The sequence below is a fragment of the Oryza brachyantha genome, chromosome 12 (assembly GCF_000231095.2).
Source record: "Oryza brachyantha chromosome 12, ObraRS2, whole genome shotgun sequence".
Lineage (NCBI taxonomy): Eukaryota > Viridiplantae > Streptophyta > Magnoliopsida > Poales > Poaceae > Oryza > Oryza brachyantha.
The window spans coordinates 9560704-9632792 of record NC_023174.2 but is presented as its reverse complement, the minus strand read 5'-3'; the positions used below and the strand labels follow the sequence as shown (position 1 = coordinate 9632792).

The 72089-nt window shown below is 47.3% G+C and overlaps 3 protein-coding genes across 3 annotated transcripts; all 3 read right to left on the bottom strand.

Moving 5' to 3' along the window:
* Nucleotides 1–30207: 30207 nt before the first annotated feature.
* On the bottom strand, nucleotides 30208–32940 carry LOC102708489. The gene is made up of 2 exons (XM_040529723.1): nucleotides 31166–32940; nucleotides 30208–30365 (listed from the first exon to the last, which is right to left on the bottom strand). Exon 1 carries the CDS (start codon nucleotides 32844–32846, stop codon nucleotides 31617–31619), a length of 1230 nt encoding a protein of 409 aa, XP_040385657.1. The 5' UTR covers nucleotides 32847–32940; the 3' UTR covers nucleotides 30208–30365; nucleotides 31166–31616.
* A 3651-nt stretch (nucleotides 32941–36591) lies between these two features.
* Nucleotides 36592–43881, bottom strand: LOC121055982. The gene is made up of 5 exons (XM_040529409.1): nucleotides 43876–43881; nucleotides 42608–43503; nucleotides 41651–41860; nucleotides 41284–41342; nucleotides 36592–37415 (listed from the first exon to the last, which is right to left on the bottom strand). The coding sequence occupies exons 1-5, from the start codon at nucleotides 43879–43881 to the stop codon at nucleotides 37291–37293; spliced, it is 1296 nt and encodes a 431-aa protein (XP_040385343.1). The 3' UTR covers nucleotides 36592–37290.
* A 16225-nt stretch (nucleotides 43882–60106) lies between these two features.
* LOC102707364 lies at nucleotides 60107–61813 on the bottom strand. The gene has a single exon (XM_015843085.2). The coding sequence runs from the start codon at nucleotides 61622–61624 to the stop codon at nucleotides 60386–60388; it is 1239 nt and encodes a 412-aa protein (XP_015698571.2). The 5' UTR covers nucleotides 61625–61813; the 3' UTR covers nucleotides 60107–60385.
* Between the last annotated feature and the right edge of the window lie 10276 nt (nucleotides 61814–72089).

The following is a 72089-nucleotide window of genomic DNA, read 5'->3' as shown; positions in this document are numbered from 1 at the left end:
CTTTGTTGCTTAGATTCGGACCCCGCCGAAGAGCCGGTTTACTTCGAGATCGTCGCCGAAGTTCCCCAAGGGCAGAGCAAGGCAAGTAACACTCATCCTTGAACATGTTGAACCCATTATTGCAAATCCCCCGCTTGTTTATTTCAAATATGCATTGTTTTAATTAAAGTACTCACCTTATGCTATTTTCGGGTAAACCTTATTATTATGCCGTTGTTTATCCAACTTTATTCGTTGCTGGACCAGGGGTAACTTGATTAGAGTCAGGCCTAGGTTAATGCTTAGCCATGCTTAGAACAAATAGCTCATGGGATCTCATATAATTATGCTTAGTTCTGAATAGCTGAGATAATGATTCACTACCCGGTTCGGGTTAATGTTAACTAAAATATTGATAATGGTGGGCTGTGGGTGCATGGTTTTGAGAGTCGCACCCATGGTAATTAAGGACCGGTTCACGGGAAACCCTGGAAGTAAATAAGTGCTAACCACATGCCGAAATGGGTAAGGTGGGATTTGGAGCATGACTTCGAACTATTTGACGTACCCAGGCAAGGGTAGGCGTGATGGAGTATGGACGGGCAATCGTGGTGTAACGAAAGCTTCTCCTGCTTCCGGATCTACCAAGGCACAAGAGGGGACTGCCCGACTTGGTGTAAAGGAGGGGGTGAAACCTGAAGTGTGGTGCGATCAAATAGGGAGGGTAGTGTAACGGGTCCTATCACGGTCTCCTTTCCGATATGCCGTGGTGGTATGTCGGCGCACGTTCAAGTGTAGTGGAGTCGTGTCTTGTGGGTACAGTAGTACACCTCTGATCAGAGTATAAACTATTCGAATAGCCGTGCCCACGGTTACGGGCGAACTCCCAGCTTCACTGTGATTAGTGAACCCTAATAACTTGAGTAAATTTGTTATCACTTGGGACTACTGCAACGTGGTGTAACGTTGAGTAGTGGTTGGGCCTGTTGCAACGTGGTGTAACGTTGAACAGTGTTGTGGTACTTTACAACTGCTTACTTTTTTTTATTTATGCTTCACTGTATTTAAATTACCTTTATTCTTTCAATCTCTGTTATTTGTTTAAAACTGCTGCTTTATCGCAACTAACCTTAGCCTGTCCTGGCAAATACCGTTGCATCATTTATTTTCCCCATTGTCCGTGTTACTTGTTGAGTACGGTGGTTTGTACTCAGCCTTGCTTAACTTTCCCAACCCAGAGCTAGAAGCAGAGTCCGATGGAGGTGCTTCTCAGGAGTGAGCTGTTCCGCCGTCGAAGTGTTGCCTGTGGACTGGAGCCATACCCGCTGGAGCTAGTCTACCCCTTTGTTTTTCTTTCCGCTGCATTTCCGCTAGAATAAGTGTAATTTTCAGTTGTTTCTAAGAACGATGGTTATGTAATCAACATTGTCTTTTTGTGTACCCTGGCTGGTCCTGGACAGGGATTTAATACACAATTAAGTTCAGAAATTCGTGTGAGGAATTTCTGGGCGTGACACTTTCCCTGTCATATGCAACATGGCTAAGCCCATTGCTCACCTCACTAACTCCACTCCCAAGATGCAGAGCTCACTATCGAGCTCGCTGCAGATTGGATTTTGGGAGTAGCGGTGAAGGAAGGGGTAGCAAGTAAGATCTCTGGCGGACGAGGCACTGTTAACGGCAGAATTTGACGTTGATGCCCGTTAGATGGTAAGTGTTGAATCGGACATGGACTGAGTACAGACAAAGTTGATTGATAAAGCAATCAGATGATGTAAAAAGGGGATCAGATGATGTAAAAAGGGGATCAAACGATGGAGTCCGCATCAGACGAGAGATAAGAGTTGGAAGCTGTGCTGAAGATAGAGTCAAAGACAGAATTGGCGCTAGAAAATCCGTTGGTTGGAACGGACGTTGTAAGTAGATTATATCTATATACCTATTGGGATAGTAAGTGTAGCGAAGACGTTGGATGGCTATGAAGGAAAGCTCCTGATAAGCTAAGCAGAAGCTTGGGCGGGTGATGGTGCAGCGATGACAGCGTAGTCCGGGGCAACGAGGAACAAGGCGGAGAATAAGGTGGAAGCAACATAGAGGGGACCGCTCGTGTTGCCCCATCAACAGCGGAGGAGCAAAGCCGAGGTAGCGGGTGAGGCCCATGAGCATGTCAACGTAGCCTCCTTGTACGTCGCGTTCAGGCGTAGTCATCTATAAAAAATTTTGTAAAAGAAAGAAGACTCAGCAAGATAACTTTTTTTGACAAAAACTAAGAGCGGGGCAATACTTATGTTTTCGCAAACACTCCTCCGTACGCATTGGATGTATACAATGTATACAAGCGTAAGGGTTTTGAAAATGAGAACCAAGGTTTTTCTAACTAGGGTTTCACCCTAGGGCCAAGCTTTGCTCTGATACCACTCTGTGGCGTCCCAGGCGATGTCGGTTCGCAAGGACACCCACATAGACTAAGGGTCATATCATTACCCGTGATCCTTGTACCATGGAATGAGACCTCACAGAATAATAGTGGAGAACAGATGATACATAGCTTTGTTGTAACACAAATGGTGGTCTCATACATTCTACCGTTGTGGACAAGCCCAAACTGGTAGTCTCGCAGAACACAGATGCCTAAAGCAGAAACAAGATAAAAGTAGCGGCAAGTGAGAAGCACATGGTACAAATGACAGGACAACTAACATAAACCCACGGATCATGCTTGGGAACTAGGCCTGAAACCATGAGATGTCGGGCTCCAACTGCTCCTGGTAGTAGTCTACAATCGAGGGGCCGAGGTACTCATCCTCTAACTCTATATAGATGAATAGGCAAGGGTGAGTACTAATGTACTCAGCAAGCCAAGAACAAATTATGACATGTAGGCTAAAAAAAATAAAGGTGGGGACATCGTCATTCTCGGAAAGAGTTGTTGGAACAGTTTAGTTAATAAATACTAGTGAGTTTGAAAACTCAAGTAATAAACCCATATCTGTATATAGATGAAGTGTAACCCTCGTGCCATCTCGGCACACCACCTTTTAACCCATCGCAAATCCACACATGGCCATCTCAGCCAAACCTTCATATATACCAACACCTCGAGTCAACCCGGACTCATACATCATCCTCAAAAATATTTAAATCAAAGATTTTCCTCAAAAATAAGGGTTTTATAAAAACTACGCTATGAGAAACACCTCCCATCTACCAACGACCGTGGGCACGGCTATTTAAACAGTCATCACTCTGTAGAGGTTGCACACTTTACCCACACGCCGTGAAAATCACCCTTTACCCACACGTTTGGATCAGACATGGCGAATAAAAGGAACATCCGTTACAAGGCCTTTCCATAACTAAACCATGAGCATCCCTGGTCACACGGCTGGGCCAATTTCTGAAACAAAGTATCAGGCAACTCTCATGCCCTCGTCTACTCAGGTCACGCCGTATAGCGCTGATTGTATCCCAAGGGCCCAAGCCAGACTCCCATCTCAAGAGAATACCTTAGTCTCCCTATCCCGGCATGCCTCAACTGCCAACCTGCTAGACACCCATGTTTTAGCTACTTACTCAACCAGAGGCATCCCATACTACCCGTGTGGCTGCACAGTTTTATGTTTGGATGAATTTCCCAAAGAAATCGGTCCTTAGGATAATGCGTAGCCAAATTAACCACCATGGTACTAACTGCTGGATTATCAATTTAAAAGAAAAATAAACATCACCTTCTCTTTATTTTAAAACCACCACAACATATTCCGTGGTTTGTACATAAATACAATAAATACTTAAACCAAACATGGTTAATCACAAAATAGTATAATCGCGACCTATAGGCTGTCTATACGATGATACGAGCACCGGACAATTATAAGTGGGGTTCATGGATGATGGCCTAAATATATAAATAAGTGCAACTAATAGGAGGGTCTGATGATTCGACACGAACCGTGGCCAAGCAATTAAAAACACAGTGTAACCTAAACATGCAAGTTTGCAAACAAAATAATTAATTCAAAAAAATAGGAGCAAATATGATCAAAGGAGGCTTGCTTTGTTAGGGTGGAGCAGCAGTCACAGTGTTGAAATCTAGCTCAAGCCCTCCGTCGGTCACAGACTCTATACGCGGGAAAACAAAATAAAAATCTAAACTTATAGCAGGAAGGAAGATAAATTATGAAATGAGAAATGAACAGGTAGAGGGGAGTTTTAGAAAGATTTTGGAACTGGAACGTTGTCGATCCAATTTATGGTTTAGGAGATATGAATTTTTAAAGTTTGGAAGTATTTTGAGTGGTTGCTAGACTATTAAAAATGAGAACAGAATATTCCAGAAAATATTCCTAACGAGTAGAAATATTCCTAACGAGTAGGACCAAGCTGTTGACTGAAAGGGAGGGCAGAACAACTACATGGACCCACTTCCTTGACTACTTGCCCCTTTTCTCTTCTCTTTTTCTCTCCTCCCACGTGCTCTCTCTTTCTTCTCTCTCCTTGCTTTCTTTCTTCTTCTCCCTCCCGTAGCTTCTTCCTCCTCTATCTCCTTTTCTTTTCTGTCTCACTCACACAGCCATGGGAGGGAGGGGCAGTGTGAGAGGAGGCCGGCCAAGGAGGGAGGCAAAAGGGAGGTGGGGTGGGAGGTTGCGAGGAGGGGTGCTGCCCAGGCTGGAGGTGGCTGGCGCCATGCAGCTGCTTGCATGCGCTCGCGGCGTCGGCACTTCGGACAGGAGGAGAGGAGACAAGAGTCGGGAGGAGGCTTACCCTTCGCGACCTCTTCGGCTCGCAGAAGATGGAACCATGCCGCCCGCCGGAGTGGTGACGACAACGGTGTGTCCCCGAAGTTATTTATAGGCGTCGTGTTGCTGTCCGGGGCCCGTCGCTGCTGCCGCTGTTCTCTGCTCGCTGCCTGCTCAGCTCAATTTTTGGCTTTTCAGACAAAGTGATGCCACAGGCAGCGAATGCATTGAGCGTGCATCGACGGGAAACGCAGGACACGGCAAGGGCAGTGACTTTGCATTCTCGGCAAGCGCGGGTTGCAGCGATGCAGTCCAAGGTCGTGGAGCTTGCTGCTGCTACTGATGGCATTCTTGTGCATACGGGAGAGATAGGCTACTGGAGGCAGGAGTCTGTAGGCTAGGTGATTAATTGAATAAAAGAGATGAACATTGGATGAAAGAAGCCAACAGTTAAAAACAAGGATGCAAAAAATGATGATTTTGACTGACTTGGGTGCTGAGATTGTTTTTGAGAATTTTGGATAGATCATTTGGACAGAGAATGAGAATAAAACTAGGAACACCTAATTAAACAACAAAAATAAAACTCTGCTAAAGAAAAGACGGGAACCTAATAAATAAATAAAAACACGGGCGTTACAAACCTACCCCGTTAACAGAATCTCGTCCCGAGATTGAGATGATGGAGGAAAAAGGTTTGGGTATTTAGATCAGAGATGGTCCTCTTGCTCCCAGGTGGCTTCACCTTTTGTATGGTTGCTCCACTGAACCTTGAAAAATCGAACGGTCTTACGACGAGTTGTGCACTCCTTCTCATCGAGGATCTTAATAGGTTGCTCTTTATAGGTTAGGCCCTTCTGTAGGTCCACTATCTGAAGAGGAATCTGCTCCTCTGGCACCCGTAGGCATTTCTTTAACTGGGAGATGTGGAAAACATTATGAATGCCTACCAACTCTTAGGGTAGTTGAAGCTGGTATGCAACTTCTCCTCGTCTGGCCATGATTGGGTAAGGGCCAATGTAACATGGGGCTAGCTTTCCTGACAGTCCAAACCACTTGGTTCCCTTAAGTGGTGACACTTGCAGGTACACATGATCCCCCACTTCGAACTCAAGCGCCCTTCGTCGATGGTCGGCATAACTCTTCTGCCTAGACTGGGCCTCTCAGAGTCTGGCTCGAATAACATTTACTTGCTCTTCGGTTGCCTGTAGAATATCAGGCCCGAAGACTTTCCTTTCTCCCACATCGCTCCAACAAAGGGGTGTTCGACACTTCCATCCATACAGAGCTTCGTTAGGGGCCATTTGGATACTATCTCGGTAGCTGTTGTTGTAGGAGAACTCAGCATAAGGTAGACACGAGTCCCATGTTCCCTCAAAGTTCATGGCACAAGCCCTCAACATGTCTTCTGGAATCTAGTTCACCCTTTCGATCTGACCATCAGTCTGAGGATGATAGGCAGTGATGAAGTTCAAGTTTGTACCCATTGCATCATGGAGTTTTTGCCAGAAGTGTGAGGTGAACTGAGTGCCTCGATCTGACACGATCTTTTTAGGAACCCCATGTCAGCATACGATTTGAGTCATGTACAACTCTGCTAGCTTCTAGCCAACATAGGTGGTCTTAACCGAAATGAAATGGACGACCTTAGTGAGCCGAGCGACTATTACCCAGACGGAGTCAAATCCTGACGCGGTCTTAGGAAATCCCGTGATCAAATCCATTCCTATCTCTTCCCACTTCCACTCAGGTACTTTTAAGGGTTGCAACAAGCCGGCGGGCTTCTGGTGCTTGGCTTTCACATGCTCGTAGATGTCACACATGGCCACATACTCTGCAACATCACGCTTCATACTAGGCCACCAATAATGGGTCTTGATATCCTCGTACATCTTCGTGCTGCCTGGGTGGATGGAGTATGCAGACTCATGGGCTTCTTGGAGTATTAGGTCACTTATCTCGTTTTTATTAGGGACGCAAATGCGCCTACCTAGCCACACTACCCCTTTTGGGTCCTCCAAATACCCTAGGGCTTTTTCTTGCTTGATGAATTCCTTTATCATATGTATCTCTTGGTCATCTGATTGAGCTTCACTAATCTGTTTCTCTAGGGTGGGTTGTACCACTAAGGTGGCTAGGGTACCGGGTTTTATTATATTTAGCCTGAACCTTTCCAAGATTTCACACAACTTGGGCTGGTAGGGCAACAGAGTCAGGGCATTGCCATGCACCTTTCGGCTCCAAAGCATTAGCGACCACATTTGCTTTTCCTGGGTGATAGTGTATCCCAAGGTCATAATCTTTGATCAGCTCTAGCCATCTTCTTTGCCGAAGGTTAAGCTCTGTCTGGGTAAAAATGTACTTTAGGCTCTTGTGATTAGCGTAGACTTCACATCTGTTACCCATCAAGTAATGTCACCATATCTTGAGAGCATGCACTATGGCGGCTAGTTCAAGATCATGGGTGGCATAATTCAGCTCATGGGGCTTCAGCTTCCTGGTGGTGTAGGCAACTACTTTTCCATTTGGCATAAGCACACGCCCCAATCCCTGTCGAGATGCAGCACAGTAGATGCCAAAGTCTTGTTGTATGTCTGGGAGGGTTAGGACGGGAGAGGTGGTTAACCTTTTCTTCAGCTCTTGAGAACTTCTCTCACAGGATGAGGTCCATTCAAACTTCGGTTCCTTCTTAAGTAGCTCGATCATAGGTTTGGCGATCTGAGAGAATCCCTCGATAAACCTTCGGTAATAACCAGCTAAGCCTAGAAAGCTTCTAATCTCAGTGGGTGTAGTTGGTGTTTCCCACGAGAGCACATCTCTGACCTTGCTCGAGTCTACTTCAACTCCGTTGGCAGAGATGACATGGCCCAAAAAGCCAACTCGGTCAAGCCAAAACTCGCATTTCGAGAATTTGGCATACAACTGGTGTTCTCTTAGCCTTCCCAAAACTAGCCTCAGGTGCCCTGCATGGTCTTGCTGACTCTTGGAATAAATGAGGATGTCGTCTATGAACACCACGACAAACTTGTCAAGGTAGTCCATGAACACCTTGTTCATAAGGTTCATGAAGTAGGCTAGGGCATTGGTAAGTCCAAAGGACATTACTGTATACTCATAAAGTCCATAACGAGTAGAGAAGGCAGTCTTGGGTATGTCCTCTGGTCGGATCTTCAACTGATGGTATCTAGACCGTAGGTCTATCTTGGAGAAGACCTTGGGTCCTTGCAATTGATCAAACAGGTCATTGATCCTGGGGAGGGGATACTTGTTCTTGATGGTCACTTCAGTCAGGGCTCGGTAATCCACACACATCCTCTTGGTCTTGTCCTTCTTCTCGACTAGGAGGACCGGGGCTCCCCATGGTGATGTGCTGGGCCTTATGAATCTTTTTTCTTCCAACTCTTCAATTTGTTTCTTGACTTCTACCAGTTCATTAGAACCATAGGGTAGGGTCTCTTGGATATAGGGGCTGTTTCGGGTACTACGGTGATAGGGAACTCAATGTCTTGGTCTGGTGGCATCCCGGGTAAGTCCTCAGGGAATACATCTGGGTATTTATTTACCACCGGTACTTCTTCCAAGGGGGTGGCCTCAATATGGTTCAGCAAGGATTTGGACTTTGGTCATTGGGTTGCGGCAAACTTCACTTTACTTCCGTTTGGTCCTTGCAGGGTAATGGTTCGGGTAGCACAGTCTATCTGACCCTTGTATCTAGACAACCAATCCATCGCTAGGATTAAGTCCAAGCCTTGGGATTCTAGAAGGATGGGGCTAGCAATGAAGGAGACACCCTCTATAACTAGGTTTATCTTTGGGCAGGCTCGATAGGCTCTAACTTCTTTTCCAGGGGATTGAATGAGCATGGGTACTTCTAGACTCTTGGTCCTTAACCCATTTTTCTCCACAAAAGAACGGGAAATGAAGGAATGCGAAGCTCTGGAATCAAATAAGATAACAGCTGGTACTGAGTTGATAGTGAACATACCTATCACCACATCTCGGGACTCCTGGGCTAATTTTGCCTACACGTGGTTGACTCGGCCTCGTCCATAGGTTGGAGCAGCATGGGAGGCCTAGCCACTGTTCTGAGTAGTGGCTTTAACTGGAGGCATGGCAGGTGCCCTAGCGGTGCTGATGTGAGAAGCTCCAGAGGCAGAAGGGGTAGGGCGCTGAGGGCATTCCCTCGCAAAGTGCCCTACATTCCCACAGCGGAAACAAGCTGACCTGGTTGCACCCAGCGGGTTCCTGAGGGGCGCATGGGAGGCAGTGATATTGCTCCCAGTGTTACCACTGTAAACCCTCGATTGGACAGGTGCTAGAGGGCGTGGGAGCATAGGGCGTGCCTGAAATCCATGACTTGGGGGAGGCATCAGCCTATTATACTGAGCTAGGTGGTTGATCTTGGGACGTGGTGCTCCATGATGCAAAAGTCGAAGTTGAGCCGCCTTCCTCTTCCAGAGAGCGTCTTCCTCCCTCTGAGTTTCTTCTACAATCAGTCCTCGGTTCACCATCTGCTGGAAGGTAGGGAAGTCGTGGGCGACTAACTGTATCTTGATGCCCACGTTCATGCCCTTGAGGAACTTGCATATCTTCTTCTTTCTAGTGTCCACCTCATTAGGAGCATAGCGGGCAAAGTGGTTGAATTTGCTAAGGTACTCATTCAGGGTGGAGTTGTCTTGCTTCAGATTATTGAACTCTTCTGTCTTGATATCGATGGTACTCTTAGGAACATAAGCAGCCCAAAAAGCTTTTGTAAACTCAGTCCAATCAATGGCGGTGGGGTCCGGATGGGCGATACGATAGTTATTCCACCAATCGGTTGTAGGTCCCTCGAGCTGATAGGCTGTGTAAAGGGCTTTCTCCCTTAGAGTGCATTGTACCAACTCCAACTTCCTTGCCACGTCCTTCAGCCAATCATCTGCCTCCACTGGTTCAGAGGTATGGGAGAGCTCTGGGGGCCGAGTCCTTAGGAACTCATTGAGTTTGGAGCAGCCATCAGGAGCATGGCGTGGTTGATTGAGGGCAGCTAGGTTTTGTGCTATGCTCTGCAGAATCTGAGTTTGCAGGGCAAGGAGATCTTGGTGGTTGAGGGGAGGTGGAGGTGGAGGAGGTGGAGTCCGGGAGGTGGTTGCCCTAGGTTCATGCGAGCTGGTGTGCATGCCCTCGGACTCCGGGTCCTGCACTAGCTCGGGTTCCTCTCGAGTGTCATTGTGAGGGAAGGAACTCTCCTCTTCCTCCTCGAAACGAGTAGGGATACGAGTGTTGTGGCGAGAGCGTCCAGCCATCTGCTGCAAGGATACATAGGGCAAAGTCCTTAACGGAGAGACATAGTCACAAGCAAGGTTTTTTTTCCACACACCACAAAACATTCAACAAGGTACAGTACAACACATAGGGGACAAGACTTTTTACTTTCTTACATTGAACTACAACACTTAGGGTTCAGTGACTAACAACATAGTACGACTTCTCCTGAAACTAGACGCGATCTCGACCAACCTTACACCAGCTGCTACCTTGCGAGACCACTTTATTCATGTCACGCCCAGAAATTCCTCACACGAATTTCTGAACTTAATTGTGTATTAAATCCCTGTCCAGGACCAGCCAGGGTACACAAAAAGACAATGTTGATTACATAACCATCGTTCTTAGAAACAACTGAAAATTACACTTATTCTAGCGGAAATGCAGCGGAAAGAAAAACAAAGGGGTAGACTAGCTCCAGCGGGTACGGCTCCAGTCCACAGGCAACACTTCGACGGCGGAACAGCTCACTCCTGAGAGGCACCTCCATCGGACTCTGCTTCTAGCTCTGGGTTGGGAAAGTTAAGCAAGGCTGAGTACAAACCACCGTACTCAACAAGCAACACGGACAAGGGGAGAAAAAAATAAATGATGCAACGGAATTTACAAGGACAGGCTAGGGTTAGTTGCGACAAAGCAGCAGTTTAAATAAATAACAGAGATTAAAAGAATAAAGGTAATTTAAATACAGTAAAGCATAAATAGGTAAACAGTTGTAAAACACCACAACACTGTCCAACGTTACACCACGTTGCAACAGGCCCACCCACTACTTAACGTTACACCACGTTGCAGTAGTCCCAAGTGATAACAAATTTACTCAAGTTATTAGGGTTCACTAATCACAGTGAAGCTGGGAGTTCGCCCGTAACCGTGGGCACGGCTATTCGAATAGTTTATACTCTGATCAGAGGTGTACTACTGTACCCACAAGACACGACTCCACTACACTTGAACGTGCGCCGACATACCACCACGGCATACCGGAAAGGAGACCGTGATAGGACCCGTTACACAACCCTCCCTATTTAATCGTACCACACTTCAGGTTTCACCCCCTCCTTTACACCAAGTCGGGCAGTCCCCTCTTGTGCCTCGGTAGATCCGGAAGCAGGAGAAGCTTTCGTTACACCACGATTGCCCGTCCATACTCCATCACGCCTACCCTTGCCTGGGTACGTCAAATAGTTCGAAGTCATGCTCCAAATCCCACCTTACCCATTTCGGCATGTGGTTAGCACTTAACGACTTCCAGGGTTTCCCGTGAACCGGTCCTTAATCGCCATGGGTGCGACTCTCAAAACCATGCACCCATAGCCCACCATTATCAATATTTTAGTTGACATTAACCCGAACCGGGCAGTGAATCATTATCTCGGCTATTCCGAACTAAGCATAATTATATGTGATCCCATGAGCTATTTGTTCTAAGCATGGCTAAGCATTAACCTAGGCCTGACCCTAATCAAGTTACCCCTGGTCCAGCAACGAATAAAGTTGGATAAACAACGGCATACTAATAAGGTTTACCCGAAAATAGCATAAAGTAAGTATTTTAATTAAAACAATGCATATTTGAGATCAAAAAGCGGGGAATTTGCAATAATGGGTTCAATATGTTCAAGGATGAGTGTCACTTGCCTTGCTCTGGCCCTTGGGGAACTTCGGCGACGATCTCGAAGTAAACCGGCTCTTCGGCGGGGTCCGAATCTAAGCGACAAAGCACAAAAATAAATAAAACAGGCACAAACTCTACTGAAACAGCAAAAGAAACTATTTTTAATGGATTCTTGATAATTTTATGAATTTAATGAAATTTGAATGGACCTAAACGGAGACTAGATGAATTACTTATGAATTTTAGAAGTTTTCTGGGTTTTTTAACTAAACAGAAAAGTCCTAAATCAATTATTGCGCAATTAATGGGGCTGCTGACGTCAGCGAGGGGAGAGGAAGCTGACGGCTGACAGGTGGGGACCACCTGTCGGTGAGAGAGAGAGGGAAAGAGGCGCTGACAGCTGGGCCCGGGAGGAGAGAGAGAAGGCGGGCGCGGGGAGCGACTGACGAGTGGGACCCACTCGTCAGCGAGAGGGAACAGAGAGATGGGGACCGAACGCGCGGTCGGGCGGACGGCGGCGACCGGCGGGAGCAGCGGGCGACGCGACGGCGGCGGCGCACGGCGACGGCGACGCGACGGCGACCACCGGCGAGCGGCGACGGCGCGACGGCGACGACGGCCGGGGCGGCGACGCACGGGCGGCGGTGGAAGAACAGCGGCGACGGTGACTGGCAAGCGGCGACGACGCGGCACGCACGGGCGCAAGCGACGGCGGCCAGACGTCGGCGACGCGGAGGCGACGACGACCACGGTGGCCGACGGGAGCGGCGGGCGACGGCCTCGTCCGGCGACGGCGCGCGACTCGGCGGCGGTCGGCCGGAGAGGGGGAGAAAGAGGGGAGGAGGGTGCGGAGGCTCACCGGCGGCGGCGAGGGCGCGGGCGGGTCGGCGAGGCCGAGGCGAAGGTGGCGACGCGGGCGGGTGCGGGAGATCGGCAACGACGGCGGAGATCGACGGGTGCCGGCGACGGGCGAGACGCGGCGGCGGGGAGGTTGGAGGAGCTGCGGCGAACGCGAGACGTCCACCGGCGACGACGAGAGTGGCGGCTGGTCGGCGACAGCGGCGTGGAGGTGATGACGCGGCTAGGCGGCGACGACCGGTGACTGGTGGCGAGATTGCGTGGCGGCGGCGAACGGCGGCAGCGCGGCGGTGACTCGAGCGACGATGGAAAACGAGCGACGGCGCGCGGCGGAGGGGATTTATAGGGTGGCGGCGACCGGCTAGGGCGGGCGGAGGTTGGAGACCGAGTCGGCGACGACGCGGTCTCGGCGGCGGCGGACGCGGCGGCGGCGGTTGCGGCGGCGGCGCGCAGTCCGGCTCGGACGCGGCGCGGCGCGGGCGAGCGGCGAAGCAGTCACTGACAGGTGGGCCCCACCTGTCAGTGGCGCGGGAGAGAGGAGGGAGGCGGCGCGGACTCGCGGCGCGGGCGTCGCGCGAGCTGGGCCGAAGCCGCGGCCCAGGCGGGGCGCGCGCTGGCGGGCGGAGGAAGGCCGGCTCGGCTGGGCCGGCCGAGGAGGAGGATGGGCCGGCTCGGCTGGGCCGGCCCGGGAAGGAAAAGAAAAAGAAAAAGAAAAAGGAAAAAGAGAGAGGGAGGAAAATTGGACTTCGGCCCAATTTGAGAAGGAAGGGAAAAAGAAAGGAAAAAGGAGGGAAAAAGAAAAACCCCACTTTTGCCGAGTTTTAAATTAATTTGTTTGGCCGAATTTTATACTTCTGCAATTTGAATTTAAATCCTGTTAGTCGATTTGCGAGCCTCGATTTAAGTGAATTAATTCCTTTTAGAGGGATTTTTCCTGAGTTAATTAAGCCAATTGTTATTTACGGATTCCTTTTTACGATTTAGGCTTAGGACGAAACTCAGGGTGTGACAAACCTACCCCCCTTAAACGGAATCTCGACCCCGAGATTCGGAGGCGCTGGCGAAGAGGTGCGGATGGGCGGCCTTGAGCTCATCTTCTCTTTCCCATGTTGCTTCTTCTTCTGAGTGGTGACTCCACTGAACTCTGCAGAATCTGATCACACGGTTCCGAGTCTTCCTTTCACTGGTTTCTAGAATCCGTGCTGGCTTCTCCACATAAGTTAGATCTTCCTGCAGATCGATGTGCTCGGAGTTGGTTTGTTCCTCAGGCACACGGAGACACTTCTTGAGCTGCGACACATGGAACACGTCATGGATTCCGGCCATGTTAGCGGGGAGTTCCAACTGATACGCAACTTCTCCCCTGCGTTCCACTATCCGGTATGGTCCCACGAAACGTGGTGCCAATTTCCCTTTGGTTTGAAACCGGTGCACTCCTCGCAAAGGTGTGACGCGGAGGTACACATAGTCTCCTGCTTCGAAGGCTAAGTCCCTTCGACGATTATCTGCATAACTCTTCTGTCTGGTTTGGGCTGTTTTCAACCTTTCACGGATTATTCTGACTTTTTCTTCCGCCTGGCTTAGAACTTCAGTCCCAAAAACTTGGCGTTCTCCTGTTTGATCCCAGAAGAGGGGTGTACGACACTTTCGCCCATACAATGCTTCAAAAGGTGCCATTTGCAGACTGGCTTGGTAACTGTTGTTGTATGAGAACTCTGCGTACGGTAGGTTCTTATCCCAAGTTCCACCAAAGTCGAGAGCGCAAGCTCTGAGCATATCTTCAAGAATCTGATTTACCCTCTCTGTTTGACCATCTGTCTGGGGATGATAAGCCGTACTGAAGTTCAGTCGGGTTCCCAATTCTTCCTATAGCTTCTGCCAAAACTTTGAAGTAAACTGACTCCCACGGTCAGAAACGATCTTCTTCGGTACTCCATGTAAACACATGATCCTAGCCAAGTAAATCTCGGCTAATCTTTTCCCTGAGTAGGTAGTGTGAACTGGTATGAAATGAGCGACCTTTGTCAATCGATCAACAATTACCCAAATCGAGTCATGACCAGCAGCAGTCCTTGGTAAACCAGTGATGAAATCCATCCCGATTTCTTCCCATTTCCATTCTGGAATCTGGAGAGGTTGCAATAGTCCTGCTGGCCTTTGGTGTTCTGCTTTGACCCGTTGACAAACATCGCACAAGGCGACGTATTCTGCAATCTCTCTCTTCATACTAACCCAACAAAACTTTTCTTTGAGGTCCTGATACATCTTAGTACTCCCAGGGTGAATAGAGTACTGGGTTTGATGAGCTTCTTGGAGTATCAACTCCTTCAACTCCTTGTTATCTGGTACGCACAACCTGTTTCCCATCCAGATTGTTCCATGTTCATCTTTTGAAAAGTCTCGAGCCTTACCAACTCGCATATTTTTCTTTAGTTCGGCTATCTCCGGGTCATTTGCTTGGGATTGGCGTACTTGATCCACCAAAGTGGGCTGCGCTTCTAGGGCTGCCACAAAACCTTCTTCGACTAAACCCAAATTTTGTCGTTCAAACTCCTGTTGCAACTGCTCACAAACTTCTGTTGACATCGCAGCGTTGCAGTAATTCTTCCGGCTCAAGGCATCTGCAACTACATTCGCTTTGCCTGGATGGTAGTGGATACTTAGATCATAATCCTTGATCAATTCCAACCATCTTCGCTGACGGAGATTCAAATCCGGTTGTGTAAAGATATACTTTAAACTCTTATGATCCGTATACACTTCACACTTGTTACCGATCAAGTAGTGTCGCCAAATCTTTAGGGCATGCACTACAGCTGCTAATTCCAAGTCGTGAGTCGGGTAGTTACCCTCATGTGGTCTCAACTGACGAGAGGCATAAGCAACCACCTTTCCTTCTTGCATTAGCACACATCCCAGTCCTGATCTAGATGCGTCACAGTAAACCTGGAAGTCCTTCGTTTGATCCGGCAAAACCAACACGGGTGCCGAAACCAACCTTTGCTTGAGCTCTTCAAAACTCCTATCGCACTCACTTGACCACTTGAACTTCTCTTCCTTTTTCAACAACTGTGTCATTGGCTTGGCTATCTTTGAGAAATTCTCAATGAACCTGCGGTAATAGCCCGCAAGTCCTAAGAAACTCCTAATTTGGGAAACCGTCTTAGGCGGGGTCCACTTGATCACTGACTCCACATTACTGGGGTCTACTGCTACACCTTGGGCATTGATCACATGGCCAAGGAACTTCACTTCATGCAGCCAAAAATCACACTTGCTGAACTTGGCATACAACTGGTGGTCTCTTAGCTTTTCTAGCACAACCCGCAAATGTTGCTCGTGCTCTTCTTCTGACTTGGAGTAGATAAGAATGTCGTCGATGAAGACAACCACAAACTTATCCAGGTATTCCATGAACACCTTATTCATGAGATTCATGAAGAATGCCGGGGCATTAGTAAGTCCAAACGACATTACCGTACATTCATACAAGCCATAGCGAGTAGTGAATGCCGTCTTGGGAATATCTTCTTCCCGAATTCTTAACTGATGATACCCTGATCTCAAATCGATCTTGGAGAAAACTTTGGCTCCCTTCAACTGATCAAATAGGTCATCAATCCTTGGCAGAGGATACTTATTCTTGATAGTGACATCGTTCAAAGCACGATAGTCCACACACATTCTCTTAGTTTTGTCCTTCTTCTCAACAAAAATAACCGGGGCACCCCAAGGCGAGGTACTCGGTCGGATGTAACCTTTCTGAAGCTGTTCATCCACTTGCTTCTTCACTTCTGCCATCTCATTGGCGGCCATCCTGTAGGGTCTCTTATAGATCGGTGCGGTTCCGGGTACCAAGTCGATACGGAACTCGATCTCTCTTTCTGGCGGCATCGTTGTGAGATCATCTGGAAACACCTCCGGATACTCACAAACCACTGGTATGTCTTCCAACTTCTTTGGGTCTTTGGCTCTTTCCGAGGGCTGCTCTTCGGCTTCCATCTGATTCAAACAAGTCCTGGTTGACACTGACTCCAGCGACTGATAAGTCACCACTTTACCTTCTTCGCTGGTCAAGGTGACTGTACGCTTGGCACAATCAATCACTCCTTGATGCTTGGTAAGCCAGTCCATTCCCAAAATGACATCTAGGTCTTTAGATTCGAGAAGGATGAGATTGGCTAGAAAGGGTGTCCCTTGGATTTCTATGGGCACGTTAGGGCTATAAAGGTCCGAAAACATACTATGCCCTGGAGTATTAACCCGCATCGGGTCTCTTAACTTTTCCCTTTTTAACCCAAGCATTCCCACAAACTTCCTTGAAATAAAAGAGTGTGTAGCACCAGAATCAAAAAGTACTGTAGCAGGTACGGAGTCGACAGGAAACGTACCCAGTATTACTTCTGGCGCAGCCTGTGCTTCTTCGGCGGTGACGTGATTCACGCGAGCTTGCACGAACCTTTGCCCACTGCGCTTCGGCTTCGGGCACTTGTCAGCAAAGTGACCTGGGTCGCCACAGTTGTAGCACACCCCAGGCTTTGCACCTGCATCCTTCCTGGCTGGAGGAGGTTGAGCTGTCGGTGGAGGAGCATTCTGCTGCCGAGGAGCTGGTGCAGGAAAAGCACGCTGAGTAGGAGCGCGCTGGGACGAACCACTGGAGAAGTTGCTGGGGTTGTAAGGACGATGTTGGCGGACAATGAAGGTTGATTGCCCGTGTTGTTGATTCTGAGGATAGGGACCGGTGTGGAATCGGGGCTTCTGAGGAGGCGGCTGGTTAGACCTGAACTGCGAAGCCTTCCTCTTCTTGTCCATCTGGAGGTGCTGGTCCTCTTGACGGATGGCCTTGTCCACTAGTTTCTCAAAATCAGCATAGTCGCCCGAAAGCAACTGCTTCTTCAGTTCATCATCCAAGCCTCCGAGGAACTTTTCTTGCCTTTCGGCGTCGGTGCGGACATCCTCGGGAGCGTATCGCGCTAGGCGATTGAACTCATGAAGGTACTCTGTCACTGTCTTGGTACCTTGCTGCAGAGCGCGGAACTCACGGTTCTTCTGGGTGACTATCCCGTCAGGGATATGGGCCTTGCGGAAGTTAAGACAGAACTCCGCCCAAGTCACTTCTGTGGTAGCAGTGCGGGTAGCCAGGAAATTATCCCACCAAGCAGAGGCGGGACCCATCAGTTGATGTGCGGCAAAGGAAACCTTCTCTTGGTCAGTGCACTGCAATAAGTTGAGCTCCTTCTCGATAGCATGGAGCCAATCACTTGCCTCCATGGAGTTGGTGGTGCTTGAGAAAGTTGGGGGACGGACGCGGAGGAACTCCGGTAACTTGGACTGCACTAGGGGTGGTCCCTGCTGTTGCTGGTTGTTCTGACTTTGATTTAGAAGCTGCTGTAGCATTTGTTGGTGCTGCTGCTGTTGCTGTTGCATCTGCTGCATCATCCAAGAGAGCATCTGCGTCTGGTTAGCAAGAATCTGGGCGAGCGACGGGTTCTCTGGTGGAGGCGGCGGGGGCGGTCCCCCGGTGCTGGACTGGTCGGTGTCGCGGTTGCCGTGGCGGGTGTTCACCATCTGCGGGGCGGGAGGAACAGAAAGAGAAAGAAGAAAAAGAAACGACTAAGCAAACAGGGGCTTTATTTAATTAGTGAACTGTAATTGTCTTGCTTAAGAAACACACTTAAAAACCACACAACTCCTGGCGGTACAACCATAACCCCACTACTGCTATGGTTCACCACTAGCCCCAAGCGAAGCAAACCTAACACACCAAAACTAGCACACAACGACTAAAACGAAGCTAAGGGCGGCGTCTAGGCCACGGAAGGAGAGCGACGATCGACGACCGGAGACGGATCTTCTTCCTCGTCTTCAGAGCGGCTTCTTGAGTTGCTGGGGAGGCCATCTTCATCTTCACCAGAAGCGGACTCGCTGCTGCTCGAGACCGTGACGACCCTGTTGCGGTTCCTTGCTGCGTTGAACGGGGAGACACCTTCCTCGGGCACTGGGGTCGGAGAGGTTGGCACCATCTGCATCAGGGGTCCTGGTTCATCCGGGGCACCGGGGTAAGACTGAACTCTGGGCGGCCCACGGGTTCGCTTCCTTGCCGTCGTGCGACACCTTGCACCTCCGGGCTCTGGGAGTCCTTTGAGCCTGGCATTCTCCTTCTTCAAGCGGTCGACCTCATCTTGCAGACGAACGATCTGAGTGAGCTTGGCGTCGTTCAGAGCCTTGGACGATTCGTGGAGGTCGTGATGCATCTGGTCGAGACCCTGCAGCACCGTGCACATCCTACCGAAGGTAGGGTCTTGCTCACTTCGGGCAGACCGAAACCTACTGACCATGGAATTGGGTCCACGACCAGGGTGATACCGGTAAACCGAATGTCGGAACGTCAGGTCATGCCTGGCCCTGAGCGTCGTCATCAGACTGTAGGCAGCTTCCTGGCAGGCATGCTCATGTGATCCTCCAGCTCCTTCTGCTTCCAAGTTAGGGAGGAAACCGGGGATTCCATGTAGCTCCAATCTCACTCGGTGGGGAAACTCGCCTTCCAGAGGATGGATCGTGGTGTATTCCGGCTCATAGGGGTATCCTGCGGTGAAGGAGACTCTTGCCAACTCTGCCACGAATCCAGTCATCCCGTTTCCACGATGATACAAGGGATGGTCAGCCATCTAAAGAGCACAAGGATTTGGAATCAATAGATGCAAAATTTTATTTCAAGATAAATAAATCATAAAAGAAAGAAAGTAAATAAAGTTTTACCCGTAAATCGATTTACTCACGCTTTTCAACAAAAGGGGTTTTGTCTTTTTAAATCACTCACGCTTTTGAAAAACACCAACCCGTTTTCAAAACACTCCCACTTTCGCAAACTATGCACAAACATGAAAAGCAGAGGGCTCTTAGGGTTTCCATTGGGCTGATCCTACGGTCAAAGGAGGCTCTGATACCAACTTGTCACGCCCAGAAATTCCTCACACGAATTTCTGAACTTAATTGTGTATTAAATCCCTGTCCAGGACCAGCCAGGGTACACAAAAAGACAATGTTGATTACATAACCATCATTCTTAGAAACAACTGAAAATTACACTTATTCTAGCGGAAATGCAGCGGAAAGAAAAACAAAGGGGTAGACTAGCTCCAGCGGGTACGGCTCCAGTCCACAGGCAACACTTCGACGGCGGAACAGCTCACTCCTGAGAGGCACCTCCATCGGACTCTGCTTCTAGCTCTGGGTTGGGAAAGTTAAGCAAGGCTGAGTACAAACCACCGTACTCAACAAGTAACACGGACAAGGGGAAAACGAATGATGCATAGGGATTAACAAGGACAGGCTCGGGTTAGTTGCGATAAAGCAGCAATTTAAATAAATAACAGAGCTTAAAGAATAAAGGTAATTAAATACAGTGAAGCATAAATAGGTAAACAGTTGTAAAATACCACAACACCGTCCAACGTTACACCACGTTGCGACAGGCCCAACCACTACTCAACGTTACACCACGTTGCAGTAGTCCCAAGTGATACCAGATTTTACTCAAGTTATTAGGGTTCACTAATCACAGTGAAGCTGGGAGTTCGCCCGTAACCGTGGGCACGGCTATTCGAATAGTTTATACTCTGATCAGAGGTGTACTACTGTACCCACAAGACACGACTCCACTACACTTGAACGTGCGCCGACATACCACCACGGCATACCGGAAAGGAGACCGTGATAGGACCCGTTACACAACCCTCCCTATTTAATCGCACCACACTTCAGGTTTCACCCCCTCCTTTACACCAAGTCGGGCAGTCCCCTCTTGTGCCTCAGTAGATCCGGAAGCAGGAGAAGCTTTCGTTACACCACGATTGCCCGTCCATACTCCATCACGCCTACCCTTGCCTGGGTACGTCAAATAGTTCGAAGTCATGCTTCAAATCCCACCTTACCCATTTCGGCATGTGGTTAGCACTTATTTACTTCCAGGGTTTCCCGTGAACCGGTCCTTAATCACCATGGGTGCGACTCTCAAAACCATGCACCCACAGCCCACCATTATCAATATTTTAGTTGACATTAACCCGAACCGGGTAGTGAATCATTATCACGGCTATCCAGAATTAAGCATAATTATATGTGATCCCATGAGCTATTTGTTCTAAGCATGGCTAAGCATTAACCTAGGCCTGACTCTAATCAAGTTACCCCTGGTCCAGCAATGAACAAAGTTGGATAAACAACGGCATAATAATAAGGTTTACCCGAAAATAGCATAAAGTAAGTACTTTAATTAAAACAATGCATATTTGAAATAATAAAGCGGGGAATTTGCAATAATGGGTTCCATATGTTCAAGGATGAGTGTCACTTGCCTTGCTCTGGCCCTTGGGGAACTTCGGCGACGATCTCGAAGTAAACCGGTTCTTCGGCGGGGTCCGAATCTAAGCGACAAAGCACAAAAATAAATAAAACAGGCACAAACTCTACTGAAACAGCAAAAGAAACTATTTTTAATGGATTCTTGATATTTTTATGAATTTAATGAAATTTGAATGGACCTAAACGGAGACTAGATGAATTACTTATGAATTTTAGAAGTTTTCTGGGTTTTTTAACTAAACAGAAAAGTCCTAAATCAATTATTGCGCAATTAATGGGGCTGCTGACGTCAGCGAGGAGAGAGGGTACTGACGGCTGACAGGTGGGGACCACCTGTCGGTGAGAGAGAGAGGGAAACAGAGACTGACACGCGGGACCCACGGGAGGAGAGAGGAGGCGGGCGCGAGGAGCGACTGACGGGTGGGACCCACTCGTCAGCGAGAGGGAACAGAGAGCTGGGGACCGAACGCGCGGCTCGGCGGACGGCGGCGACCGGCGGGAGCGGCGGGCGACGCGGCGGCGGCGGCGCACGGCGACGGCGACGCGACGGCGACGGCGCGACGGCGACGACCGGCGAGCGGCGACGGCGCGACGGCGACGACGACCGGGGCGGCGACGCACGGGCGCAACCCGGCAGAACAGCGGCGACGGCGACTGGCGAGCGGCGGCAGCGCGGCACACGTGGGCGCAAGAGACGGTGGCCAGACGTCGGCGACGCGGAGGCGACGACGACCGCGGTGACCGACGGGAGCGGCGGGCTTCGGCCTCGTCCGGCGACGGCACGCGACTCGGCGGCGGTCGGCCGGAAAAGGGGGAGAAAGAGGGGAGGTGGGTGCGGAGGCTCACCGGCGGCGGCGAGGGTGCGGACGGGTCGGTGAGACCGAGGCGAAGGTGGCGACGCGGGCGGGTGCGGGAGATCGGTGGTGGTGGTGGAGATCGATCGGCGGCAGCGACGGGCGAGACGCGGCGGCGGCCGGGCGACGAGGGAACGCGCGGCGCCGAGGAGGCTCCCTGGTGACGGCGAGGGCGGCAACAAGTCGGCGACAGAGGGACGGAGGTGGTGACGCAACAGAGCGGCGATGACCGGCGACGGGCGACGAGATTGCGCGGTGGCGGCGAACGGCGGCAGCGCGGCGGCGACTCGAGCGACGATGGAAAGCGAGCGACGGCGCGGCAGCGGAGGGGATTTATAGGGTGGCGGCGACCGGCTAGGGCGGGCGGAGGTTGGAGACCGAGTCGGCGACGACGCGGTCTCGGCGGCGGCGGATGCGGCGGCGGCGGTTGCGGCGGCGGCGCGGAGTTCGGCTCGGACGCGGCGCGGACTCGCGGCGCAGCAGTCACTGACAGGTGGGCCCCACCTGTCAGTGGCGCGGGAGAGAGGAGGGAGGCGGCGCGGACTCGCGGCGCGGGCGACGCGGCGAGCTGGGCCGAAGCCGCGGCCCAGGCGGGGGCGCGCGCGGTGAGCGGAAGGAGGCCGGCTCGGCTGGGCCGGCCGAGCGGGAAGACGGGCCGGCTCGGCTGGGCCGGCCCGGGAAGGAAAAGAAAAAGAAAAAGAAAAAGGAAAAAGAGAGGGAGGAAAATTGGACTTCGGCCCAATTTGAGAAGGAAGGGAAAAAGAAAGGAAAAAGGAGAGAAAAAGGAAAACCCCACTTTTGCCGAGTTTTAAATTAATTTGTTTGGCCGAATTTTATACTTCTGCAATTTGAATTTAAATCCTGTTAGTCGATTTGCGAGCCACGATTTAATTGAGTTAATTCCTTTTAGAGGGATTTTTCCTGAGTCAATTAAGCCAATTGTTATTTACGGATTTTTTTTTTTTACGATTTAGGCTTAGGACGAAACTCCGGGTGTGACACGTTGCGGGTGTTCACCATCTGCAGGAGCGGGAGGGAACAGAAAGAGAAAGAAGAAAAAGAAACGACTAAGGAAACAGGGGCTTTATTTAATTAATGAACTGTAATTGTCTTGCTTAAAAAACACGCTTAAAAACCACACAACTCCCGACGGTACAACCATAACCCCACTACTGCTATGGTTCACCACTAGCCCCAAGTGAAGCAAACCTAACACACCAAAACTAACACACAACGACTAAAGAACAAAACTAAGGCGACGTCTAGTGCGCGGAAGGAGAGCGACAGTCGACGGCAGGAGACGGATCTTCTTCCTCGTCTTCGGAACGGCTCCTAGAGTTGTTGGGGAGACCATCTTCATCTTCACCAGAGGCAGACTCACTACTGCTAGAGACTGTGACGGTCCCATTGCGCTTTCTTGCAGTGTTGAAGGGGGAGACGCCGTCCTCAGGAACTGGGGTCGGAGACATCGGTTCCATCTACATCAGCGGTCTTGGTTCATCCGGGGCACCGGGGTAGGACTGAACTCTTGGTGGCCCGCGGGTTCGCTTCCTTGCTGTGAGACAAAGCCTCGCACTACCGGGCTCTGGAAGTCCCTTGAGTCTAGCATTTTCCTTCTTTAGGCGATCGATCTCATCCTGCAGACGGACAATCTGCGTGAGCTTGGTGTTGTTCAGGGCCTTGGACGCTTCATGGAAGTTGTGATGCATCCGATCAAGGCCTTGCAGCACCGTGCACATCCTACCGAAGTTAGGGTCTTTCTCACTCCGGGCAGACCGAAACCTACTGACCATGGAATTAGGTCCACGACCAGGGTGATAATGGTATGCCGAATGACGGAACGTCAGGTCGTCCCTGGCCTGGCCCTGAGCGTTGTCATCAGACTGTAGGCGGCTTCCTATCAGGCATGCTCAAGCGAGCCTCCGGCTCCTTCTGCGTCCATGTTAGGAAGGTAACCGGGGATCCCGTGTAGCTCCAGTATGACGCGGTGGGGAAACTCGCCTCCGAGAGGGTGGATTGTGGTGTACTCCGGTTCGTAGGGGTATCCTACCGTGAAGGATACCCTTGCCAACTCTGTCACGAATCCATCCATTCCAAGTCCACGGTGGAACAAGGGGTGGTTGGCCATCTAAAGAACAACAAGGATTTAGAATCAATGGATGCAAAATTTTGTTTCAAGATAAATAAATCATAAAAGAAACAAAGTAAATAAAGTTTTACCCGTAAATCAACTTACTCACGCTTTCCAACTAGAGAGATTTAGCTTTTAAATAACTCACGCCTTTGAAAAGCACTAACCCAATTTCAAAGAAACTCTAACTTTCACAAACTATGCACGAACATGAAAAGCAGAGGACTCTTAGGGTTTCCATTGGGCTGATCCTACGGTCAAAGGTGGCTCTGATACCAACTTGTCACGTTTAGAAATTCCTCACACGAATTTCTAAACTAAATTGTGTATTAAAATCCCTGTACAGGACCAGCTAGGGTACACAAATAGACAATGTTGATTACCTAACCATTGTTCTTGGAAACAACTAAAAATAACACTTATTTTAATGAAAATGCAGCGGAAAGACAGGGTAGACTAGCTCCAGCAGGTACGGCTCCAGTCCACAGGCAAACTTTGACGGCAGACCAGCTCACTCCTGAGAGTCACCTCCATCGGACGTAACTTCTAGCTCTGGAGGGGGCAATTGAGCAAGGCTGAGTACAAACCACCGTACTCAACAAGCAGCACGGAAAAGAGGGTAATAAATGATGCATAAGGACCATCAACGACAGGCTTAGGGTTAGTTACAATAAAGCAGCATTTAAATAATAACAGGAATTGAATCGAATAAAGGTAATTAAATACATTAAAGGTTAAGTAAATAATTTTTGTAAAATACCACAACACTATCCAACGTTACACCACGTTGTGACAGGCCCACCACTACTCAACGTTACACCGCGTTGTAGTAGTCCCAAGTGAAAACCAGTTTACCCAAGTCATTAAAGGTTCACTAATCACAGTGAAGTTGGCAGCTCGCCCTTAACCGTGGGCACGGCTATTCGAATAGATTTACTCTGATCAGAGGTGTACTACTGTACCCACAAGACATAGTCCCACTACACTTGAACGTGCGTCGACATACCACCATGGCATACCGGAAAGGGAACTATGATAGGACACGTCGCATAACCCTCCCTATTCAATCGCACCACACTTCAGGTTTCGCCCCCTCCTTTAAACCAAGTCGGGCAGCCCCCTCTTGTGCCTAGGTGAATCCGGAAGCAGCATAGGCCATTGTTACACCACGACTCCCATCCATACTCCATCACACTCATCCTTGCCTGGGTACGTCGAATAGTTCGCAATTACACTCCAAATCCAACCGTTGCCCATTCTGGCTTGTGGTTAGCACGGAAATAACTTTCAGGGTTTCCTGCGAACCGGTCCTTACTTACCATGGGTGCGACTTTCACAACCATGCACCCATGGCCCACCATTAGCAATATTTTAGTTGGCATTAACCCGAACCGGGTAATGATTCATTATTACAGCTATTCAGAGCTAATCATGATTAATAAGTGATCCCATGAGCTACTTGATCTAAGCACGACTAAGCATTAACCTAGGCCTAACACTACTCAAGTTACCCTTGGTCTAGCATGAATAAAGTTGGATGAACAACGGCATAATAATAAGGATTACCCGGAAAATAGATACACTAAATACTTTAAATAAAACAATGCATATTTGAATAAATAAAGCGAGGAATTTGCAATAATAGGTTCAATATGATCAATGATGAGTGCCACTTGCCTTGCTTTGGTGCTTGGGGAACTTCAGTGACAATCTCGAAATAAACCGGCTCTTCGGCGGGGTCCGAATCCAAGCGACAAAGCACAAAAATAAATAAAACAGGCATAAACTCTACTAAAACAGTAAAAGAAAGTATTTTTAATGGATTCATGACAATTTTATGAATTTAATGAAATTTGAATGGACCTAAACATAGACTAGATGAATTAGATATGAATTTTAGAAGTTTTCTGGGTTTTTTAACTAAACAGAAAAATCCTAAATCAATTATTGCGCAATTAAATGGGGCGCTGATGTCAGCGGAGGGGAGAGGGCGCGTCGACAGGTGGGGTCCACCCGTCGGTGGGAGAGAGGAGAGAGGGGAGGATGACAGGTGGGACCACGGGGAAGGAGAGAAGAAGGGAAGTGCGGCAGCTGACAGATGGGCCCGGAGAGAGAGGAGAGGGGAGGTGGTGGCTGATGGGCTGGGCCCACCGGCCTGAGAGGGAGGGGAGAAGGAGAGGAGACCCGGCCGATGGGGACCACCGGTCGGTGACCCAGGGCAGAGAGGGGAGGGAGATGGCGCCGGCCGAGCGGAGGAAGACGGCGGCATCCGGCGGCGGGGACGGCGGCCGGTGGCAAGGGCGGCGACGAGCGGCGTAGGCCGGTGGGCGACGCGGACGACGGCGACAGGGTGGCGACCGGCGCCGAGAGCGGTGGCAAGAAATGGGTGGCGAGGAGCGGTCCCAAGGCAGCTTTGGCCCAGGGAGACGGCGGCGTGGCGCAGCGGGCACCGACGCGCGCTGGCAACGGCGGCGCCACTTCCGCGGCGGCGAGACGAAGGTGGTGGCGAGCGGAGGGGCGGCGACGAGCAGGAGACGGCGCGTGACACCCGGCGACGACGCGGTGGTCCGATGACGGCGGCGGGAGGGAAAAAGAGGAGGGGAAAGAGATGCAGTTGTTCACCGGCGGCTTTGAGGTCGGCGGTGAGACGGCGTCGAGCGGGAACAGGCGGTGATGGCTGGCGGCGCGCGAGAACAACGACGGCTCACGAGATCGATCGGCGGCGGCAGTGGCTCGGGCGCGGCGGCGGCTCGAGTGGTTGAAGAAAAAGCGGCGGCGGCGCGCGGACGAGGGGGCTTTATAGGGGAGGGTGGCGCGGTTAGGGCAGCGAGGTGGTTGGGACTGAGTCGGCCACAGCGACAGATCCGGCAGCGGCCGTTGCGGGCACGACGGTTGCGACGGCGGGCGGCTCCTGCTCCGACTCTGCCTCGGCCGGCGCGGGGAGGAGAGGCGAACTTCGGCGGCGCGCGGGCGGAGGGAGCTGGTCCGGCTCGACCCAGGCGGAGGGAGGAGGGCGCGCGCGGAGAGAGGGGGCGGCCGGTCTGTTGGGCCGGCTGAGCGAGGGAGGGTGGGCCAGCTCGGCTTGGTCGGCCCGGGAGGAAAGAAGGGAGGGGAAGGAAAGGAAGGAAGAAAAAGAGAAAGGAGGAGGAAAATTGGACTTTGGCCCAATTTGGAGAGGAATGGAAAAAGAAAGAAAAAGGAGGGAAAAAGGAAAGCCCCACTTTTGCCAAGTTTTAAATTAGCTTTTTTTGGGCAAAATTTTATACTCTGTAGTTTGAGTTTAAATCCTATTAATTGATTTGGAACTTCGATTTAATTAAATTAATTCTTTAGAGGGATTTTCCTAAGTTAATTAAGTCAATCATTATTTACGAATTTCTTTTACAAATTTAGGCTTGGGGTAAAACTCCGAGTGTGACAGTCCTGCAACGATATCGGTTATCCGACCGATAGCAACTTCAGGGTTAACTGCTTTCGATGTTATATCTTGTCAGTTACAGGATCGAACTGACTGGCATGTCCAGTATTTCTAAGAATTAGGTCCTGCACTGCAATGGTCTAAGATTGATTCTCAGGCCTACGTGTGTGACCGTTGATTGTCATTTTCAGCGTCAACAGCGGTTCAGTGAAAGGGGTGCAAGGGGAAATGGAGAGGGAGGCACAGCGACCATTATTTAAAGAGGTTTTGTGGAACTGGACGTTGCTAGAGGGGGGCAGAAGGCGACAATAACATGGGGGGAGAGTGGGTGGACTCAGTTGTCCCTTCGTCTAATTGGCGATGAGGGGGAGCGGGAGTGGGGCAGTGAGGCGGTTGGAATCACGGCATGTGGGCTTAGGGGCACAGGGTAGGCAGCGGTGGTTAGCCCTCTGGTTTGGGCGACTGGAGGTAGGAAAAGCCTTCGATAGGTGGGGCCCACCTATCACCGCCACGGGGAGGGGGAGAGGACTTTAGTTTTATGGCGGGCAGAAGTGGGTCGCGGCCTACCTTCCACCTAGAGAGGGGAGAGAGAAATGAGGCAGACGAAAGGGGCTAGCATGCTGGTCTCTGGCTCAGGCCGGTCCAGTGGGAGGAGGGGATGAAGGAGGTAGAGCGGCGGGCCGGCAAGACAAATGGGCCAAAATCGACCAAAAGCCAAGGAGGCGAGGGGAAAAAACAAAATAAAAAGAAGGAGGAGGGAATTTTAATTCCCTTTCCTGATTTTATTGATCATTTGGTTTATTTCGATGCACTGTATTTTCACTCAAAGTCTTGTTAATGAATTTGTCCCTGATGAATATTTTAAAATAACTCGCCATGTCACTTCATGTTAATTATATAATTTTAATTGGCATAAATCCTGCTTAAATTAAGCCATTTAGTGATTTTTTTTGATCAGATTATGTTAGGATAGGGATCTTTGGGGCATGACAAAAGAAGTTATCTACAACCCAAAGACCCGTAATCCTTCATATGTTCTCTCATCAACCAAAAGGCCAAGGCAAGCTACCCTGCACATGATCATATTTCTCATATATTTTAAATACTTTTATTACCAGGTTGCATATTTAGAGTACACATTATTTTGATCAACCATTGGTCTAAATGCGCATGACCGACATACCAAAACTAGATACATTGTGTCCTGTAGGATCCTGGTGAACCTAACCTGGTCGCTCCACCATAGTGGTACCACGATACCCTCATTATTTGAGCTCCCGTGTCTATCAACCCCACCCCGTGTACATATTTATCTATATCCATGTATGTTTGAATGAATGATTGCCATGTGAGAAAAGTATGATTTGTGAAAGGTTTAGAAAACCTGACTTAGGGAGTCGGCCATTTTGAAAAGTAAAATTGTTTTTGTGAGAGAAACATGCGGTGCGATTTCACTCCTATGTGGTTTGGTTTCATAGACATGCAAAAGGATCATTTTCTTTGGGAAGTTCATGCGAACATAATACAATATAGCCACATGGGTAGAATGAGATGCCCTTGGTGGAGTAAGTAGTTGAAACATAGGTGTCTAGCAGGTTGACATTTGAGGCATGTCAAGATAGGGAGACAGGGGCATTTTCCTAAGGTGGAAGTCTGGCTTGGACTGTGAGATACGGTTGGCGCTATACGGCGTGGCCTGAGTAGAGGAGGGCCTAGGACTGGCCTTATACATGGTTTCAGTGATTGGTCCACCTATGAGACGAGGGGATGTCTATGTTACGGTTAAGGAAAAGTCTTACAGTGAAACCCCTTTGTCAAGCCATATACTAGCCCGTATGTGTTGGATAAAGTGGGATGTTCAAGGCGTGTGGATAAAGCTTGTAACCTAGGATTACGAATTGTTTCAGTCCTTCTTTGTGATGGACGTCTAGCCTTCATGGTTAAGAACGAGTCTATGTGACATGGGGAGTCGTTGGACAACAAGAGAGCCATGATGGCCGATTTAGTGGCCGTGATAGCCGGTTGTGGTGCGAGTTTTGGGATGCCAAATTGAGAGGGTTGGATCTGGAGCCGAGAAGACTGGTTAACCATGAAAGTTGGCTAACATTTTGTTTGAGAAAAAATGATAGTTTATATTTTGAAAAGTGAGAATAAATTAATGAAGGAAATGTTGTTTATAAATAATTAAACCCATGATTTATCTACTAGAGTTGTTGAAAGTCAACTCATAGACGGATCGAGGCGATATGCTTTCTTCCAATGAGGAGTTTATTTCAAAATGTTTGCTTAGTGTTTTGAGAAAATGGTTTGAAAATAAATGGTTTGCTAAATTAAACTCGAGCCCTCCTATGTAGCTTGCACAGGCAAATTTTCAGTACTTGTGGAGTATGAAAGTGCTCACCCCCTCCCATACAGACAGCCACACACACACATATATATAGGGCACAATCGTCTTTACACTTTCCAAATAAATTTCACATGATTATTATTGAAGTTTCAAGAAGTAAAAAATTATATATAGAACGAAGATCTTTTTTCAAAATATCTATTGTTCTAGAAGATAATCTTAGACAGAATAAAGACTGGAGGGCATCAGAATCCATATAAGATGGAGTATTCACGTTTTTGGGACATTTCAACAGTCTGTGGTACTCAATCATTATTTAGTTGAATCAAATTCTAAAAGATATCCACTGTTATATGTGTTTAGTTATACCATCTGATACTTTAAATAAAGTAAATCTAGCCACATAAATGCGCGCGTGCTGCCCAGCTAGTTTTTTGAATAAAACAAACGGTTAGACGTAGACTCAGAATTCAGAAAAATCAATGACGTCAAATAAAAAAAAGCAGATCTTTAGAATAACCAAGCTCAAATCTAGCAATGCATGGAAAATAGTAGACAACAAACCACGATTTAGACACGGAGAACACTTCATTTTCAGCTTGACGTGTTTTCATTTTCTCTGAGTTTCCATTTGATTTCTTGCAGCCTCTAGAAAGACAAAGTATGATAACTCGATCGACGAAGAAATATGACGTGGACTGGTCACGCAAAATCCAAGCACAATCAACTGCCCATTGAATCAACCGAATTCTGAAATGCCAGGTAATACAGCAATAGTTCAAGCATCACCAAAAAAATATTGTCAGCTGAAGGTGGTTCGAGGAAGTTCTGCTGCGGCTTACAGCACAAACAGTGCACTCAAATTGTATGGGTGCAACTATGTGAGCACGACGAACACGATTGATCTCAGAAAGAGCAAAAAAATAACACAATGCAGATGGATCGAAGCAAGAATTAGCCAGCCATATGAAGTAATTCGAGTATTAACTCTGTCAAGCAACTGAATATTACTAACTCGGTAGCAACACTATGGGAACAGGTAGTTTCTCCGTTCATCTTTCTATGTAGAACTAATCCAAAGACAATGTTTAACAGTTTAAGTAAGACAAGAAATGACAGCGGTGTTTAGTTATAAAGGCCAATGTAGAAGGCCAGCTAGCCTAACGCAGCAAGCTAACAACACTCCAGAGTTATGAACCAAGCAGCTATTTACTTTTCAGAAGAACAAAAATGGAGAATGTAGGGACAGGAAGGAAGAATTGTGTGCTGTTAGTGGATTTAACGTTTGTGCTAACAACCTCAATGTTTTCATTTTCTCAGTAAAATTTACAGGAAGTCCTGCATATAAATGATTTCAACAGAGAGCAAAATTTGGATTCATGCAAATTCAGATTGAGATCCAAAAACAACAAGAAAGGGGTGTGCTCTGGGTCACAGAATCCAAGAACAGTCATCCAAAATTGCAGAGATATGCTAATGCCTTGAATCATCAAAAAGTGTAACCGAATCAAAGGTAGCAAAAGGTCTACAAACATTCGGTAAATGATTACCGTTTCTGGTTGCAGCTGACATATATAGGACGATGCACCAATCCCTGGAACCATAAAACTCTATCAGCCTCTTTTTAGAACTAAAAATATGCAGATGAATTAATTCGGAAGTGCAGACTATGCAGTCATAACGAAACAGAACAATCTGCAGACAGCAGTCAAGATATTTGGACATTGAATTCTCACTGCAGCTTTAAAATGCAAGTACAGAGGAACTAAGTAAACCGGCACTCATCATCAATTAGAATTTGTTCACTGAATTGAGTATTCTGTAGCCAGCTTTCACCAGCAAGCAAAAATTTCAACATGACAACACCATCGAAATCAGCACGATCACATACTACTTATTTGATCTGATGCTCTGCCGAAACTCGTTGTCAAAACGATGCAGCTTACACTCAGCATGATCACATACTAACTTGATTTGCTCTGCCAAAACTCGTTGTCTCATCTAAGGGAGAACCCAAACTGGAGAGGATTCGTTGGACGGACCATACTCCGGGATGCATTGCCTGACCTGCGGTGGTGTTCCCGACCATTTCCCGACATCGCTGCAGTGGTATCGCCGTTGGGCTCTACTCCTGAACACGATCTGGTGGTCGTAGAAGCTCCGGTCATCCAGGAAGTAGATGCCCTCCTTGCCGGGGTACCCATGCGCCACTTCGTACGATCTGGAGCAGCCTCTTCCGACGAACATGATACGGCCCTCGAGTGCGGGCAGCTCGGCCCAGTGGTGCTCAGCTTCAACTTCCCCTTCGGCGTTGATGACATTCCGGACTTCTTGCTGGAACACCCGGAACGCCAACGTCGGCGAGTGGGGTTCACGAGTGCCTAACCTGACGACCATGAGCAACTCCCCCCGGGACTCCACGAGGTAGCGAGCGAGGACAGGCCCGTCGCCCTCGCCGCCGCGCCGCTGGAAGTACCGCACTTTCGTTTTCATGTCCGGGAGAGGGAATATGGGTTGACGAAACTCACGGATGTGTTCCCCTCGGGTGAGGAAGAGGAAGGCTTCGTCTCCACGGCTGTACAGGAGGTCCTGCACTTCAAGGTCCTCGTTCATCGGCTGTGAAATCACCGGTGCCTCATTGCCCATCTTCCAGAACCCGATGTGCCAGGTGTCCTCGACTGGGCTGCTGGGACGATAGCCGATGATGCCGGCGGCGACGCATCCCTGTTCGGTTGGCTGGCGCGAGAAGGTGGCGGCGACGATGAAGATCCCGACCTCAACTAGGATTTGTAGGTGTTCGAACGGCGGCACCAGGAAACTGCGTAGGCACGTGTTGGGGAGATCGATGCGCAGGTACGGACGCTCAAGGTTGAGGAGGAAGTGTTTGTCCTTTTGGTGGAGGGAGACGAAGAGCCAGTTGCCGTCGTAGGAGCCGAAGAAGCGCGCGGTGTGTGCGCTGTCCACGAGGAAGTAGCGGTGGGTGCGCCAGTTGCTGAGGACGCAGTGGAAGACCGGAGGCCCGACGGATCTCGGGACGAGGAGCCACGGGAGCGGGGGAGGCACCGGCTCGAGCAGCTGAATCTGCGCGCGCCAGGTTTCGCCGAGGTACCGTGCGCGGTCGCGATCGATTTTGCATCGGAGGCTGCTGACGATCTCGCGGACTATGTCGGCGGGGACTTTCGCCAATGGAGGCTCGGCATTATCCAGTGGTGGAGGAAACTCGTCAGCCATTGAAGCAAATGGGGGGAGTTGGTGGTGGCTAATGGCGGCACGAGAGAGCGGAGGTTGAAGACGAAGAGGAGAGGAAGGCCTCTGGTGCTTTATATGCTGGTTTGATTCCCTTTGCTTCTGGAAGCGTCGAGCGAGTTGCTTCTTTGGCAAGTCTCGCCCAGCTTGCAAGTCAAATTCAAAACTCGGGGGTGTTTAAGCTGGGGAAAACAAAATTTTTAAGATGTCACGTCAAATATTTGATCGAACGTCGGAAGAGATTTTCGGACACAAATAAAAAAACGAATTTCACGACTACCCTGTAAACTACGAGACAAATGTTTTGAGCCTAATTAATGATTTTCCACATAACTGTGCATTTTGTTTTTCGCTTTATCTATGTTTGATGCTCTATATAGATGTCCAAAGATTCGATAGAATGTTTTTGGATGAAAATTTTTGGGACTAAACAGGACCTCAGTTTCAGTAGGGATTTATATGTACCCTGAATGAATTGAAATGGCAACCTACACATCCCTTCTCGATTGCAATTTTTAAGGAAAAGTTGCCTGAGCATGGGTATGTCCCTATATGCATAATCGGAGTATTGCACATCAGATCTAGCAATTCCTAATGATCTAAAAGCCAATGTTGAAAAAATAAATTACTAATTACAATAAAAAAACACCAAAATCAACATCAAATTTAAGGGTGAGAAATTTAATTTTTGTGTTATAAATATAAGCAAAAGCGAAAGATGTGGGCGAAAATCCTTAGGAGTACAATGGGGCGAGGGGAAAAACAGAATCCACACACCTGTGAACCTACGTATGCCCACGCCAAATAAATATCTCTTGGCACTAAATCTGGCTAAATGTTTTGCTCCACAGTCCACACATTGACCATAGGTCGATTTTCTTATTCCATAATTGTCGCGATCTGTTGGACTTAACGAAATTCCCCCCCCCCCTCCCGAAAGATTCTTTTGTTTTGGTCGCTCGTGAGTACCTAAGCTATCAAGATTTGAGCCGATCTTACCGCTTTTGATAATTTCTTTGTTTGTTGCATCGCTCATTTGCCCCACAACTCTAGCAGTGTCCCACCCTCAATGAGATTACCCTGCTGTAGTTGAGCACCGGTGACATGTTAGCCCAAATCTCCTTTGGGATGGGACACTGTTTGAAAATATGTTTGTGTTGTCTCTAGGTTTCTTAAACAAAGTTTGTAGAAATAGTTGTTTGGCCATTGTCTGTGTTGTACCCTATTTGTCACCCAAATTCTATTCTGGAGTAGCAACCAAACAAGATTTTGCATTTAGACTATGCCCACGCTTTCCAGTTACGTTTTTCCTGCCGCATGCGCTTCAGTTATAGCCAACTGCACTCTGTGTATGCTGACTTTGCCGAGTAGGTTTCATTGCTTGTCCAAGTCTGGGACATGGTATCATCTACCCTTTCTATTAGTCTGATTGTTCTTTCCTGTATTATTAACCATATATCTCTGAACTCCTGGATTAGCTCTTGGGGTCACATTGTATCTTACATCATGTATCCAATTTCTATTTGACAAAGCATCATGCACTATACGCTTCTTCTCCCTACAATGGGGCTATTACATAACTGATCCCATTTTAAGAGCCAACTACATATTTGACCCTCTTTTTTCCACTTTACAGATTTAACCATGTTTTTTAAAAATGAAGGCACCGACTAACCCTAGTCCGTTAAGTGAGCTTAACGATGTTAAATGAGACATGAATAGACGTTTTTACCCTTGTATATTTGATCCTGCTTGTAAATGATTGTTGCATATATGGCCCAATTTTGTACATACTTGTAATATTTGATTTATTGGTGTTTACTATTTGAGACAAATTTGTTTAATATTTCAGTGAAGTTTGATTAAATTGAGAAATGTACTAAAATTTGAACTAATTTCAGTTCAAATCTAAATTAATTTAAACAAAATTTTGACAGCATATTAACTAAAATTGCCAAACTGCACACAGTGAGGTAATTTTTGCACTGCAAATACTGCTCAGTTGCTCGGTGTTTGTCCGTGTCGCGCTCATGCTTCCGAGGAGATCGACCTGTCGTGCTCCTCGCAGATGGCGTTCACCATTCCGATGACCTCTCTCATGGTCGGCGGCAGCGAGAAGGCATCGATGCACCTCATGGCGATCTGCAGAAGCCAAACCATCGGTTGTTCGCTGGCCCAGGCACCTTAGAATAAGATGAGAGAAGCATTCTACATATGGAGATGCAGGCGAGATGTTAATCGTATCCGTTTTCTACATGGCATGACCAAGCTTAAATCTAGCAATGCATGAAAAATAATAGACAAGAAACCACTATCAAGACACTTAGGGCTCTGTGTTTTTCAGTTTGAAACGTCAATGTGTTTTTCTTTTCTCTTGCGTTCTCTCAGACAATTTATATGATCGTAGAAGGTCTTTTTATCTCAAAAGCTAGTCAATAAGGTGAAGGGCTCCTCCCCACTTATATCCTAGATCCATTGCCCGTCCACAACCAATGTGGGACTATTTAACAATCTTCTCCTTCACACATTGGTGTCCCTCAGCCCTTCACCGCCCCTTCACCGTATCCGAGCTATCACCAGCCCACGGTCCATTAGGTATACAGGCCCCGCATCCCACAGACACCCTACGGTCCATTAGGCCTTCACACACTATGTCCATCGGGCCAGAGATGTTAAACTAGTCAAGCTCTGATACTACTTGTAGGATCATAAAGGGCATTTCTCACCTCAAAAGCTAGCCAATAAGGTGAGGGGCTCCCCCACTTATATCCTAGGTACATTGTCCCTCCACAACCAATATGGAACTATTCAACACAATTCTCCAAGGAAGATAATGTTTTGCAAGACCGTTAACCATTTATATTTCTTCCAGCCTCTATAAATAAGAAACTATGGTAACACCATCAATCAAGGAATTTTGATGTGGACGAGTCACATGGCATCCAAAAACAAGCAATTGTCCATTGGATCATACGAATACCTGAATGGCCGAGGTAACAGAACAAGAGCCCAAGTATCATAAAAAAGGAGATCATAAGTACAGACTAACACACACTATTGTTAGCTGCAAGTGTTTTCTGAACTGAAGGAAGTTTTGCTTCGGTTTACAGCACAAACAGGGCACACAAATTGCATGGGGGCTAAACAGCAATTATCTCAGCAAGAGGAATGAAACATCAGAATGCAGATGGATCGAAGCAAGAATCAGCTAGCCGGATGAACTAACTTTAATGTTTCAACTGTCCAGCAACTCAGTACGATTTGGTAATGAACTCCATTGCAGCTGGAGCAAGGTTTAGTGCCCTCATTGTTCCATGACAAGTTGCCAATATTTACGAGTGACCAAACCAATTAGCACTAAGTAGCTCACTCAATACATATTACAGATGATACATGCAGAGAGACAGCCAGGCTCAGTCTACAGGATATGCACATTGATACAACTTCTGAAGGGTGACAGTACAGCACACAGACCAAATTATATGGGAACTGGTAGTATCTTCGTGCATCTTCTATCCGAAGAAAGTAAGTAATCTAAAGACAATGTTTAAGTAAAACAAGAATTGGTAGCACTGTTCCGTTATGAAGGCCAATTTAGAAGGCCAGCTAGCCTAACGCAGTAAGCAAATACTTCAGAGATATGAACCGAGCATCTATTTGCTTTTGAGAAGAACGAAAGTGGACAATGCAAGGACAAGATGGAAGTATGAACATCTAACTTAGTGGAATTTTCATTAGAACCAAGAACTTCAGTATTGTCGATTCACAGTTAAATATACAGAAAGCCCTGAGGGAAAGTAGGCTGCAAGTGTACAGAGCAAATTTTGGCTTTCATTCTAATACAGTTTGAATAAAGAAATGGACACCCAGCATCTAGATCCAAAAACAACAGAAATGGGGTGTGCCCTGGGTCACAGAATCCAAGAACATCCATGCACGAGTCCACACTGAAACTACCAGTTGCAACGACGTGCAAACATGTTGAATCGTCCAAGAGCGCAACCGAATCAAAGGTAGCAAATGGTGCACAAACATTGCGTAAATGAGTGCCGTTTCCGGTTTCAGCTAACAAATATTTAGGATGATGCATCAAACTCAATCAGCCACTCGATTGGAATTCACTGGTGCAGATCAATAACACTGTAACATGACTATCCAGTTAGCAAGAAACAGAACAATGTGCAGATATCAGTTCAGATATTTGCACATTGCAATCTCACTAAAGCTTAAAGAAACCCGAATCAAAATGCAATTACACAGAAACTAGGTGAACGACGAATTCAACATCATTTATTCACTGAATTGAGAATTCCTTCGCCAGCTTACACCAGCAAGAAAAAATTTCAACACGACAACACCATCGAACTCAGCATGACCACATACTACTTACTTGATCTGATCGATGCTCTGCCGAAACTCGTTGTCTCATCTAAGGGAGAACCCAAACTGGAGAGGATTCGCTCGACGGACCATACGCCGGGATGCAACGCTTGACATGCGGTGGTCTTCCCGACCATATCCCGACATCGTTGTTAGTAAACTTCGCATAATTAGCTTAGTTAGCTTAGTTAGCTTTGGATTCCTTTTGCATTGCATGTGCATGAGCACCGACGTGTGGTAGCCATGCAGAGTCTGTTAGTTGAGATTAGCTCGCAGCATGCCCAGCCGTGCGGGTGACTGGCCACCTCGATCGGGCGCGGGGATGGACGCGGTAAAACCGGTAGTACGTGGGTTGTGATCCGATGCTTGCGCATGTATTCGTTTTTGCATAATAAAAGGAAGAAAGCCCAGAAAACGCTGCAAGCAATTCAGGCAGCACCAAACCCAGAGTGTGTTCTTCGTTGTCTTTTTCTCTACAGTAGTTCTTGTTCTTTGTGTGCTAAGTGTTCGTCCAGAAATCGTGTGCGTTGATTCTGTGTTCTAGCCAGCAATCTTCTGGCGAATTCCTGACAATTGGTATCAGAGCCAGGTTTAGAGCTTGGACAAGAGATCAAGCACTAGCCGGCGTCTTCATGCCTCGACGTCGCACCTACTCTCCGCGCCGGCGGTCGCCGTCACCGCACGAGCGCACTCCACGAGATTCCGGCGGCCGCGCTTCGGGCAGCGGCGGGAACAACCACGGGCTGGTGATACACCGCGTGGTCAAGGAGTCCGGAGGCCCGGCGAACTACCCAGTTCTCACGAAGACAAACTACAACGAGTGGTCCCTTCTCATGAGGATCAAGCTGCAGGCGCGGTCTCTCTGGGGCGCCATCGAACCCGGGGAGGCCGAGGTGGAGGTCCAGGAAGATCGGATGGCCCTCGACGCGATTTGCAGCGTCGTGCCGCTTGAGATGATCTCAACGCTGGCAACCAAGGCATCCGCGAAGGAGGCATGGGACTGCATCAGGACCATGCGCGTCGGCGACGATCGCATCCGCAAGGCCAGCGCGCAGCGGGTGCGTGCCGAGTACGAGGCGATCGCCTTCCGCGATGGGGAGCACGTGGAGGATTTCGCGATGCGGCTAGCCGGCGTCGTCAATCAGCTGGCAACCCTCGGCGACCCCGAGCCCGCCACCAAGGTCGTCGAAAAATACTTGCGCGTTGCGCGCCCGAGGTTTAGTCAACTTGTTCTTTCAATTGAGACACTCCTAGATATATCTACACTGTCCATGGAGGAGGTCACGGGTAGGCTGAAGGCGGCGGAAGATTCCGGTCAATCCTCGCCTGCCTCCCAGGGTGCCGGAGACAAGCTCTACCTCACGGAGGAGGAGTGGCTCGAGCGGCACAAGAAGAAGGAGCAGGAGGCTAAGCGCTCCGGCGGCTCGAGCTCCGGCGGTCGCGGCAAGCGCCGCGGCGGCAAGGGGCGATCGGGCAACGGCGGCACCGGCGGGAGCGGCGGCTCGGATGGTTCAAACTCCGGGCCGGTCCGCAAGGATGACAAATGTCGCAATTGCGGCAAATATGGCCATTGGGCCAAGGACTGCAGAAGCAAGCACAAGCGGGACGAACAGGCAAACGTGGCCCAAGATGACGAGCCGACGCTGATGCTTCTGATGGGAGGCAGCGACGACGTCGCCGATCCAACTCGGCCCACGACAACAAGCTCGTCAGAAACTTTCTCGCCAACGGCATCCACAACATGCCACGACGTTGGCGAGCTCCACGACGTCGGCGAGCTCCACGAGAAAAAAGTTTTTGCCGCCGTGGATGACGAGATCGATCGTGACCCGCGGAGCTGGATCATGGACTCCGGCGCATCAAACCACATGACCGGGTGCAAGGCGGCCTTCTCTGACCTCAACACTGCCGTCACCGGAAATGTTCGACTCGGGGATGGCTCCGTTGTCAAGATTGAGGGTCGTGGGACGATCCTCTTCGCCTGCAAGAATGGAGAACACCGCACGCTCGCCAACACATACTGTCTGCCCCGCCTTGCAGCTAACATAATAAGCATCGGACAACTCGATGAAGTTGGTTTTCAGGTGCGTGTGTAGGGTGGCATCATGCGCGTCCGTGACGAACAACGACGCTTGCTCGCGAGGATCCCGAGGAGTCCGGGACGCCTGTACGTCCTCGACACCAAGCTCGCGCGTCCGGTGTGCTTAACGGCGCACGCCGGCGAGGATGCCTGGAGATGGCACGCGCGGTTCGGCCACATCAACTTCACCGCGCTGCGCAAGATGAGCCGAGAAGAGCTCGTGCGCGGGCTGCCAATGCTGACACAAGTTGATCAAGTCTGCGAAGCGTGCCTCGCCGGCAAGCACCGTCGGGCGCCCTTCCCGCAACGCGCCCTGAGCCGCTCCACCGAGCCACTCCAGCTCCTGCACGGGGACCTGTGCGGGGCGATCACGCCACCGACTCCCAGCGGGAATAGCTACTTCCTGCTCCTCGTTGATGATTATAGCCGCTACATGTGGCTCAAGCTTCTTCCGTCGAAGGACGCTGCTCCGGCCGCCATCAAACACGTCCAAGCCGCCGCCGAGCGCCAGACGGGCAGGCTGGTTCGTGCACTACGCACGGACCGCGGCGGGGAATTCTCGGTGGCGCACTTCAACGACTACTGCGCCGAGCTCGGGCTGCGTCGAGAACTGACGGCGCCGTACTCACCGCAGCAGAACGGCGTCGTTGAGCGCCGGAATCAATCGGTGGTGGGCACAACTCGGAGTATGCTGAAAGCGAAAGGGCTCCCTGGCATATTTTGGGGGGAGGCGGTGAACACGGCCGTCTACTTGCTGAACAGATCGACCTCAAAGAGCATCGGGGGCAAGACGCCGTACGAGCTGTGGAACGGCGCCGCAATGGCTGTGCACCACCTCCGCACTTTTGGGTGTATCGCCCACGTCAAGATTACCAAGCCTCACTTGAAGAAACTTGATGATCGGAGCAAGCCCATGATTTTCGTGGGGTACGAGGCTGGGTCCAAGGCATATCGTGTCTACGACCCAGCCACACGACGCGTGCACGTCTCACGTGACGTCGTGTTTGATGAGGAAGCCCAGTGGAATTGGGATGATGAGGAACCAGAAGGCGTCGTCAGCGACTTCACCATCGAAGACATGATCGCGGATCTCACAGTCATAGGCCTGGCACCAGAGCAAGGCACTCAGCAACCAGGTGGTCCGCCCACGCCGGAGCGGGGCGGGTCATCATCGTCAGTTGTATTGTCGCGGGCACGCAGCTCGCCGGCGCCAACATCAACGCAAGCCGCGCCAGATGTGGAGTTCACGTCGCCACCACCTAACCATGAAGCTAACCTTGATGACGATGCAGATGATGCACCGCTCAGGTTTCGAACCATGGAGAACATCCTCGGCCCCGCAACCCCACCGGGACTGGCGTCACGCGACTTCGACGAAGATTTGTTGTTTGTTTCAGCCAAAGAACCAACATCGTTCGCTGAAGCCGAGCACCACGAGTGCTGGCGCCAGGCAATGTTCGAAGAAATGAAGTCGATCGAGGCAAACAACACCTGGCGACTGGTCAATGCACCGGCGCATCAGCGCCCCATTGGGCTCAAATGGGTGTTCAAGACCAAGAAGGACGCCGCCGGGAATGTCACCAAGCACAAGGCGCGACTCGTGGCCAAGGGGTATGTGCAACGGCAAGGAATTGATTTCGATGAAGTTTTCGCGCCGGTGGCCAGGCTGGAGTCTGTCCGGCTACTGCTGGCGCACGCGGCGTGCGAAGGCTGGGTGGTTCACCACATGGACGTAAAGTCCGCTTTCCTCAACGGCGAGCTCCGGGAGGAGGTTCATGTCGCACAGCCACCGGGGTTCATCGTAGCCGGGAAGGAGCACATGGTGTTGCGTCTCGACAAGGCGCTGTACGGTTTGCGTCTAGCCCCACGCGCTTGGTACGCCAAGCTCGATGCGTCGCTACTGACGCTCGGTTTTCACCGGAGCGCGTCGGAACATGCAGTTTATTTTCGCGGTGCAGGAACACATCGACTGGTTGTTGGCGTTTACGTCGATGATCTGGTCATCACTGGTGGCATCCCGGCTGAAGTTGAACAATTCAAGCAAGAAATGAAGGGCACGTTCCAAATGAGCGACCTCGGCTTGTTGAAGTATTACTTGGGCCTGGAGGTGAAGCAAGATGATCAAGGTATCACCGTGAGCCAACGAGCCTACGCCGAGAAGATACTGGATCTCGCCGGGATGGCAGGAAGTAATCTCAGCCTGACTCCCATGGAGTCAAGATTGAAGCTCAGTAAGTTCAGTGAATCGCCACTTGTTGATGCTACTGAGTACAGGAAGATCGTGGGGTCGCTGCGGTATTTGGTCAATTCAAGGCCGGATTTGGCTTACGCCGTGGGATATGTCAGCCGCTTCATGGAGAAACCCACGGTCGAGCATTTGGCGGCAGTAAAAAGGGTGCTCAGGTATGTTGCCGGCACCACCAGCTTTGGCTGTCTGTACAGGAGGAAGAAGGATGCTGCAGTTCTCACAGGATACAGTGACAGTGATCTTGCTGGCGACGTCGACACGCGCAAGAGCACGTCCGGGGTCTTCTTCTTCCTTGGAAACAATTTGATCACCTGGCAATCACAAAAACAGAAGGTTGTGGCCTTGTCGTCGTGTGAAGCCGAGTATATTGCGGCGACGACTGCTGCGTGCCAGGGAGTGTGGCTGTCGCGGCTGTTGGCTGAATTGAGAGGAGAAGAGGCCAGCTTGGTCACACTGAAGGTAGATAATCAATCTGCAATTCTGCTGAGCAAGAATCCCGTCTTTCATGATCGCAGTAAACATATCGATACAAGATACCACTACATCAGAGAGTGCGTCGAGGAAGGAAGGGTGAATATAGAGTACATCAACACTGATGAGCAGCTTGCAGACATCTTGACGAAAGCACTTGGGCGTGATCGGTTCTTGGAGCTTCGGTCCAGGATTGGCGTCGTCGAGGTGAAGAAATTGTGCGAGGTTTAGGGGGAGTTTTGTTAGTAAACTTCGCATAATTAGCTTAGTTAGCTTAGTTAGCTTTGGATTCCTTTTACATTGCATGTGCATGAGCACCGACGTGTGGTAGCCATGCAGAGTCTGTTAGTTGAGATTAGCTCACAGCATGCCAAGCCGTGCGGGTGACTGGCCACCTCGATCGGGCGCGGGGATGGACGCGGTAAAACCGGTAGTACGTGGGTTGTGATCCGATGCTTGCGCATGTATTCGTTTTTGCATAATAAAAGGAAGAAAGCCCAGAAAACGCTGCAAGCAATTCAGGCAGCACCAAACCCAGAGTGTGTTCTTCGTTGTCTTTTTCTCTACAGTAGTTCTTGTTCTTTGTGTGCTAAGTGTTCGTCCAGAAATCGTGTGCGTTGATTCTGTGTTCTAGCCAGCAATCTTCTAGCGAATTCCTGACAATCGTTGCAGAGGTATCGCCGTTGGGCTCTCGCCCTGAACACGATCATGGGGTCGTAGAAGCACAGGTCATCCAGGAAGTAGATGCCCTCCATGCCAGGGTACCCATGCGCCACTTCGTACGATCTGGAGCAACCCTTTCCGACGAACAGGATACGGCCTTCGAGCGCCGGCAGCTCGGCCCAGTGGTGCTCAGCCTCAAATTCCCATTGGGCGTTGGTGGCATTTCGGACTTCTGCCTGGAACACTCGGAACTCCGACGTCGGCCAGAGGAGTTGATGATTGCCAAACCTGACGACCATGAGCAACTTCCCCCGGGACTGCACGAGGTAGCGAGCGACGACAGGCCCGTCGCCGTCACCGCGGCGCTGCTGGAAGCGCACCACTTCTTGGTTCGTGTGTTCGAGAGGGAATATGGGTTGATGAAACTCATGGGTGTGCTCCCCTCTGGTGAGGAAGAGGAAGGCTTCGTCTACATGGCTGTACAGGAGGTCCTCCACTTTAAGGTCCGGGTCCTTCTCCCGAAAGGTATATGAAATCTCCCGCTCCCCATCACCCATCCCCCAGAACGCGATCTCCCGTATGTCGTAGTCCTGGCAGATGGGAAGATAGCCGATGATGCCAGCGGCGACGCATCCCCGTTCGGTTGGCTGGCGCGAGAGGGTGGCGGCGACGATGACGATCTTGTCCTCCCATAGGGTTGGTTCGAGCGGGAACGGGTGCAGGACGATCAGACCGCGTGAGCGCCTGTCGGGAAGACGGAAGAACAGGTCCGGATCCTCAAGGTTGAGGAGGAAGTGGTCCTCGGTTTGGCCGAGGGAGACGAAGTATCATCCGCTGGTGGAGGAAGCTCGTCAGCCATTGAAGCGAATGGGGGATTTGGTGGTGGCTAATGGCGGCACGAGAGATGGGAGAGGTTGAAGACGATGAGGAGAGGAGGAAGGCCAATGCTGAATGCTCTGATGCTGCCGGTGATTTATATGCGGAGTACTAGTTACGTGTTCCGGTTTGATTCCCTTTCTGGAAGCGAGTTGCTTCTTTCGCAAGACTCGCCCAGTTGCGTAGGATTTGTATGATTGTATCTATGCTTGGTTATGTGGGTATATCGGTTGTACATATATACATGATCGGAGTATTGCACACCTGAGCATCACCGGTACTGATTATTTTGAAACTGGCATTCCTATATTCAGTGGCAAAAGTTTAGTTAAATGTGTGAAGCCTGTTACATCCTTTGTTTCATATTATACGACTTTAAGAATTGTCTAAATTCATTCGTATATCAATCTATATGTTTTATAGATGTGTTTAAATTCATTAACACACTTATGAATCTAACCAACGCCAGAAAGTTTTATAATATAGAATGGAGTGAATGGGTGAATGGAAAATTTTTTGGAATGAAACAGGGCCTTAGATGCGAAATCATTGATAATGACACTAATATCAATTTTAGCCAATAGTTTTTTCTCAATACATAAAGATAAAACTAGTTAATAGATGATAGATGAATATTAGAAATTTCAGAATATATTAGTATAGGTAGGGGTAGGGGACCCTAGGATTTGGGAGCCTAGTGCGGCCTCACGTGCCAGTCAGTTTGATCCTGCAACTAACAAGATAAACAGTAAAGCAAGCCAATCAGCTATCAAGCCGATAGGTAACTAATAATCCAGCCGATCAGATGTTGATGCTGCAACGGTTAGCTGATAGGATGAACGATCGGCTGTAAAAAACTTGGATCGGCTAGAAACTTGACAGAAATAGAGTTAAATTAAATATTAGACCAACGTAATCCGCCAAGTTACTTATTAATCTTAGTCGATCGAACGAGCCCCTATAACCAGATCGAACCAAACGTGCAGAGATTGGACTTAACCAAGACAGTATGCAGTCGACCACGATATGATTATAAGAAATATGAAGATCGATAAGACTAATAAATAAACAATGAATCATGTGTTGCAATCGGCTAAAACCAATTAACATGCAATTCATAAGCCGATGCAACATAAATAACTGTCGATCTAACTAAATCAAGCCGATTGGTATAGAAATAATGCAGTAAAGCAATCGGCTACTCTATTGATGTAAATATAATGAACATGTAGATCGGCAAAGATCATCGGCTATAAACGGCTGACAAACGACCAAGATCTATAAAATATTTAGCCCAGATTGCTAAGAATAATCATAGAAGATCGGACCCAATCGAGACAGTTTAAGATTACGCCTAGCAATATCAGGATAAATACTAAACAGATCTAGATTGCCATCAAGCCAATGAGCCGATGACGGATAACTTATCGGCTGGTACTCCGATAAAACAATGAACAAAATACATCGATCTGATATAAATCGTCTGACAAACGCAATCTCCTAGATCGAACCTAACCGAGATAGTACTAGATTGAATATGTCAAATAACAAATATCAAACCCACGTAGATTGCCCAAAGTGGTCGACCAGATCAACTCAAAACACGAAAGTGATTGAAGTTGAAACTGATATGATAACTAGCAATCGCACAACAAGATCAGAAGATCAGACCGAACCGAGACAGTTCTAATCTAGCCGAACGATTAACGTGGCCTGGCAAAACGATGGACTTACCCCTCCGCCAGAGATCGAAGCGATCCAACCTCGCGTCAGGTGTCAAGTTCCACCAGAGTTGAAAACCTCGGACAAGAGGGTGGCGATGCACCGAAATTTAGTTGATCTGATTATGATGTAGATGATTTACAATGACCTGGGGCACACATATTTATACTCTCGGGTGTATAGTATTCCATGTCGGATACAACACATGACTCCTTATAGATAAAAAGAAATAACAAACTCTATCTCTAATTTCTATTGAATACGACACGGATTCTAATAGATAAAAGAAAACAACCAAGTCCCAATCAGACTCTAATCTTTTAGAGATAAAATCCTAACTAACTCTAACTAGTAGATAAAATTACGCCGCCAAGTCTTGGTCTTCACGATTCCCTGTTGAATTCTAATTCTTCTGGATAAAAATTTCTATCGGCGATTGTATCTTTTCTTATCTGAATCCAATAAGAAAATTTACCAAATTTTGGTGTTAACACCTTGCCACTCCACCATAGTGGTACACCGATACCCTTGTTATTTGAGCTCACGTGTCTATCAGCCCCACCCCTTGTATATATTTATCATATCCTTATATGTCTGAATGAATGATCGCCATGTGAGAAAAGTATAGTTTGTGAAAGGTTTAGAAAACCCGACTTAGTGAGTTGGCCATTTTGAAAAGCAAAATAGTTTTTCTATGAGAAAACTTGCGGTGCGATTCTACTCCTATGGTTTTGTTTCATAGATATGCAAAAGGTTCATTTTCTTTGGGAAGTTCATCCGAACATAATACAATACGACCACATGGGTAGAATGGGATGCCTCTCATGGAGTTAGTTGCTGAAACATAGGTGTCTAGCAGGTTGGTAGTTGAGGCATGTCAGGATAGGGAGACAGAGGCATTTCATGATATGGGAGTCTGGCTTGGACCGTGAGATGCGGTTGGCGCTATACAGCGCAACCTGAGTAGAGGAGGGCCTAGCACTAGCCTTAAACTTGGTTTCAGAGATTGGTCCAACTATATGACAAGGGGATGTCTATGTTACGGTTATGGAAAAGCCATGCAGTGAAACCTCTTTGTCAAGCCATGTACTGGCCCATATGTGTTGGATAAAGCGGGATGTTCATGACGTGTGGATAAAGCATGTAACCTTTGAGTTTATTGAACCATTCAAACAATCGTGTCATAGGATTGTGAATTGTTTCCAAACAGGGGCAGAATTGGGCCTGGGGCAGCTTGGGCCCTAGCCCCACTCTTAAAAAAGATTTCAGTTTACCGGTGCCTATATAATTTTAAAAAAGCAAAGGTCCAGTAGTTCAGCCCTACTCATTTAAGCTAGCCCCACATCAGGCCTTAGCCTTTTGCAAGCCCAGCGGCCCATTAGCCCAATAACCAACGATCAAACCCTACTCCTCACTCCTTCCTCCCCAGCCCCTTTCACGGTCTCACCAGCCGCCTCTTACGATCTCTCTCTCTCTCTCTCTCTCTCCGCAGCTAGGACCTAGCAGCGGCGGCGGGCGGGTCGGCGGACCGCGGACGCCAGCGGCCCAGCGCTGCAACCTGCAGTGCGCGGGGGCGGCAGTCGCGGGGGCAGGGTGCGCGCGGCGAGGGCACGAGGCGAGGCCGAGGCGGAGGCCGGAAGGGCGCAGCGGCCGGCGCTCGGGGAAGGGCGGAGGGGGCGCGGGGCGGATGGCAGTGCTCGCCGGTGGTGGCGCCGCCGCCAACCCGCCACGACTTGGCTACCGGCAGACGCAGTGCTTGGCCGCAAAACATCAGGCCAGCAAAAAGTATTTTTTTTCTATTCTCAATTTTTACCCCTCTCCTTTCATAGTTCTTATCAATTGGTCAACTAGAAAATTGTTTTGATTTAGTATATGAAGAGGAGCAAGATAACATACTGCTTAATCCAAATGGTGCTGATCCTGGCCTTCGCACACCAACTGAACAACTGAACAATTGGATGCAAACATTAGGGATGCTGCTAGAAGGGAGTATTTATTAATGGGTCCATGTCAACAAGTTGATCATAACTATCCACAAAAGAAAATAGGAGGTGCCAATAGGAGTTTTCAGAAATCATGGTTCAAAAAGCATAATTGGTTGGAGTATAGTGTTGCTAAGAATGCAGCTTTCTGTTTTTATTGCTTTTAAGCAATCTCGAGCTGAAAATTATGGTTTTGAATGCTACATGGGGGAAAGTCAGATATTGGAAAAATGCAAAATGTGGCTAATGTCATGAGATAACTAAGAGTGGTCGTTCAAGGGGTCGTAGCGGCCAATTGGTAACTTATTTCCATATTTCAGCAAAGAAATATTCAATATGGTCAAGTTCCGTTGTATTATTTTTACTGTCACTGTCCTTAGTTGAATGAATTTTTATGGATGGTTCTTGCCTCTACTTTGAGCCCTACACGTGTTGAGATCCTGGTTCCGCCATTGTTTCCAAAGTTCTTCTTTGTGATGGACGTCCAGCCTTCGTGGTTGGGAACGAGTATTTGTGACATGGGGAGTCGTTCGACACCAAGAGGGCCATGATGGCCAATTTAGTGACCGTAATGGCCTGTTGTGGGCCGAGTTTTGGGATGCCAAATTGAGAGGGTCGGATCCATAGCCGAGAAGACTAGTTAACCATGAAAGTTGGCTAACATTTTGTTTTGAGGAAAAATATTGGTTTATGTTTTGAAAAGTGAGAATAAATTAATGAAGGAAATGTTGTTTATAAATAATTAAACCTATGATTTATCTACTAGTGTTGTTGTAAAGCAACTCATAGACGGATCGAGGTGATATGCTTCCTTCAATCAGGAGTTTATTTTAAAATGCTCACTTAGTGTTTTGAGAAAATGGTTTTTAAATAAATGGTTTGCTAAATTAAACTCGAGCCATCAATTGTAGCTTGCACATTTATATTTCCAGTGCTTGCGTAGTATGAAAGTGCAGAGTGCTCACCCCCTCCCATATATATAGGGCTCAGTCATCTTTACTCGTTCCAAAGTGCTCACCCCCTCGGCCCCTCCCATATATATAGGGCCCAGTCGTCTTTGCTCGTTCCAAATAAATTTCACAGGGTTATTATTGAAGTTTCAAGAAATAAAAATTTATATATATAGGACGAAGATCTTTTTTCAAAATATCTATTGTTCCACAAGATAATCTTAGACAGAATAAAGGCTGGAGGGCATCAGAATCCATATAGGATGGAGTATTCACGTCTATGGGACATTTCAACAGTCCGTTGTACTCGATCATTATTCAGTTAAATCAAAAATTCAAAAAAAATATCCACTGTTATATGTGTATAAGTTATACCATCTGATACTTTAAATAAAGAAAATCTAGCCACATAAATGAGTGTGGGCTGCCCAGCTAGTTTTTGGAATAAAACAAATGTTAGACATAGACTCGGAAGTCGATGACGCCAAATAAAAAAACAGATGGAGTAATATTCCTTTAACACTTAGAATAACCAAGCTCAAATCTAGCAATGCATGGAAAATAGTAGACAACAAACCGTGATTTAGAGCAAGGTCAATAGTATAGTCATCTGTTGGCTATACTCATTGCCATATCATTTTGCAGTTAGTATTGAAGCCAACCAATACAATAGAGTGACTACTATGCAGACTCCATTTTCTCAGCCAAAAAATTAATTTTACATCTACATATAGACATGTACGATTAAGAGTGAACTCTATCTCTGTGGCCATACTGTGGTGTGAGCGTGACATACAAAATCGGTTGCTAACTCATATTTCTTCTTCCAATTTTCCCCTCTTTTCTTCTTCACAGGCTTAATCACAACAACCACCATACCCTAAGATTAAAATCAACAACACAGATAACAACTAGAGGACAAAGATTGATAATTTATCCTTTTATCCATCACCAATTCACATGGAAGCAAAAAAAAAGTAAGGGAAAAACAAACGAAAAAAATGCAAATGAGCTATCTGGTGTAACGGTGTTGATTCATGGCGGAGCAAGCTTGCTGTGGGTCAGCTCCATGCCTCAATTGATCCTTCCATCCCACCCAGCTTTCATCAGTGATTAGGCCTTGTTTAGTTCCCAAATTTTTTTTCCAAAAACATCACATCGAATTTTTGGACACCTAAATAAAGCATTAAATATAGATAACCAAAAAATAATTGCCCAGTAATGGAAGAAATCTTAAGACGAATCTTTTGAGCCTAATTAGTCCATGATTAGCCATAAGTGCTACAGTAACCAACATGTGCTAATGACAGATTAATTAGGCTCAAAAGATTCGTCTCGCGGCTTCCAGGCTAACCTTGAAATTCGTTTTTCATTCGTGTCCGAAAACCCCTTCCGATATCCGGTTAAACATTTGACGTGAAACTTCTCCAAAATTTTTCTCAGTCTAAACATCACCTTAGCTTATGTATCAGCACAAGACAAGCACGGTCACCGCTACCTCGATGAGGACACAAGATCCCAGTGCTAGTTGTTAGTGGCAACTGCGTCGTTCGTCATACTTGTCCTGCATGAGGATGGCCGGCGGCGCAGAAGATTGAAACAACTAGAAGAAGAACAGGTGATTCTTGCCTTGTGAGGTAGGCGGCCATCGATCTAGTCATTTAGCATGCGGCGGCGGCGGCATGAGGACGAAGGATTTTGTGGGCTACAGAAGAGAAATGAGAGATTATGGGTACACCCGATAGGCTTTGATCCGTATGGATGGTGGTGTTTTCTGCTCGTTGACGGGGAGATTGCCCGGTGGATTTCGCCCGCGGCAAGCGCTGGTCGATGAAACAACGGAGGACGGAGAAGGGGCGGGAGGACAATGCACATGGGATCGATTAGGTCGTCATTGGACCGGCAAAACAGTTTTTTAATCACCATCAAGTCGCCCGGCGCCAAATCTAGCGCCCGCTCAGTTCTCTCTTTGCCTTTCTCTCCCCTCCACGAATAAGATGACGTGTAAATTTTTATAGCCTACTGACTAGTACTATTATACCTGCTCTTAGACACGGAGAAGAGTGCATTTTCAGCTTGACGTGTTTTCATTTTCTCTGAGTTTTCATTTGATTTCTTGCAGTCTCTAGAAAGACAAAGTATGATAACTCGATCGACGAAGAAATACGACGTGGACTGGTCACGCAAAATCCAAGCACAAGCAACTGCCCATTGAATCAAGCGAATTCTGAAATGGCCAGGTAATACAGCAATAGTTCAAGCATCACCAGAAAAAAGGGGACAGTAATATTGTTAGCCGAAGGTGGTTCAGCACTGAAGGAAATTCTGCTGCGGTTTACAGCACAAACAGTGCACTCAAATTGTATGGGTACAACTATGTCAGCACGGCTAACACGATTGACCTCAGAAAGAGCAAACAAACAACACAATGCAGATGGATCGAAGCAAGAAGTAGCCAGCCATATGAAGTAATTCGAATATAAACTCTGTCAAGCAACTGAATATTACTAGCTCGGTAGCAACACTATGGGAACAGGTAGTTTCTCCGTTCATCTTTCTATGTAGAACTAATCCGAAGACAATGTTTAACAGTTTAAGTAAAACAAGCAATGAGAGCGGTGTTTAGTTATAATGGCCTATGTAGAAGGCCAGCTAGCCTAACGCAGCAAGCTAACAACACTCCAGAGTTATGAACCAAGCAGCTATTTACTTTTCAGAAGAACAAAAATGGAGAATGCAGGGACAGGATGGAAGAATTGTGTGCTGTTAGTGGATTTAACGTTTGAGCTAAGAACCTAAATGTTAACAACTTCTCAGTAAAATTTACAGGAAGTCCTGCATATAAATGATTTCAACAGAGAGCAAAATTTGGATTCATGCAAATTCTGTTTGAGATCCAAAAACAACAGGAAAGGGGTGTGCTCTGGGTCACAGAATCCAAGAACAGTCGTCCAAAATTGCAGAGATATGCTAATGCCTTGAATCATCCAAATGTGTAACCGAACCAAAGATAGCAAAAGGACTACAAACATTCGGTAAATGATTACCAAACCCTGGAAGCATAAAACTCTATCAGCCTCTTTTTAGAACTAAAAATATGCAGATGAATTAATTCAGCAGTGCAGACTATGCAGTCATAACGAAACAGAACAATCTGCAGACACCAGTTAAGATATTTGGACATTGAATTCTCACTGCAGCTTTAAAATGCAAGTACAGAGAAACTAAGTAAACCGGCAACTCATCATCAATTAGAATTTATTCAGTGAATTGAGAATTCTGTAGCCAGCTTGGGACCAGCAAGAAAAAATTTCAACACGACAACACCATCGAAATCAGCACGATCACATACTACTTACTTGATCTGATGCTCTGCCGAAACTCTTGTCAAAACTACGCAGCTTACACTCAGCAAGATCACATACTAACTCGATTTGCTCTGCCAAAACTCGTTGTCTCATCTAAGGGAGAACCCAAACTGGAGAGGATTTGTTGGACGGACCATACTCCGGGATGCATTGCCTGACCTGCGGCGGTGTTCCCGACCATTTCCCGACATCGCTGCAGTGGTATCGCCGTTGGGCTCTACTCCTGAACACGATCCGGTGGTCGTAGAAGGTCCGGTCATCCAGGAAGTAGATGCCCTCCTTGCCAGGGTACCCATGCGCCACTTCGTACGATCTGGAGCAGCCTCTTCCGACGAACAGGATACGGCCCTCGAGCGCCGGCAGCTCGGCCCAGCGGTGCTCAGCTTCAACTTCCCCTTCGGCGTTGATGACATTCCGGACTTCTTGCTGGAACACTCGGAACGCGAACGTCGACGAGGAGGGTTCACGAGTGCCTAACCTGACGACCAGGAGCAACTCCCCCCGGGACTCCACGAGGTAGCGAGCGAGGACAGGCCCGTCGCCCTCGCCGCCGCGCCGCTCGAATTACCGCACCTTCCTTGTCATGTCCGGGAGAGGGAATATGGGTTGACGAAACTCACGGATGTGTTCCCCTCGGGTGAGGAAGAGGAAGGCTTCGTCTCCACGGCTGTACAGGAGGTCCTCCACTTCAAGGTCCTCGTTTATCGGCGGAAAGGACGGTGAAATCACCGGTGCCTGGTTGCCCATCTCCCAGAACCCGATGTGCCATGTGCCCTCGACTATGCTGCTGGGAGGATAGCCGATGATGCCGGCGGCGACGCATCCCGGTTCTGTTGGCTGGCGCGAGAAGGTGGCGGCGACGATGAAGATCCTGACCTCAACTAGGATTTGTATGTATTGGAACGGCGGCACCAGGAAATTGCGTAGGCACGTGTTGGGGAGATCGATGCGCAGGTACGGACGCTCAAGGTTGAGGAGGATGTGTTGGTCGTTTTGTTGGAGGGAGACGAAGAGCCAGTTGCCGTCGTAGGAGCCGAAGAAGCGCGCGGTGTGTGCGCTGTGCACGAGGAAGTAGCGGTGGGTGCGCCAGTTGCTGAGGACGCAGTGGAAGACCGGAGGCCCGATGGATCTCGGGACGAGGAGCCACGGGAGAGGGGGAGGCACCGGTTCGAGCAGCTGAATCTGCGCGCGCCAGGTTTCGCCGAGGTATCGTGCGCGGTCGCGATCGATTTTGCATCGGAGGCTGCTGACGATCTCGCGGACTATGTCGGCGGGGACTTTCGCCAATGGAGGCTCGGCATTATCAAGTGGTGGAGGAAACTCGTCAGCCATTGAAGCAAATGGGGGGAGTTGGTTGTGGCTAATGGCGGCACGAGAGAGCGGAGGTTGAAGACGAAGAGAAGAGGAAGGCCTCTGGTGCTTTATATGCTGGTTTGATTCCCTTTGCTTCTGGAAGCGTCGAGCGAGTTGCTTCTTTGGCAAGTCTCGCCCAGCTTGCAAGTCAAATTCAAAACTCAGGGGGTGTTTAGTCGGTGAAAACAAAATTTTTAGATCTCACGTTAAATGTTTGACCGAATGTCGGAACAGATTTTCAGACATGAATAAACAAAACGAATTTTAAGGCTACGAATTTCACGGCTAGCCTATAAATTGGGAGACGAATCTTTTCCACGAATTTCACAGCTAGCCTAATTAATGATTTTTCATATAATTGTGCAATTAGTTTTTCGTTTCATCTATGTTTGATACTCTATTGAGGTGTTCAAAGATTTGATGTGATGTTTTTGGGTGAAAATTTTTTGAAATAAACAGGGCCTCAGTTTCAGTAGGGATTTGTATCTACCCTGAATGAATCTAAATGGCAACCTACACATCCCTTCTCGATTGCAATTTTGAAGGAAAAGTTGCCTGAGCATGCGTATATCCCTATATGCATGATCGGAGTATTGCACATCAGATCGAGCAATTCCTAATGTTCTAAAAGCGAATGTTGAAAAAATAAATTACAAATTACAATGAAAAACACCAAAATCAACGTCAAATTTAAGGGTGAGAAATTTAATTTTTGTGTTATAAATATAAGAAAAAGTGAAAGATATGGGTGAAAATCCTTAGGAGTACAATGGGGTGAGGGGAAGAAATAGAATCCACACACTTGTGAACCTGCGTATGCCCACGCCAAATAAATATCTCTTGGCACTAAATCTGGCTAAATGTTTTCGATTTCTTCTTTGATAATCGTCGCGATTTGTTGGACTTAACGAAAATTCCCCCTAAAGATTCTTCTGTTTTGCTCGCTCCTAAGGTCCTGTTTGGTTAGAGGGACTAATTATTAGTCTCTATTTTAGTCACTTTTAGTCTCCAAAAGCTTAAACAGGAGGGACTGAAAGGGACTGAAATGTTTATTAGTCTCTAACTTATTGGGACTAGTTTTCCTTCGTCCCCAACTGATCTCGCACGCGCACGCGGGGGTTCGACGCTGCCCACGGCCGGAGGAAGCCGGTGCGACCGCCCGGGGCTGTCGCCGCCCACGCCGGAGGAGGCCGCCGCCCGCGCCGGAGGAAGCCGGCGGCCCGGCGCCCACGGCCGGAGGAAGCCGGTGCGACCGCCCAGGGCCGTCGCCGCCCACGCCGGAGGAGGCCGCCGCCCGCGCCGGAGGAAGTCAGCGCTACCGCCCAGGGCCGTCGCCGCGCACGCCAAGGGCTGCTGCCGCCCACGCCAGAGGAGGCCGCCGTGACCGCCAGTGCTCGTCGCCCGCCGGGCACGCCTGGGGCTATCGCCGCCCAGGGCCACGCCGCAGGTCGCCGCCGCCCACGCCGGAGGCAGCTGTCACTGCTTGGCCGCTTGCTCCTGCTGCTGCTTACCGCTTGCTGCTGCTGCTGCTTAGTCGTTGCTGCAGCTGTTGATCTGTGATTTAAAAATAACTGTTTTTAGTCTCTTTTAATCCCTCTAACCAAACAGTAGGAACTAAAGATTTACTTCATGGGCTAATTTTTAGTCCTAGGACTACAGAACTAAACAGGTCCTGAGTACCCTATCAAGATTTGAGCCGATCTTACCGCTTTTGATAATTTGTTTGTTGCATCGCGCATTTGCCCCACCCTTAATGAGGCAGCGTATAGTTGGAGAAAATTTTTGGGACAGAGGTTACATCAACGCATACGGTCACATATTTGAAGTATTAAACGTATTCTAATTACAAAACAAATTTTAGATTTTGGCTGAAAACCGCGAGACGAATTTTTTGAGTCTAATTAATCTGCCATTAGCACATGTTGGTTACTGCAGTACTTATGGCTAATCATGCACTAATTAGACTCAAAAGATTCATCTCACGATTTTCTCCATAACTACGTAATTAGTTTTAATGTTTATATATATTTAATGCTTTATTTAGGTGTCTAAAGATTCGATGTGATGCTTTTAAAAAAGTTTTTGGGAACTAAATAGGGCCTGAGATTACCGTGCTATAGTTGAGCACCGGTGACATGTTAGCCCAAATCTCCTTTGTGATGGGACAGTGTTTGAAAATATATTTGTGTTGTCTCTAGGTTTCTTAAAGAAAGTTTGTAGAAATAGTTGTTTGGCCATTGTCCGTGTTGTACCCTATTTGTCACCCTAATTCTGTTCTGGAGTAGCAACCAAACAAAGATTTTGCATTTGGACTATGCCCACGCTTTCCAGTTACGTTTTTACTGCCGCATGCGCTTCAGTTATAGCGAACTGCACTCTGTGTATGCTGACTTTGTGGAGTAGGTTCCATTGCTTGTCTAAGTCTAGGACATGGTATCATCTACCCTTTCTGTTAGTCTGATTGTTCTTTTCAGTATTATTAACCATATATCTCTGAACTCCTAGATTAGCTCTTGGGTCAGATTGTATCTTATGTCATGTATCCAATTTCCATTTGACAAAGCATCATGCACCATGTGCTTCTTCTTTCTAGAATGTGGTGCCAGTTGTCTTAGAGGTTGATCAATATAGATGCGAAACGGGCGGGCCATGCCAGCACGGCCCAGGCACAGTCAGGCCCATGCCGGAATGTGTCGGGCCGGCACGACCCAATCAGCCTATCGGGCCATGCCGTGCTGGCCCATGGGCGGCATCGATGGCCCAGGCACGGCCCAATACCACTCGGGCCACGCCGGGCAGGCCCGAAGGCACGACGACCCACTGTGCTTCTTCAATAAATAAGTCTATATCTTGTCGCTCACTTCTCTGGGCTATTGAAATAAGTCTATTTCTCCCCCTCTACTTTAGGCTATTACATACGTAGCAAGAATAAGTCTGTTTTGCATACTTTTTTTGGGCTAGGTCTTATATGAATAAATTAAGTCTATTTTCGGTCCCCAAATATTTTATTGCATCGGGCCGTGCCGGGCCGGCCCAGCGTGCCAAGGTTGCTGCCCAAGCATGGCCCAACCATCGGGCCGGGCTGGCCCAAGCCCGACACCGACTGGGCCATGTCGTGGGCCGGGCCACGACGCCGTGCCTTGTGCCGGGCTGTCGGGCCTCAGGCCTTATAGCCAACTTATTTGATCACCAAGCCAGGTTGAACCTAATAATTGTGTTGTCTTCCCGTTGCCTATTTGTACTTTTGTTGCATTGGCAAATAGTTGACGGTTGTGCTCATCACATGGTGATCCTAGCATAGTGCAACGTTTTTCTGGCTCTACCCATTTGTACCATAGCTATCTTAGTCTAAGTGCTCTCACAAAATGATCAAAGTTCAGGATCCCTAGCCCTCCTAAATTCTTGGGGAACAAACTTTTCCACAATTCACCTTTCATTTCCCTACCGGCCTAAGAATAACTTAGGAGAAACTAAATGAAGGAGAGATGTTAATAATATCCCTTTTTACTTTAGCACGACCAATCTCAATTCTCAAATATAGCAATCCACAAAAAATAACAGACATGAAACTACTATTCCGACATGGAGGACTAGGCATTTTCAGCTTAACACGTTAGTGTGTTTTTTCATTTTCTCTAAGTTATCTCATATCTCTGCAATGCAAGCAAGATAAAGTATTACAAGACCGTTAACCATTTGGATTTCTTGTAGCCTCTCAGGGCATGCACAACGGTTTAGACAGTAGCTGTCTATTTAATATATACAGACAGCGAAACAGACAGATTATACAACAGTTAAGACAACTGATGTCTGTTTGGTTGTCTAGATGTTATCTTAATGCATACATGCATCCTGATCAAACACGCATTTTTCTTTGTAGGCTATTTTGTTACTTTGTCAATACAAATGATTATTCCAAAAAAAATGCTCACACACAGAACAGTACTTCAAATATACTAAAATTCTCAAAACTCCAAAGCATCCACCGCAACGAGGAGCCATCCGTAGCTTGTGTGCCCAAGCTCCTCCCTTCACCTGCCGCAACGGAGCCGCTGCAAGCTGTTGCCCATCCACCGCAACGAGAAGCCGCTCCCTCCGCCGCCGCCAACACTCGCACCTCCGCCGCCGCGAGCAGCCGCCCCACTATGCCCCGGTGCCCTTCTTCGCTGCCTATTGTGGTCTCCAATGGATGGGGAGGATGGGAAACCTAGCTTGGGGAGAATTTTGCCATGGCCGGGACGAGTTTTGGAGCGGCGAGAAGAAGATTTTGGCGCGGCCACCGCATGCGCATCCGATCCTCTGCCGCCGGCGTCGATTTGCAGCGCTTGATACAACGTGCGATGGAGGCGTCGATTTGCCTGGGACAAGGAGTGTTCACCGTCGACGAAACAATCGCTGGCTAGACTCTCTTTCTTCATTTAATTGATGCCACGTAGGATATTTTCCTCCTTTACATGGCTTAATCGACGATACTGCCTAACCGCTGTACTTGCCCTCAAAAGACTACCTAATTACCTATGATTTGCTACGGACAAAAATAATCTATGCACATGCTAGTATTGTTTGAAGCACATTAAATAAAACATTTTTCAAATTTCATTCCTACAAATGGCTTTGCATGTAAACTTGGATGATATTCATCCCTACAAATATGTAGAAGGATTTTTTAACCTTAAAGGACATGTCGCAATTGGAAAAAAAATCAGAATAAGAGGTGGCATAGCAGATGCATCGCCATCTTATTTTAAAGAATTATAGATAAAGTATGATAACTCGATCAATGAGAGAAATATCATGTGGACTTAGACTTGCACTAGAGAGGGTATTGGATAACCATTATCCATACACAATTTTACCCATACATATTTTCAAGAAAATTGCTCATACCTAATTTAAATGAGTTTTACCCAATGGGTATGGTAATGAATGATAAGACAGAAGACATATGTGGGTCTTAATTATAGAAATTGATCAAAATTTATACAAATTTGTTCTTCTACATAATAAATCATCCCACTAACTTTTAGTCAAATTTAATTACTTTTTGTAGTGTAAACACTAGTTTAAAAATTTTAGGCCAGAGTTAATACATACTAAATGGGTTTGAATAAAGAGCGTAAAATGAGTAAATCCTCCCTATACCCAAAATTTCAATGGGTAATTATTTTTACCCATACCCTCTCGGAATGACATAGGTATAGGTAGGGGTGAATGACATAGGTATGGGTAGGGGTGGTAATGTGCTCAAACTTTTTATCTATAAAATTTAAGGGTTGGGTTTAAAATAGGTTGAAAATAAAATTGTATAGAGTTTTGAATTAAACTTTTTAAGAATCAAATAACGTTGTGAAAGAACTCAAACGCCTTTACCCATTACCACTCCTAAGGCCGTGTTAGGTAGTTGGATAAGTAACCAGCGCGGATAACGTAATAATAGATTAGTATATAATTAATAAATTGTTAATTATAAAGTAGAAAGAATAGATTAATATGATTTTTTAATGCAGCTTTCTAATAGAATTTTTTTTAAAAAAACATAATATTTATCAGTTTATGAAGCGTGCATGTAAAAAAGAAAGAAATTTGCATTACTTACCTCAGGGAGCGAACGCGACCTAAGTATAGATTTTGGTATGTAATGAATAACCAGTGACAGCTCTATGTGGACTGGTCACAAAAATCCAAGGACAACTGCACAAACAATTATCCATTGAATCATGTGGATTCTGAAACGACTATGGTAGCACAATAATAGCTCAAGCATCACCAAAAAGGGACATAGTAAGGGCATGTTCAAAGCTAGAGCCTATTATAGACTTTTATCTTATCTACGCCGTAATAAGAACCTATTTTATAATGATACGAACAAAGATAGAGTCAGTATGGTTTCTTTGTAAATGTAATAAAATATTTTTGTTACGCTAGTTTTCTTTTTATTCACTCTAATGCAAGAAAATTTTCTTTAATAAATGGTAAGAGTAGACTCTAAGTTGTTGTCATGCATGATAATGGTTTTTCTCTCTCCTTTTCTCTTTTTTTCTCTCTCCTTTTCTCTTTTTTCTTCACGTCATCAAATTGCATGTAATTAAGAGAGAGTCAGCAAATAAACACCTTTGTACTGCCCTAAGTACACACTATTCTTGGCTGCAGGTGCCAGATGGTTTCTGCGCTGAAGGAAGTTCTGCTGAAGTTTACAGCACAAACAGTGCACTCAAATTGGATGGGTGCCAATCAGCACCTGTCTCAGCACGAGCTGCAGGATTGATCTCAGCAAGAGCAAACAAACAACACAACGCAGATCGATCGAAGCAAGAATTAGCCAGCCGCAGCCATTAGAAGTAACTCAAATGTTAACTCCGTCAAGCAACCGAGTATTCATTTGGTAATAAAACTCCAAGCCAGAGTGAGCGAAACCATGTAACACTCGGTAGCACACTCTCACAGTAAGTTACAGACGACATATACAGAGCGATAACCAGCCCCAGCTATATATGATGCCTGAACTCTATGGGAACTGGTATTTTATTCGTTCATCTTTCAATCCGAAGAAAGGAAGTAAATCCAAAGAGAGTTTAAGTAAAACAAGAAATGATAGCATTGTTTAGGCCAGCCAGCCTAACGCAGCAAACTAACAGCACTTCAGAGATATGAACCAAGCAGCTATTTACTTTTCAGAAGAACAAAAATGGAGGATGCAGGGACAGGATACAAGAATTATGTGCTATTAGTTGAATTTACATTTGAGCTAAGAACCTCAATGTTTTCAATTTATCAGGTAAATCTACAGGAAGTCCTGTATATATATGATTTCAACAAAGGGAAATTAGACTGCAAGAATACAGAGCAAAATTTGGCTTCATGCAAATCCAGTTTGAGATCCAGAAACAACAGCAAAGGGGTGTGCTCTGGGTCAAGAACAGCCATGAACATGTCCACGGTGAAACTATCAATTGCAAGGATACGCCAACGTCATGAATTATCCAAAAGCGCAACCGAATCGAAGGTAGCAACAGGTCTACAAACATTGGGTAATGATTGCTGTTTCAGGTTGCACCTAACAAATTTAGGACGAAATATGCTGATAAATTAATTTAGCCGTGCAGCCATAACGAAACAGAACAATCTGCAGATACCAGTTAAGATATTTGGACATTGAATTCTCATTGCAGCTTTAAAATGCAAGTACAGAGGAACTAAGTAAACCGGCAACTCATCATCAATTAGAATTTATTCACTGAATTGAGAATTCTGTAGCCAACTTGGGACCAGCAAGAAAAAATTTCAACACGACAACACCATCGAAATCAGCACGATCACATACTACTTACTTGATCTGATGCTCTGCCGAAACTCGTCGTCAAAACTATGCAGCTTACACTCAGCATGATCACATACTAACTTGATTTGCTCTGCCAGAACTCGTTGTCTCATCTAAGGGAGAACCCAAACTGGAGAGGATTCGTTGGACGGACCATACTCCGGGATGCATTGCCTGACCTGCGGCGGTGTTCCCGACCATTTCCCCACATCGCTGCAGTGGTATCGCCGTCGGGCTCTACTCCTGAATACGATCCGGTGGTCGTAGAAGGTCCGGTCATCCAGGAAGTAGATTCCCTCCTTACCAGGGTACCCATGCGCCACTTCGTACGATCTGGAGCAGCCTCTTCCGACGAACAAGATACGGCCCTCGAGCGCGGGCAGCTCGGCCCAGTGGTGCTCAGCTTCAACTTCCCCTTCGGCGTTGATGACATTCCGGACTTCTTGCTGGAACACCCGGAACGCCAACGTCGGCGAGGGGGGTTCACGAGTGCCTAACCTGACCACCATGAGCAAATCCCCCCGGGACTCCACGAGGTAGCGAGCGAGGACAGGCCCGTCGCCCTCGCCGCCGCGCCGCTGGAAGTACCGCACCTTCCTTTTCATGTCCGGGAGAGGGAATATGGGTTGACGAAACTCACGGATGTGTTCCCCTCGGGTGAGGAAGAGGAAGGCTTCGTCTCCACGGCTGTACAGGAGGTCCTCCACTTCAAGGTCCTCGTTCGTCGGCGGAAAGGACTGTGAAATCACCGGTGCCTTGTTGCCCATCTCCCAGAACCCGATGTGCCATGTGTCCACGACTGGGCTGCTGGGAGGATAGCCGATGATGCCGGCGGCGACACATCCCTGTTCGGTTGGCTGGCGAGAGAAGGTGGCGGCGACGATGAAGATCCTGTCCTCAACTAGGATTTGTGGGTAATGGAACGGGCGCACCTGGAATCTGCGTAGGCACTTGTTGGGGAGATCGATGCGCAGGTACGGACGCTCAAGGTTGAGGAGGAAGTGTTGGTCGTTTTGGTGGAGGGAGACGAAGAGCCAGTTGCCGTCGTAGGAGCCGAAGAAGCGCGCGGCGTGTGCGCTGTCCACGAGGAAGTAGCGGTGGGTGCTCCAGTTGCTGAGGACGCAGTGGAAGACCGGAGGCCCGACAGATCTCGGGACGAGGAGCCACGGGAGAGGGGGAGGCAGCGGCTCGAGCAGCTGAATCTGCGCGCGGAAGGTTCCGCCGAGGTCTCCTGCGCGTTCGCGATCGAGGTTGCATCGTATGCCGGCGACGATCTCGCGGACCATGTAGGCGGGGAGGTTCGTCAATTGAGGCTCGCCATCATCCAGTGGTGGAGGAAACTCGTCAGCCATTGAAGCGAATGGGGGAGTTGGTGGTGGCTAATGGCGGCACGAGAGATGGGAGGTTGAAGACGAGGAGGAGAGGAGGAAGGTCAAGGCTGTGATGCTGGTGCTTTATATGCTCGGTACTAGTTACGTCTTCCGATTTGATTCCGTTTGGCTTCTGGAAGCGAGTTGCTTCTTTCGCAAGACTCGCCCAGCTTCAGTACAATTTTGAATCTATCCTGAACATGGCTTTATCCGCACATATATACAAGATCGGAGTATTGCACACCTGACCATCACTGGTACTGAACATTTTGAGATTTGAGACACTGAATTAGCAGAATCTTATAATGGCGAGCATTGTTACGGTACAAGTTGTACCCAAAGGTAGGAATGAAAATGGCTTGGAAACAGTTTGAAACTATCTCTACCGTTTCGGTTTTCAATTTTTTTTCAGAACCGAAACCGGAATCAGAAACTCTAGATACAAAAATAGAATAGGGTAATATGGAATAAGAAAACAGTGCCAATACCGAGCAGAGTGAACACGGTATGGAAAATTTATCGAAACAAAAAATCACCTCAAAATAAGGCCTTGTTTAGTTTTTAAATTTTTTTTGCAAAAACATCACATCGAATTTTTGAACACCTAAATAAAAGCATTAAACATAGATGAACCAAAAAACTAATTGTACAATTATATAAGAAATCTTGAGACGAATCTTTTGGGTCTAATTAATCCATGATTAGGCATAAGTGCTATAGTAACCAACATGTGCTAATGACGGATTAATTAGGCTCAAATATGAATGGCAATGGTTATCCATTAGAGGATTCCCCGCGGGGAATTCTCCTATTAGGTGGCGGGGATGGTATAAATTTAGCCTCTATGGAGGATTAAATGGAGACAAAAGAGTCCCTGTCGGGTCTGGCAGGTTCGGGTATGGTTAACCGTTCCCCATACCCGCTACCCGTGGAGACCTGGAAATATATATGTGCACATGGCCTGGCCCATATGGCCCATAAAATTGAGGCCGAGTATATAAGGAAAAATGAAACCCTAGCCACCCATCCACAGATCCGCTCATCCCTCTCTGTCTCTCTCTCGCGGTCTCGCCACTCGGTACTCAGTAGCCGCCGCCGCCGGCCCTAGACGCCGACTCGCCGTGCCAAGGGCCCCTAGACGCTGAGTCGCCGCCGGCTGGAGGCCGAGTTGCCGGCCCCCGGACTCCGAGTCGCTGCCGCCGACAGCCCCCGAACGCCGAGTCGTCGCCGCCGCCAGCCCCCGGGCGCCGAGTCGCCGCCGCCGTGACAATTGACGATGGCTTCACCTTCGCAGCCGCTAAGCTCCGACGACGATGCAAGGTGAGCACATCTAGCACTCGTACTCCTAAGTCCGAAATCAGCAGCCCTGCCTAGATTGTGTGCCTATAGTACTATGTCCCCGTCCACTAAATTCGTCCTGCATGGCTGCCTCATCTCATTGAGTCACTAACTCACATTTGGCGATCCACAATAAGGGACGCCAATACGGAGTTGGACCAGCCATCGCATGCTATAAGCGCTGCAGCCACACCCGCTGTCGTGCCTGTTGCTGGATCTGCCATTGCTAATGTGGGCAGATCTGGTTCTTCCGGCTCCGGCGCAAAGGCTTGCAGTCGTCCACCTAAACCACCTATAAAAAGGATCGCCACAAGGCCAAAAAGCCGTCTTGCGATTGCAGGAGCTCCTTCTGCTTTGACTAAGGCAATAGCTCCTTCTGCTCCAAGAATTCCAGAAGCATCAACCTCCGCCGACGGACTGCGCTTATTCAAATCCATGGGGTTCGATTTCACGCAAACCCTTTATATTTTTTTAGCTCCATTTTCGTAATTCTAAGCTCCTAACAATTTAGAATGTGTAAATTGGATTTCATTTATTATTTTACACCTTGCTTGATTTTTTTAGATGTTGCCTGATAAGGTGTTTGGAGTATATGTTGCAAATTTATTAATTTATGTGTATCAAGTTTTAGTATGATTCATAATAGAGATTTTTCAGTTCAAGTATTCAGATTTTGGTTGAAAGATATATTCATCTATATTTATCTGTCAATTGTCAGATTTACCACAAATTCCACAGCTGGTACTGGTTGTGGGAGTAGCAGCCAGCAAGAATCACAGTCACTTCCACCACAAACAGAGTCTGTTAATGATTCTGAGCCAATACAAATTGAGGATGATGAGCCGGAAGATGAAGCCGAGAATTTTGGCACAAAGAGGAAGCTTACTTCTGTTGTTTGGAAGGATTTCAAGAAGGTCAAAGTTTGTGGTGATGTAAAGGCTGAGTGCCTTCACTGCCACAAGCGACTTGGAGGGAAGAGCACCAATGGGACTTCTCATCTACATGATCATTTAAAAATTTGCACATTGAGAAAGATCAAGATGGGACCTAAGACACTTGCACAATCTTCGTTGAGATTCAATTCCATCGAGGGAGGGAAAGTATCTGTTGATACATACACATTTGATCCAGCTGTGGCTAGGAGAGAGCTTGCTGCCATGATTATATTACATGAGTATCCTTTATCTATTGTTGATCATATTGGCTTCAGAAGATTTGTTAGTGCACTTCAGCCATTATTTAAGATGGTGACTCGAAACACTATTAGGTAATTTCAGTTCATCTATTATATTTTTGGTTTTGCACTTCTGCAGTTTGATTAATTGATGAGTCTATTGTTTAATTTCTGAATTTAGGAAGGATATTATGGATACATATACGGAAGAAAAGAAAATGGCACTAGCGTATATGGCTGGAGCTAAGTCTAGAGTGGGTATTACCACAGATTTATGGACCTCTGATAATCAAAGAAGAGGTTATATGGCTATCACAGCCCATTTCATTGATGATTCATGGACGCTTCAAAGCATTATCATGAGGTACATGATTCACAAATGAGAATCTACTTGTTATCATCTTAAATTTGCACATTTTAATCTTGCTGCAATATTTCATTTGTAGATTCATATATGTGCCTGCTCCGCACACAGCTGAAGTTATTTGTGAACATCTTTATGAAGCATTGGTGGAATGGAATCTTGATGAGAAGATATCAACTTTAACTCTTGATAACTGCACCACAAATGATAAGGTTATTTCTGAACTCATCAAAAAGATTGGCAAACGTAAACTCATGCTAGAGGGGAAACTATTGCATATGCGTTGTGCTGCCCATATTCTTAACTTGATTGTGAGGGATGGTTTAGATGTGATTAAAGATTCAATTGCAAAGGTTCGAGAAAGTGTTGCCTTTTGGACAGCCACACCTAAAAGAGTAGAAAATTTTGAGGAAATTGCAAAGCACGTAAAAGTTAAAATGGATCACAAGTTAGGCCTTGATTGCAAAACTAGGTGGAATTCCACCTATAGGATGCTAAGTATTGCTTTACCTTGTGCACGTGTTTTTAACCATGCAACACGGGTTGAGAAGCTATATGATTGTGCTCCTAGTGAAGAAGAGTGGGCTTTTGCTAGTGAGGTACTTGATAGGCTCAAGTTGTTTAATGACATCACTGCAATATTTTCTGGAACAAATTATGTGACTTCCAATATTCAGCTACTTAAAATCTGTGAGGCTAAAGAGCAAATTAGGAAGTGGGCTGTTTGTGGTGATTCCACCATAGATAGAGGAAATGTCAGTTGAAATGATTGTGAAGTTTGATAAGTACTGGAAAGATATTCAAGGGCCAATGGGCTTGGCCACCATTCTTGATCCTAGGTTTAAGACTGACTACCTCCTTGGGTTCATTGAGACCATCACTGGTGAGTCAAGTGAAGAGTGTGCAACAAAAGTTGCTGAGGTGAAAGACACTCTGTATGATTTGATGAAGGAGTATGAAGTGGAAGATGACGAGGATAACACGGAATCTTCGGCTCCTCCACTTGTAAATTCTGATTTATTGTCTTCAATCACAGCACGTGTTACTAGTAGGAGGCCAGCAGCAATGCGATTTAAATCAGAGCTAGACAAGTACCTAGATGATGAGTTGGTTTCAATTAATACATAAAACTTTAAGATTCTTGATTGGTGGAAGGTGGCTGGAACATGCTATCCTACATTGAGGAAGGTAGCACGAGACATATTTGCTATTCCTGTTAGCACAGTTGCATCAGAATCTGCATTTAGCACAAGTGGAAGGGTTCTTAGTGAGCATCGCAGCCGGCTTACTCCACAACTCTTAGAGGCCTTAATGTGTTCACAAGATTGGCTGCGAAATAAGTATAAAGGTGCATAAGTTGTTTTATTTATAGATCATGCTTAACGTAGATTTTATAATGTAATAGATGCAAAATAACTCTCATTGTTTTTATCTTGTAGGTGATAATGAAGAAGCGACAAGTTTTTGGACTTGCCTTCAAGAGATCCAAGATGGAATTGAGGTATTCTTTTCACAACTAAAAATTGGCAATCAAACTCCTAGTCTCCTACTGACATTATTTGTTATATCCATATCAAGTACTTGACTAATTTCGATATCTTTTGCTAATTCTGGAATTTAGGGACTTGCTCTTGTTTGAAGAAATGAATGCACGGACATGGCTTGGATCTTGCTCATTTCCTTCCAAACAATCTCATTTAGTCTTTACGGTCTAATCTAATGTCTATTTTTATGAGTTGTAACCCCTATTATATGCCATGATAAATTGTAAACTGTGCCATACTGGAATGCTTTTGGATATTTGGCGGTTGGCATGAAAGAACTACTGCAAAACTATGTTTTTATGTATGCACTATGCCTGGAGAACATGTCTTATTGATGAGTGACCATGCAAACTAGGAATTGTTTTCATGTATAATTAATTCTATTGTTGCTGTCTTGCTGATGGGTTGAACTTCTATAGCTGGAATTGCTATCTTGTTGTCTTGTTGCTGTATTGTTCACAGGGATGGAGGCTCCACGGGAAAAAATTCCCCGCACGGGTATGGTGATGGGGGAAAATGTTGCCCCGTTGCATTTCACGGGGACGGGGACGGGGAAAATTCTCCTTTACGAGGACAGGTCTGGTGGTGTAACCCCCGACGGAGAATTCCCCGTTGCCATCTCTGGGTTCAAAAGATTCATCTCGCGGTTTCTAGGCTAGCCGTGAAATTTATTTTTTCATTTGTGTTCAAAACCTCCTTTCGACATCCGATCAAATATTTGACGTGACACTTCTCCCAAAAATTTTCTCAATCTAAACATCAACTAAGTGTCTAGATCTTTTCTAAAATAACATGTCAAATTTTCAAAGTAAAATATAGAACAACACATCAATACCACTACCAAATGTCACAAAGAAAAAACAGGCTGTTGCAACACGCGGTCTGGCAGTGAGGCTGCAGGGGCGGCGTCGGGGGTGGCGACCAGCGAGGCAGAAGAGGTGTCGGGGGCGGAGAGCCAGGGTAGGATCGGGGGCGGCGGCCGGTGAGGCGAGGCAGGGGCATGCGGGGGCGGATGCCGGAACGCGGAACTCTGGGGCGAGGTCTGCCGTTGGCCGTCGGGGTCTCGGGGGACTGGCACAGTGGCACTGGCCAGTGGCGGCTACGGCGTCGCGGCGTCTGGACGGCGCACGCACGAGAAGGCAGGCAGCCAACTAGCCAAGCCACGCACGGGCCGCACGGCACAGATGACAAGCGCACTCACGTATATGGTTAAATCGAGTATGGGCCGGCCTAGATGGTTGGCCAATTTCTACTGAGGTGGTAAAATTTTTGGTTGCAATGTCATATTAGACGTTTGACCCGATGTAGTAAGAAGTTTTTGAACACGAATGAAAAAAAGTATTTCACAGCTCGTCTGGAAACCGTAAGACGAATCTTTTGAGTCTAATTAAGTTGTCATTAGCATATTTTGGTTATTGTAGCACTTATGGCTAATCATGGACTAATTAGTCTCAAGAAATTCGCCTCACGATTTTTTCAATAACTGTGCAATTAGTTTTTTGGCATCTATGTTTAATACTTCATTTAGATGTTCAAAGATTCGATGTGATGTTTTTGGGAAAAAAAATTTTGGGAACTAAACAAGGCCTGAGTCTACTGTTTGGAATTCCGGTAAATTTTCTGGAATGTTTTCGCTTTCCGGCTGATAGTTCTCCTACCGTATCTGATTTTGCTTAAAAAAATGCAATTTTCAATACAGTTTCCAATGATTTTCGAAACAATTCCGACCGATTGTTTCCGTTTCCGAAAATAGGTCTGAAATCCAAAAAATTCCGATCCATTCTCAACTCTACCCAAAGGTACCAGTACCTTAAGGTACCAAAATAGATCTGGTCATCCATTTCATAGGGGTACAATAGGAAAAAAAAATGTGGAGTGCTTCACCGGCCCTGGCGCCTCACCGCCCCCACCAGCACCGATCACTGCCCGTCCGCCTTCGTCACACCCAGCGCGTCACCATCCCTACCGCCGCTGGCCACTCCTCCGCCTTCATCGCCCCCGGCGCCTCACAGCCCCCACCGTCGCCGGGTACCCTTCCTCACAACCCCCGGCGTCTCATCGCCACTTTCCACCTCGTCGCCTCGCCGTCCCCACCACTCCCAACGCCTGACCACCCCATCCACCTCCCTGTTCTATCTTGTAATGTGAAATTACTCTACTGCCCTTCTAGCTCTATTCATCATGCGATACCACATTAGGGACAGAACGGATACCATGCAGTACAAATCTCTGCCAACCATTAGATCTACTCTAGGTACCGTTGGACCGTAAAAGACATTCCTATATGCAGCGGCAAAAGTTTAGTTAAATGTGTCAAGACTGTTGGTATGCAGCATGTAGATTATTACCGTCTTCTACCGTAGTCTCTCTTGTTTTTCGATCTTCATTTAACCATTTGTCATTGTTCAAAATATTTTATCCGGATATGCCAAATTATAAGACATTATTAAATTTTTAATTAATAAATCAATTCTTCACAAAATAATTAAAAGTTATACAATTTATTGGGAGTCGTCCTCCTTCCCTCCTAACTTCCTCGAAACCACGGACACACTTAAAACAACGCACACCCCTGAAATTAGAAAAAAGAGAGAAAAATGCATGCAACTACCCACGTCTCTCATCTCAAATGAAAATTTTTGAAAAAAAAAAGACAACCTACGCACGCCCTGTAAACTGAGAGAAAAAAAGAAAAAGCATAATCCGACGCACCTGCACACAGAGAAAGAAAAAGAAATAAAAATCACGAAACAGATGTACGTTCCCAGTCCGCCGCCGCCGCTCACGACGGTGCATCTCAACATCGCCGATGCTGCCCTCGCCGCCGGCGTTCGTCCTTGCCGGCCGACGCCTCTCGCCCCCTTCGTCCCAGTACGTTGCCGCGCTCTCACGGTGCATCTCGTCACCGTTGCCCTCGCGCCGTCGGCGTTCGTCCTCGTCGGCCGATGCCTCTCACCGCCACCACCGGCGTCGCACGTCTCACCGCAGCCGCCCCCTCATAGGTAATCTTCTTTGCAAATTTTAACTTCAATTTGAGATTTCATTTGTTCTGTTTCAACACAATTGATACTTAGGGTTCTTGAATCGCACGAAATGAAAAGAAAAAAAATGCCCACACGAATGAAAAACTAAAACGCTAATGACGCACGCACACAACACTGCACACAACCCACGCACGCACCCACGCCGCTGCCTCCGCCGTGGCTGCCGTCGCCGCCGCCGCTGCCACCGCTTCTTCGCCGCCGCCGCCCAGCCGCCACCCCGGCTTTAGGGGACGTAGTTGCGGGGTTGCCACAGCGCTGGATCATCCTCCTCCGCCATGGGGAGAGCGCCGCCGCCATCAAGCCGCCGAGTCGGCGTTCGGGGACGCAGTTGCGGGGGCGCCACAGCGCCGGATCATCCTCCTCCGACAAGGGGAGAGCGCGGCCAGGGGGCGCTTATAGGTATGGGCCGGAGGTCTCTCCCTCTCTTTTCTTTCTCCCTTCCTCTCTTGGATAAACATAGATTAGGCTTTAGGTTGTGTTTTTTTGGTTGAATATATCTGGGAACGATAGGATGATGCGTTGAATCGAGTATTCAAGTTCTTGATACAGTCTTCCTGTTCTAAAGATTGGATGAAACGATGGAGCTCTCATGCTTGTCTTATGCAGGTAACAGACTTAAGCTTCTGTAAAAGAATATGTATGCATAGGTTATAAAGAATGTTGCAATGGGATATCTAAAATTATATATTTAAGTTTACTTTTTTCTTTTATATATATATATATATATATATATATAAGTGCTTCTTGTCCATTGAATTTTTCTAGAAAAAGGTTGTCTCAGCAAGTGAAATTTGAACCTTTTCTTGTCCAAGCAATTTAATCTTGCATTGAGTCTGAAAATATAAATGGCTTGCAATGCCCCTTGGCCCCCTGGCCTAATTGCTCAGAAGTTATACAAAATTAAGCGACCATAGTTACCAAAATTTGAAAGTGTATTGTTACAATGTTGGGTCTAAGTGACCATGACTCACTCAACTGCATTGCTATCCGGATGAACATATGGATATATCATTGATAATCTAATTAAATTTATATACATCCATCTTCTGCCCAGTGAGACTGAATGGTATTAATCTTCTTCAGAACTTCAGATTTGAAATACATGAATTAGTCTGCTTGCTCAATGTAATCTAGGACATTTCTACTGGTTACATGAAAATGACAGCTGTTATATATCATGGCTTTGAACCTATGAGAAACAACCTCATTAACAGTTTGGTCGTGTGGTCTCAATAAGTGGAAGGGCTCAAGTGACAAAAAGGCATCAGTTGTGATAATAACACATAAACCGATATTATTTCGCTAATGCATCCTCTTTCCTATTCTTAACCGTGTTTCTGTGTGCTCATTTATGTACATGATGTTGTACTGCACGCACACAAATAGTGTTGTCTGACTAGGAAGACATGGCGGGGAGTGGTGGCATGGGTGACGAAAACAATGGTAGGAGAGGATGGTGATGACCAGCAAGAAGCAGGCAAAGAAAGGTGAAGGGCAAGAACGCGAGAAGGAAGAAGGTGGACAAACTAAGGCTGGACGCGAACAACCACGGCGGGTCGGAGTCGAGGGAGTTGTTGGCCAGCGTCGGTGGAGGTGAGCGGCAGAGGGAGCACCCGTTCGTGTGCTTCTGCTGACAGAGCCCGACGATTCAACAGGTTGATCTATAATCTCTTAATATATAACTCCCTATAATAAAAACTAGTTAAAATGCTGCATTAATTGTGCTTATGATTAGACTATTTTTTGCTTTGTTTAGATGCAATCAGTTGTTCAGTTTCACAGACAATAAGTTTCTCGGTTTGAATGTGAAAATTACTTCATCTTAGCCATGATATATTGTTTTGTGTTTATACGTGTAATCTATCTATCTTTCTATCTATCTATCTATTATCCATCTATCAATCTATCTATGGTCTTGGGCTCAAATCTTCATAGGAGCATCAATTTTAGATTTGGGTATTTGAGAGGCTAAGTCCTCTACTTAGGCTAAGTTCCCAAAGTTCTCAAAATAAAAATGGCTGACCGGGTAAAAATACACTTCTTTAAAAAAAAATCTATCTATCTATCTATTATAATATAAAGACAGCCCGAAAAGGAGGCTCTACGTTCGCTCTGGGAGCTAGAAATTATCACGTTAGCCTAGTGGTTGCAGTGACCTGAGTAGCATCTAAGGTCCTGGGTTGAAATCTCCATAGGAGCATGAATTTCAGATTTGGGTATTTGAGAGGCTAAGTCCTCTACTTAGGCTAAGTTCCCAAAGTAAAAAATGACTGCATATATCCGAGTGGATATAGAGGCCGGGTAAAAATACACTTCTCTAAAAAAATCTATCTATCTATCTATTATAATATATCTATTATAATATAAAGACAGCCTGAAAAGGAGGCTCTACGTTCGCTCTGGGAGCTAGAAATTACCACGTTAATCAGAGAAAAATAAGAAAATAAATAACCGTTAGATTGTGATAAATCTATATCAATGGGAGGCTCTACGTTCGCTCTGGGAGCTAGAAATTACCACGTTAGCCTAGTGGTTGCAGTGACCTGAGTAGCAGGGTCCTGGGTTATTTGAGAGGCTAAGTCCTCTACTTAGGCTAAGTTTCCAAACTTCTCAAAATAAAAATGACTGCATATATCCGAGTGGATATAGAGGCCGGGTAAAAATACCCTTCTCTAAAAAAATCTATCTATCTATCTATTATAATATAAAGACAGCCTGAAAAGGAGCTCTACGTTCGCTCTGGGAGCTAGAAATTACCACGTTAATCAGAGAAAAATAAGAAAATAAATAACCGTTAGATTGTGATAAATCTATATCAATGGTTGTGATTTAATGAGCTGAAAAAACCGCAGATACATCTGGTGTGCCAATTATACAGGAGATAAAAGATAAGATATTAACTAGCTCTAACTAACTCCTCAATAGATAATGGTTCATCATACATGTTCGATACGTGAGACCTCCATACAAACTCACGTGTATA

Bases quoted from the DNA above. Each gene is read 5' to 3' on its own strand.
- LOC102708489 (XM_040529723.1), bottom strand. From the start codon at position 32,846: ATGGCTGACGAGTTTCCTCCACCACTGGATAATGCCGAGCCTCCATTG.
- LOC121055982 (XM_040529409.1), bottom strand. The intron at 41,343-41,650 runs GTAAGCCAAATC...GTTCAACTTCAG, and splicing joins CGGCTGACATATCCCACGGC to CCGGGATGCCACCAGTGATG. The intron at 37,416-41,283 runs GTTCCTGCACCG...AAGCTAACTAAG, and splicing joins CGCCAACAACCAGTCGATGT to CTAATTATGCGAAGTTTACT.
- LOC102707364 (XM_015843085.2), bottom strand. From the start codon at position 61,624: ATGGCTGACGAGTTTCCTCCACCACTGGATGATGGCGAGCCTCAATTG.